This window comes from Cannabis sativa, chromosome 5, assembly GCF_029168945.1.
Source record: "Cannabis sativa cultivar Pink pepper isolate KNU-18-1 chromosome 5, ASM2916894v1, whole genome shotgun sequence".
NCBI classification, from domain to species: Eukaryota; Viridiplantae; Streptophyta; class Magnoliopsida; order Rosales; family Cannabaceae; genus Cannabis; species Cannabis sativa.
Window position 1 is genome coordinate 67,600,835 of NC_083605.1, and position 72,089 is coordinate 67,672,923.

General features: G+C 32.1%; 3 protein-coding genes across 26 annotated transcripts; all 3 read right to left on the bottom strand.

The window, feature by feature from the left end:
* Positions 1-938: 938 nt before the first annotated feature.
* On the bottom strand, positions 939-9,502 carry LOC115707070 (sphingolipid C9-methyltransferase 2-like). Of its 2 annotated transcripts, none has more exons than XM_030634902.2 (4): positions 9,403-9,502; positions 1,413-1,493; positions 1,226-1,333; positions 939-1,059 (listed from the first exon to the last, which is right to left on the bottom strand). In XM_030634902.2, the coding sequence occupies exons 1-4, from the start codon at positions 9,492-9,494 to the stop codon at positions 969-971; spliced, it is 372 nt and encodes a 123-aa protein (XP_030490762.2). In that variant the 5' UTR covers positions 9,495-9,502; the 3' UTR covers positions 939-968. The 2 variants fall into 2 exon arrangements, with proteins under 2 accessions (XP_030490762.2, XP_030490771.2); XM_030634911.2 differs by having other exon boundaries at positions 974-1,059; positions 1,239-1,333.
* LOC115717162 (retrovirus-related Pol polyprotein from transposon RE1) lies at positions 8,986-28,582 on the bottom strand. Of its 9 annotated transcripts, XM_061115875.1 has the most exons (24): positions 28,367-28,527; positions 27,334-27,514; positions 20,764-20,981; positions 20,555-20,660; positions 20,354-20,455; positions 20,208-20,258; positions 20,046-20,124; positions 19,667-19,938; positions 19,385-19,565; positions 19,211-19,239; positions 18,967-19,115; positions 18,619-18,817; positions 18,459-18,514; positions 18,247-18,370; positions 18,054-18,116; positions 17,907-17,966; positions 17,646-17,807; positions 17,431-17,502; positions 15,197-15,198; positions 12,358-12,451; positions 11,884-12,020; positions 11,714-11,794; positions 11,520-11,625; positions 10,960-11,311 (listed from the first exon to the last, which is right to left on the bottom strand). In XM_061115875.1, exons 2-24 carry the CDS (start codon positions 27,505-27,507, stop codon positions 11,225-11,227), a joined length of 2,604 nt encoding a protein of 867 aa, XP_060971858.1. In that variant the 5' UTR covers positions 27,508-27,514; positions 28,367-28,527; the 3' UTR covers positions 10,960-11,224. The 9 variants fall into 9 exon arrangements, 6 of the variants coding, with proteins under 6 accessions (XP_060971858.1, XP_060971855.1, XP_060971857.1 ...); XR_009687961.1 differs by lacking the exons at positions 10,960-11,311; positions 12,358-12,451; positions 15,197-15,198; positions 17,431-17,502 and adding exons at positions 8,986-9,547; positions 9,889-9,988; positions 10,234-10,284 and having other exon boundaries at positions 27,334-27,517; positions 28,367-28,561; XR_009687960.1 differs by lacking the exons at positions 10,960-11,311; positions 12,358-12,451; positions 15,197-15,198; positions 17,431-17,502 and adding exons at positions 8,986-9,547; positions 9,889-9,988; positions 10,234-10,284 and having other exon boundaries at positions 28,367-28,558.
* A 39,160-nt stretch (positions 28,583-67,742) lies between these two features.
* LOC115698871 (uncharacterized) lies at positions 67,743-71,347 on the bottom strand. Of its 15 annotated transcripts, none has more exons than XR_009687970.1 (7): positions 70,928-71,342; positions 70,594-70,843; positions 70,102-70,359; positions 69,561-69,827; positions 68,782-68,872; positions 68,091-68,336; positions 67,743-68,012 (listed from the first exon to the last, which is right to left on the bottom strand). XR_009687970.1 is itself a non-coding variant. In XM_061115877.1 (4 exons), exons 2-4 carry the CDS (start codon positions 68,782-68,784, stop codon positions 67,899-67,901), a joined length of 363 nt encoding a protein of 120 aa, XP_060971860.1. In that variant the 5' UTR covers positions 68,785-68,872; positions 69,337-69,554; the 3' UTR covers positions 67,743-67,898. The 15 variants fall into 15 exon arrangements, 2 of the variants coding, with proteins under 2 accessions (XP_060971860.1, XP_060971859.1); XR_009687967.1 differs by having other exon boundaries at positions 68,754-68,872; XR_009687963.1 differs by having other exon boundaries at positions 68,091-68,403; positions 68,754-68,872.
* Positions 71,348-72,089: the final 742 nt, after the last annotated feature.

Here is a 72,089-nt window from a genome sequence, read left to right on the forward strand (position 1 = left end):
AAACGGTAAGAAAACAGTAATATTATCGTGGAGGAGGAGTTGGATCATGATAGTAAAAAGAGAATCATTAACTCGGTTGGACGGCGGCGCGCGCGTATGTGGTGGTCCAATGTGTGAGTCCTCACCCATGTGCAATTCTCAAACATGCACTACTTATACACTTCTAATGAAGTATTCCTATCTCATGTGGGACTCCAATCATTCACACTTTTCATTTTTATACAATTTCACAAAAGTTCCAACAAGAATTATAATTGATTAATTAAAATTATTTAGCTAAATCTGCAAGCAGTATTATCTCAATTACTAAAGACACCATAAGTTTATATATATATATAACCGAGTTTCCAATAAGTTTTAAAACAACCAATATTTAAACAATATTTAAACAAGCTAAAAGAAAGAGAAGCTTGATATATTACAAATTTAGGAGGATGGCATTATTCTTATAAAGAATAGAATATAATATATAGTAAGTCTTAAAGTATTATTAAAATAGGTTTTACTTCAATAATAAGGACATCATCAGTTAAACTCTATTGACAGAAGGGAAACCACTATATGGATCAGTCAATGGCGGACTCAGGATTTAAGTTGAGGGAGGGCGATATTTTTTTTTATAAGTGAGGGGATGCATCTTTTTTTTTTTTTGTATATTACATAACATGTTAAAAATTAATACAAATTTATATTTTAATATTAAATATACTATAAAGTAAAAAAAAAGTAACAATAAAATGTATTTAGTTCAATAATTAAGACATTAAATATAAGTATTATTGGTAGAAGTTCAAAAAGTAAAGTAACCATACTTTTATTGGGATTAGAACTCATGACATCTTTTAAATGCATGAAATGACTTTACCATTATATTAAAACTTATTTATGTTTATAGATATTACTTTTATTTATAAATATATGTTGTAACTATCTAAAATGCATATATATTTTTTCCCGATTTTTTTTTTTTAAGGTGGGCGACTGCCCCACCTCGCCTCTATGTGGGTCCGCCCTTGGGATGAGTAAGGTTGCCACATTGCCAGGACGAGAAAACACAATCTGCAATAAAATATAATCATTTTAAGTTTAATATGAAAGGCTATGCCTAACAATATGTATTCGGTCAATATCAACAAGATTTATGGTGAAAATCATCTTATTTAATAGTTTAGATTAGATATATATTTATATAACAAGCTGGTAGTTGATGTAAAGTATTATAAACCTGGTAATCTCACCGATAGTGCGTGATTTGAAACCTGAAGCACAATAATCAAAATAGTACTCCCAAGTCCTAATAAACTTGTCACTGAATCCAAGGGCCTGGATTTTACTGTCAAAACACACATAAATTAATGATTAGATTGATAATTTTAATACACATTTTATTACATGGTTATTAATTTACTAACCTTTGGTTTTCTAGGAAATTCTTTCTCCAAATCTTCAGCGTTTGGTAGTAATGAATTCCAATGTTTTCAATGTGCTCCACACTACACTTGGATTATTATAAGGATATATAATTAGTACAATCAGTATATAAAGTGACCAAAAACCAATTATATAATATTGATGATGTAAATGTAATCTATACAGATAGATATAGCAGAATCTGGATGAAGCAGTCATGGCAGATGTTGTTAGTTAAGAGTTAGTTTAGGAATCTGTTATTTCTGTTACAAGTTTGTTATACTGTACAGCTGTATTTATTTAACAGATTCTCTCTTTTCCCTTGTAAATACACTCTGTATATATACTGAGCTTTAGCTCATTTCAGTGTAATGAGAATACACTTCAATTCATTTCGTTCTCTCTATCTCAACATGGTATCAGAGTAACCTTTTTTTTCTGCTTCCGCACTCTTCATCTTCTCCATTCGTTCTTGCTCTCTTTCCACCATGGCTGCTCAGATTCACACCTTCAATCCTGTTGTCTTTTCTCATAAAGTTTCTGTCAAATTGGATGACAATAACTTCCTCCTTTGCCGTCCACAAATTCTTTCTGCAATTCGAGGTCATCGGCTTCAAGATTATATCTCAGCTTCATTTCGTCCTCCTCTGAAATTTCTCAATCAAGAAGATGAAGCTCTTGGTCTCATCAATCCTCGTTTCACGGAGTGGGAAGTTCAAGACCAGCTCCTGTATTCTTGGCTCCTTTCATCCATGTCCGATTCGATTCTTACCAGAATTGTTGGAGCTGAAACTTCTACTCAAATCTGGCAAACTCTAGAGGTATATTTCGTCACTCAAACCTCTGCTAAAATTGATCTTTATACTACTCAATTGCAGAACTTCAAGAAAGGCTCCCTTTCCATCAATGAGTATCTCCTCCGTATAAAAACTCTTGTGGATCGACTTCGATCTGTTGGTCATCAAGTTTCAGTAAAAGAGCATATTGTTGCCATCTTCAAAGGCTTACCCTCCATGTATGATACCTTTGTCATCTCTGTCAATTCAAGACATGATGATTACTCAGTTGCTGAAATAGAGACACTCCTGCTGTCTCAAGAACATCGAATGGAGAATCACCACAAAGAACTTGACTCTGTCAATTTGACTACAAATTGTGGATTTCGATTTCGATCTCAATCCCACCCCTCTAATACCATTGAATCTAAACCATCATCTTCTCCCAATCCTTCTTTCCCTAATCAGGCACGTGGTGCTTGGAATCCTTATGCCATTTCATCAAGATCTCCCCTTCCTGGTTTTTCCCCCACAAATCCAAACACCTCTGTAGGTCGTGGCTCCTCTACTCCTTCTTCTGCTCAACCAGGCACACGACCTGTGTGTCAATTGTGCTCCAGAGTTGGTCATTTGGCTTCTCGGTGTTATCAAAGGTTCAATATGGATTTTCCTGGTCTAGGAGCTGCCAATGTGAACAATCCCTCTATTAATGTTGCTACTGCTGCTACTGTTTCTGATGATGCGTGGTACCCCGACTCTGGTGCTACTACCCATTGCACTCCAAATCCTGCAAATTTCACTCAGAAACAGCCATACACTGGTTCAGACCAAGTGCACATGGGTGATGGTGTTGGCCTTCCCATTCAAAACATTGGTAATTCTCTCTTTCATTCTCCTTATCACTCAAAACAATTCATTTTAAATAACATGTTACATGTTCCTCATCTCACAAAAAATCTGATATCTGTTTCTCAGTTTGCTCACGATAATAATGCCTTTTTTGAATTCTTTCCTAATCGGTGTTATGTCAAAGATCAGGTTTCGAAGGAGACTCTGCTTGAGGGACAACTCAAACATGGTCTCTATGTCATTGACCCTTCCCAAATGCATCTGTCAAACTCTGCAGATCATTTTCCACCCACTGTTATGCATAGCCTTTACAATACTAGTGTCTCTCCCTTTTCTGATTCCACTTGTAATCCTTTTTCATTGTGGCATAAGAGGCTAGCTCATCCCTCTGCCAAGGTTGTAACAGCTGTAATGAGCAAATGTAATATACCAAATAAAAATAAAGCTGTCACTGATTTTTGCAATGCTTGTTGTTTAGGCAAAATTCACAGATTTCCTTTTCCTCAATCTGAGACTGTGTATACTAAGCTATTACAGTTGATACACACAGATCTTTGGGGTCCCTCCCCCATGCTTTCTTCCTCTGGTTATAGATATTATGTTCACTTTATAGATGCCTTTTCTCGGTATACTTGGGTTTTTCTTTTAAAAGCTAAGTCTGAAGCTCTTCCCACCTTCATTAATTTTAGAACTCAAGTTGAAAAGGAATTTAATACACCTATAATATCTGTTCAATCTGATTGGGGGTGAATTTCAAGCTCTTGAACCTTATCTTCTCACTAATGGAATCACTCATCGTGTGTCTTGTCCTACTACTCACCAACAAAATGGTGTAGCTGAACGGAAACATAGACACCTTGTTGAGAGTGCTCTCACTTTACTTGCTCAAGCCTCAATGCCTCTTTCTTATTGGGATGAGGCTGTTCGAGCATCCTGTTATATCATTAATAGACTCCCTACTCGTGTCCTTAATAATGACACTCCTCTCAACAAACTTTTCAACAAACAACCTGATTATAGCACTTTAAAAGTTTTTGGTTGCACTTGTTTTCCAAACACTAGGCCTTATAATAAAAATAAGCTTGAATTCAGGTCTGTTAAATGCACATTTCTTGGTTACAGTTTGAAGCACAAAGGGTATAAATGTCTTGCTAGCTCTGGAAGAATCTATATTTCTAGAGATGTTTTATTTGATGAATTTCAATTTCCCTAATCAATCTGTGCCTTCTTCTTCTTCTCATTCTGTTGGCCCTTCATCCATTATTTCCACCACTGGCCATGTCACTAATCACCCCACTACTGGTGCTGCAACCTCTGAGGCTTCGAATACTTCCACCAGCATCTTGGTTCCTGCTGCTGCTGCCTCTAATGTTGCACCAGTCACTGCTTCTACTTCCCCATCTCAAAGCACCTCTGCTACTGCTCCTGGTCCAACAGATAATACACAGCAACAGCCCTTAGTTCCTGATGTTCCAGCACCCACGACTGCCATTCCTTCCTCAGCTTCAGTCAATAATCACCCAATGGTAACTCGTTCTAAGGTTGGCACTTACAAACCCAAGGTCTACATGATTTCCAAGGAACCTCTAAGTCTGGCAGCTGCTCTTAAGTCTCCTCATTGGAATGGTGCTATGCATGATGAGATCAGTGCCCTTAAAAAGAATGGAACATATGTACTTGTACCACTGCCTGCTGATCGAAAACCCATAGGGTGCAAATGGGTATATAGAGAGAAAGAGGACAAGGATGGCTCTGTCATTAAGTACAAAGCAAGGCTTGTTGCTAAAGGTTTCTTACAAGAATATGGCTATGACTACACTGAAACCTTTAGCCCTGTCATCAAGCCAACTACCATAAGAGTAATCTTGACAATTGCTTTGACAAACAAGTGGCCAATTCGACAGCTGGATGTTAACAATGCTTTTCTAAATGGAGACCTAATAGAAGAAGTTTACATGGTTCAACCTCCTGGTTTTGTGGACAAAGAGCATCCTACCTATGTTTGCAAGTTACAAAAGGCACTGTATGGGCTCAAACAGGCTCCAAGAGCCTGGTTTGACAAGTTAAGGGCTGCTCTTACCAAGTTTGGGTTTCTTTCTGCCAAATCTTATCAGTCTCTCTTTCTAAGACTTACATCATCACATACAACCTTCATCTTGGTTTATGTAGATGACATTATTATTACTGGCAGTTCTTCCTCTGAGGTTTCTCTTCTTATTTCCAACTTGAATGCCCTATTTGCACTTAAAGATCTCGGGCCATTGGATTATTTTCTTGGCATCCAAGTGCAATACTTAGATGATGGAATTCATCTTTGCCAAAGAAAATACATCATGGATCTTTTGTGTAGAGCCAAAATGGATTTAGCTAACCCACTTCCCAACCCTATGACAGGAGGAGAACAATTATCACGTGTTGGGAGTGATCCAGTGGCTGATCCACACCAGTACCGAAGCATTGTAGGTGCTCTACAATATGCTGTTATTACAAGACCCGAGGTTGCTTATGCTGTTAACAAGGTCTCCCAATTCATGCACAATCCTCTTGAGTCTCATCTCAAGGTTGTGAAGAAAATTCTCAGATATCTTAAAGGAACACTTGATCATGGTCTTCACTTACAGCCCTGCTCTTCATTGACATTGACTGGCTTCTGTGATGCTGATTGGGCTTCCGATCCCAATGATCGAAGGTCTACATCTGGTTTTTGTGTGTTCCTTGGTTCCAACTTGGTTTCCTGGAGTTCGAAGAAGCAGAAAACTGTTTCCAGATCAAGCACTGAGGCTGAATACCGAAGCCTTGCCAGTGCCACTGCTGAAATTATTTGGCTTCAGTCCTTGCTTAATGAAGTTGGTGTTTCTCATCAACCAGTTCCCACTATCTGGTGTGACAATTTAAGCACCGTGCTGATGTCTGCAAATCCAATTCTTCACAACCGAACGAAGCATATTGAACTGGATTTATATTTTGTGCGAGAAAGAGTTCTTAGACACCAACTTCTTGTCAAACACACTCCAGCTCAAGACCAAGTTGCTGATATCCTAACTAAAGCCCTGTCCACACCACGATTTCAACTTCTTCGATCCAAACTGAGCTTGGCTTCACTATCCCAACTCAGTTTGCGGGGGGGTGTTAGTTAGGAGTTAGTTTAGGAATCTGTTATTTCTGTTACAAGTTTGTTATACTGTACAGCTGTATTTATTTAACAGATTCTCTCTTTTCCTTTGTAAATACACTCTGTATATATACTGAGCTTTAGCTCATTTCAGTGTAATGAGAATACACTTCAATTCATTCCGTTCTCTCTATCTCAACAGATGTTACTCTAGTTAATGAAGGTAGACATCCCCCAGAGAAAATGTACTCTCTCATAAAGTTTAATCTTCTCCTATGATCCTCGTATCGTTGATCAGGCATAGATATAAACTAAAAAAAATGTGGGAATATAAAACCACCATTATTATTACTACTTTTACTAATGTTATATTCCGAACTATATATGTTCGGAAGTTAAGTTTTGATGTGTAAAAAAAAAATAAGAAAAATGTACGAGAGAATAAAAAAAAATTAATTTTTGGATTGATACAATTTTTCATTCCATTTCAAATATGAGAATTTTTTTTATTATTATTATTTTCTACATTTTTCCTTACTTCTTTATTACGTTACTAAAATCCAACTTTCAAACAAGATAGATTTATGAAATGTTATTCATGAACTTGGAAATTAAATGTGGGGGACATACTTAGAGTGAGTTTTGATATGATGATTGAGGGATCTTGTGGGGATGGACTCGGGCTAGCTGACATTATCACCACCTTGTGTGAAGCACATGGAGTACCACAATACTCCTATGATACAAAGGCAGCGTCACAACGCAGTATCTTCATGGCCACGGTGATTCGATTTAAACCACCGCACCCCCATGGTCAACCGCCAGCTCAGAGAAATCCTCCTGCGGAAGAACGAGAGGAGCATGAAGACATTGTACCGCCACGTATTGTTGGGCCTCTCGACCAGCCATGCAGTACACGCATGATCAGCTGAATTATCTTATTCAACAGAATATGCACATTCAGAATTACATGGCCCAAAAGAGCGTTTTTGACGAGCAATAGGTGGTCCAATTGAACACGCTAATCACAAGAATGAATGTCGGTGTGGAAGAACCCAACTACTTTGCAATGCCGCCCCGCTTCAATCCTTATGATCAGCCACCTCCACCAAACCCCTTCTGATGGGGCTCAGGTAAGTCTCTCTAGACCACAATTTTATTTTCACACATTGGGGACAATGTGCATCTTTAGTTTGGGGGGACAGATTTCATTTTTTTTTTCAGTTTATCTCAGTTTTTTCGTTTTGTTTTTAGTTAGTCTTTGGTATCTTTAGTGTCGTGTGTTGATATCTGAGTTGGAAAAAATTGATTGAATTACTGTTGTTTACTTGTGCAATGGATTGAAATCTTAACCGTGTGCTTGAGTCATAACTCTTTGAATTGAATTGGATGTTGTGTTAGAAGGTTGTTCATTTGGATGCAAAACATTTATTTTTGACGTGTATCACTTTTATTCTACTTGGATTGTGGAATGTTTGTTTGACATGGAATAAAACTTGTTTGACATACTCTCTTGAAGCGAAATCCTTGATGATTTTTGTTCGGAAAATGATTTAGGCGAGTTTTTTTTGGATCGATTGAGCCTTTCAAGCCCACCTAAAAAGTTTTATCCTTAGTATACCAAAAGTTTAGCCTTAACCTGTTTTAAAATTTTCACCACTTAACTAAGCTTAATTCGTTATCTTTAACTACTTTCATCATCAACGTACCTTATTATGCCATAAGCTTTTATGTAAGTTTTTTTTTTTGGGGGGGGGGGGATGAATTGTTGTAAGTGGGGGAATAATTTTGAAAGTAAGAGATTGAAAAAAAAAAGTTGTTGATGTGCCTCTATTGTAAAAAGAAAGAAGAAAAGAAGAAAGAAAAAAAACAAACAAAAGAAAAAAAAAATAAATGTTATAAATTCTTCTTGAGAATCAAATGTGAACAATGAGGTAGGCAAATAAGAAATAAAAGAAAGAAAAATGCAATCTCTTACTAGTTTCTTTGGGATGAAAGAAGGGAAAAGTGTGGGTGCTTGTTTGGTATAATTGTGCTTATGGTATAATGTAGCTTAAATGACTTCTCATCTACCCGTTACCTAAGCCATGCTATGATAACCGAAAAAGACCTTTTGATTCTGAGCAAGAATTGTCAACATTAGTGGAGAGAGGTATGTCACTCAAGCTTATTGAACATGGGTTAGCGGAATGTCGGAGAGTGTAGAAGGACTGTGATATGATTGTCAAATGAGGTGTTTTGTGTCCATATGAATTGCTTACTTATGAATTGTGCATCCATCCAAGTTAATTCTTTGAGTTATTGAGTTGAAATTCTGGTTATAGATTTGCTTGAAGTTGTGCAGGTGGCAGTGATAGTTCAATCATTTGAAGGTTTAATTATTGATTGCATTGTTTAAATTTAGTTTGAGTTTTAACTTTACTCGGGGGCGAGTAAAGATTCAGTTTGGGGGAATTTGTTAGGCTATTTCTAGCCTATATTTTGGATAAATTTTATGTTCGCTTTTCGTTGTTTTAGGACGGAATTATGCTTGTTTTCTATGATTTTAGGTTCCTCGGAGTTATGGAGGCCTCGGGATGCAAAAGTGCAATAAAAGACAAGCGGAGCCAAGAAAAATGCCAAATTTCGACTTGACGCACTTCTGGCCGCGGCTAGATCATTGTCGCCGCGGCCATAACTCGAGAACAGAGAAGGGGATTTTTGAAGTCTCAGTCGCCGCGGCGAGATACACCTTCGCCGCGGCCATAAAGTCAGAGCAGAGGCGTAGTTTTCAGAAGCCCACGTACACATTCGATGGAAAGATAACGATTCACAATACATCCATATGGGCATGCATAATTTGATACAAAACCTTTCAGTACTTTCATATATCTTTCAAAATGATACATCCATCGCTATTGCATAGGACCACATAATCTCACTTCTCGTGGTAGATGGACAACTAAGTGAATTATTGGATCAAAGAAAGAAGGTGGAAAATAATCATCTAGTTTGCAAAGAATTTCAGCAGCTTCAGAATCTCCTCTTTGTCTACCACACGCTGACAGAATTCATAGAAAAATTTAAAAAGTCGAAGAATTGTCACTCTACAACATTCTTCCATCAAACCCTTTACAGCAACAACTAATAATTGCCGCATAATCACATGATAATCATGAGATTTAAGTCCCGTCAGCTTTTGTTTCTCCACATCTACACAATTGCTAATGTTAGAGCTATATCCATAATATAATTTCAAGTAAAATAACCTCTTACAAAATAATTTCTTTATCAACTTTTGATAATGTGTAGGCTGCGGGAGGTAGACGAATGATGCCATTTACTTCATAAGGATGGAGATGTGTCATGATACCCAACTCTTGCAAAGCTAATCTCGATTCGTAGTGATCTTTTGACTTCCCTATGCAATTCAACAAAGTATATATTAAGTTAACTTTCATAAATATTCTTAACATGCATGACATTCAAGTTATGACAAACAAGCAAAGCCTCCCAATAAGTTAGATTGAAAAAAATAGACTTTTTCTTCCACATTTTTTCTCCTTCATCATCGTGGCCCCTCTTTTGACTCTTTCCAAAACTATTAGTCACTTTGTTCGACTATTCGGTAACTTCAATAATTTATCATCAAAACAGAAAAAAAAATTGTAAGAATTGCAGAACAAAAGAGAAAAAGAAAATAGAGTTTGTAATTAAAGTATTGATTAAACAAAAGAGAGTTTGAAATACGAAAATACCAACCCAGACTATCGATCGTCTTCGAGCGTCGTCCTCAAAGGAACAATTCAATTCGTCTCTACAATCGGATCCGATAAACCTGAGCTCGAACACCGCAGATTCTCTAACAATATTAATATTACATTATAGAAACATTTTAAAACATTTGAACTCCAAACTGAAACTGGCATTAACTGAATTACAAGTCCCAGTTAATGGATTAAGTAATGTTCATACCAAATTACTGAAATTGTACTAAAGTTTTGTTTCTGTATAATCGCATACAAAAGTTTAATAAAAGGAAAAAAAGAAAGAATAAAATCCTAAAAATAAAGAATAGAAGGAGATGATTAGGTCGAGACTGAGTACCTGCAACGCCGATCGCCTGTGCCGACTTCTGTCCTGTAGTCGTCTGCTTAACTGCAACGCCGAAGAGGTGAAAGATCGGTGAGGAGAGTTTGTTATTTGGTAAAAGCTAACGTGAGACTTTGTTAGACTTTTTTATTTTTAATGGTTGCTTGTTATCTAAAGTTTCATGTTGTGTACTGTATTAAGTTTACTGTTATTCCACGATTGTTTTTTAGTTGTTCTACTGTTGTTTTTAATTGTTCTATTTTGTTATTTTACGGTTGTTTTATAGAAAAACAATATTTTTGTAAAAAATTCTGTGTGGCAGTAAAATTAAAAACTGTTGCCCAAAATCTAGTATTTTTGTAAAAATCCCTTTTTATTAATGTTATATGTGGGTATTATAGAAAGCATATTATGTTGTGGTAACCTATGGCTTCAATTATTTGCTGCTTCGTTATTAGCAAATAATTGAAGCCATAAGGACTTCTTTTCGCGTTCAGTTTTCTTTGATCCCTTTCTCTTTAACGGGAATTCCCTTCAGTTCTGAATTTCATAAATATTGAAGTTGAACCACCGAAAAAACTAACTAAAGACAAATATTACAGTAGTGAATTTATAGACATGTTACATAAAATTAAAGGACATAAATATAATTTACAGAAAATCAACACTACCTAACACAAATTACAATTTGATGGGAGACATAACCAACCTTTAGCAAGAGAACAAGCAAAGAGAAACTAGTTCATTTCAAATTTAGGGGATTGTCATTGTTAATTAAAAAGTAGTAGTACAACATACCAACATGTCCCATTTATAAAAAAACATACTGACAAGTCTTCAATATGGTAATATTAAAACGTTAAATAGAGAATAAGAAAATAAAAGAGAAAGTTATTAAAATAGCCACAACTCCAATAAGGACATTATTAACTCGTCACTTGTAACTAGCCTTAAGTGATTGTGTGTCTGTGAGGGGATGAGTTCAAATCTCTATTATATATTTATATTAATTAAAATCATTTCCATAGGCAGAAGGAAAACCAATAAATGGATTGCTAAAAGTAGCCTCATTGCCCGGACGTGAAAACACAATCTGCAACCGAAAAAAAATATATACTCCTTATTAAGTTTAATCTACTCACGGCTCGTTTGGAACGTCGTATCCGTATTGTATTGTATTATATTGAATTTAATATAATACTATACAATAAAATACGATGTAATACGGCGTACCAAACGAATCAGTCTTCCCAATAGTACTTTACATTGTATATGATAGAGCAAAAAAAAATCCATTCTACCTGGTAATCGCCGAAAGTTCGAGACTTGAAAGCTGATGCAGCATAATCAAAATAGTACTCCCACATTCTAATGAACTTGTCATCAAATCCAAGAGCCAAGATTTCACTTTAAAACAAACTCAAATTAATGTCTCAACAAAAAAAATCCTATTATATACAATGCTAAATTTCATTACACAATTATATCCACTAACCTTTGCTTCTCCAGGAAATTTTTCCTCCATGTCCTCAGTGTTTGGTAGTAGTGTATTCCAATATTTTCTATGTGCTCCACACTGTAGTTTCAATAAATAACAGTAATTAGTACAAATGAAAAATGAGTACACATAACAAAATAAATATGACCTGTAAATATATGTTTTACCAGAGTCTCGAAGAAGCAGCCATGGCAGATGTTACTCTAGTTAATGAAGGTAGACATCCCCCAGGGAAAATGTACTCTCTCATAAAGTCTGAGGTTCTTCTATGATCATCGTATCGTTGATCCGGCATTGATATAAACTAAACAAATATGAGAACATACAAAACCACCATTATTACTTTTACCATTGTTTCGACGTGAGACTCTAACATTCTCTCAAAATGGTATCCTGCACAGTTCGATAGTAATTTTTTTTGGCTTACTATCTCTGAATTACAATTGGCTCGGCTACCATGTTTAATGTAGGAGTGTGGTTGGTAAAGTAGGATATAGCCCATGTATCTTAGTTATGCTATTATGTTTCTGCACATTATCAATATGAGACTCTCTAATAACCTTAAACGAACTACAAAAGAAGAGAATTGATTTATGAAATGTTATTCATGAGCTTCGAAATGAAATGTCAATTCTTATTACCTGTAGAACAAGAAGGCCATTCTCTGCTAATATAGACTCACAACATTCAAAAAAGTCTTCCATAAATTTGTGGCCAACATGCTCCAACATCCCACTAATGCAAAATATGATTAATTACATTAATTTAGAATAAAAGAAAATGTTATTAATTGCTTGACACAAAATTTAGTATTTACTCACCAAGATATAGTGAAGAATGGAAAAGGAGATTTGGAATGAAGGAAGCTCTCTATTGATTAATGGAAAGAGTTACAATACAGAGGTATTTATAGCAGAGTAAACAGAAGAAAAATAAGCAACTGAAGGAAATAACAGAATGCAAATGGTTATAACTAATTGCTAACAATCTAACTAACTCTGCTGCAACTCTCTCCTTCTGAGCTGGTTTCTAACGGTTTCTCAACATTCCCCCTCAAGCGAAAAGGGGAATCAACAACTTGAAGCTTGTCTTTGAACCTGAGAAACCGAGCAACTGAAACACCTTTGGTCAGAACATCAGCAATTTGCTCAAGTGTTGGAACATACCGAATGTCTATGAGCTTCTGCAGAACCATGTCACGAACAAAATGCACATCTATTTCAATGTGTTTAGTTCGTGCGTGGTGCACTGGGTTGGCAGCTAAAGATGCAGCACCCAAGTTGTCACACCAGATAATTGGTGTGTTGTGAACCGGTATATGCATCTCTTGAATAAGAGCTTTGAGCCACATTATCTCAGCTGTGACATGGGCAAGAGCCCTGTATTCCGATTCGGTGCTGGACCTTGCTACCACCGTTTGTTTTTTAGAACTCCAAGATACCAAGCTTGAACCAAGATACACACAGTAGGCACCCGTGGACCTTCTGTCATCTGGGCAACTAGCCCAATCTGCATCGGAAAAACCTTGCAGTGCCAGCGTTCGAGATGATCCTCTTTTGAAGCTAACTCCATGTGTGGCAGTACCCTTTAGATATTTAAGAACCCGCTTACATGCTTGCCAGTGTGTTGTAGTGGGACAATGAAGAAACTGGCTAAGCTTAGACACAATATAAGCAATATCGGGTCTAGTGAGAGTTAAGTATTGAAGAGCACCGATTGTACTGCGATACAAACTAGGATCATCCATTGGTTCCCCCTCACTGCGAGACAAGGTTTGCCGAGGTGCAGCAGGTGTCGAACAAGGCTTGGTTCCTGTTAGTTTAAGCCTGTTGAGAAGATCAGCCACATACTTGGATTGAGAGAGATAGATGCCAGTTGAATCTCTATAAGCCTCAATGCCCAAAAAATAATGAAGTGAACCAAGTTGTTTGAGAGCAAACGTATGATTCAAGTCAGCCACAAGCTTGGAAATCAGAGACAGATGTGAGCCAGTTACAAGGATATCGTCCACGTAAACAAGAAGAAAAATTAGCTGAGAGTTCTTGTGATAAATGAACAAAGAAACATCAGCTTTGGAAGGTGTAAATCCCCACTGCAAAAGAGAGGTGTTGAGCCTTTCAAACCAGGCCCGAGGTGCCTGTTTAAGACCGTAAAGAGCCTTCTTTAAGTGGCAAACATAATGAGGATATTGGGGGTCAACAAAACCTTCAGGTTGTGTCATATATACCGTCTCTTTTAAGATGCCATTGAGAAAGGCATTATCAACATCAAGTTGTTGAATGTCCCAGCCGAAATGGACAGCTACAGCGATGAAAATACGCACAGTTGCTGGTTTAATGACGGGACTATATGTCTCAGAAAAATCAAGACCCGGAGTTTGATGAAATCCCTTGGCCACTAAGCGTGCTTTTTGTCTTTGAACAGTCCCATCGGCATTGAGTTTCTCTTTGAACACCCATTTGTTTCCAACAACATTGTAAAGAGAATCGGGAGGCACCAAATCCCAAGTATGATTACGAACTAAGGCCCGAAACTCCTTATTCATAGCTGAGTTCCACTTCGGATCAAGTAACGCTTGAGCGACACTAGTAGGTTCAGACTTGCCTCTGTTAACAACAAATGGATGCTTTGTGGCTGCAAGAACACGAGGCTTAATAATACCAGATTTAACACGAGTTTGCATACCATGGATAGAAGCAGCTGCTGGCCGATAATGGGAGGGAACAGCAGCTGTTGTTGCAGCTGTAGGAGCACCAGAAACAACACCAGCAGCAGGTACAACATTGGCCATAGCAGTAGGCTGCGTTGAGTCATTCGAAACAGCAGTAGAAACAGTAGGAAGAGACTCATTGGAATGAGCTGCTGTTGGAGATGAATCTGAAGTAGTTACAGTCGGTATATGTGCCATTATAGCAGCTGGTATAGGCCTTGCTGAAGCATGATTATCATGACATTGCTGTGTCTGAAGGGGAACTGCTGGAGTAGGATGTTGTGTGGAAGGAGCAGCTGCTGGAGTGGGCTCAGAGTTGACTCTAGAGTTGACAATAGACTCATATACAAAAGGAGTGTAGGTGAAACCATTGTTATACTCGAAACCGTCTGTACTAGAGTTGGTTGACTCAGGAAAGAGTGTTGAGTAGGGAAACTCATTCTCATCAAAGAGACAATTACGTGTGATGTAAGTTCGGCCAGATGGATGAAGGCAACAATAGCCTTTATGTTCAGGACTATACCCAATAAACAAGCATTTCGTGGAACGAAATTGAAGTTTTTGTGAGTTATATGGCCGTAGGTGAGGATAACACGCACAACCAAAAACTCGTAAGAAGGTGTAGTCGGGAGTAGAATTGAACAAACATTGAAAGGGACTTTTACCTTTCAAAACAGGTGTTGGCATTCGATTTAGAAGGTATGTGGCTGTGAGAAATGCCTCCCACCAAAAATGAAGTGGCATTGCGGCTTGTGCGAGAAGTGTAAGACCACTTTCGACAATATGGCGATGTTTACGTTCAATTCTACCATTTTGTTGATGGATGTGGGGACATGGTTTGCGGTGTAAGATTCCTTTAGAAAGGAGAAGTTTAGAGAACGGCCTATACTCCCCACCCCAATCACTTTGAAACAACTTAATAGACTGACAAAAATACTTTTCAACTTGTTTTTGAAAATTTTGAAACACAGATAGGGTCTCATCTTTGGTGCGTAATGGAAAAATCCATGTGTACCGGGTATAGTCATCAAGGAATGTAACATAATATCTATAGCCAGACTTGGATAAAATAGGGGAAGGACCCCATAGATCCGAGTGAATAAGATGGAGAGGGTGAGTAGTTTTAGTCTCTGCAAGTTTAAATGGTTGAACATGGCTTTTACCATAGGCACAAGAAGAACAAAATTCAGCTTTATTCATTTTTGTATTACAACCAGGGAGTACATGGATTAACTGAGTAACAACCTTACTACTAGGGTGACCCAAACGCTGGTGCCACTTACAGAAATTGGTACGAACAGTACTAAAACATTGAGACAAACTAGGTTGACGACTTTGACTAGTAGCTGAAACACAGTTGACGGATTGAACCTTAGATGACTTAGTATAGGGAGGGTTATCTTGACTGGGATAGAGAGTGTAGAGCCCATCCTTAAGCTGTCCTTCCACCAGAGGCTGACCTGTCACTTCGTCCTTGATATAGCAGACATTAGAATGAAATTCAACAAAAATGTTATTATCTGCAGTAAGTCTAGAAATGCTTATTAAGCTTTTCTTGATATTAGGAACACACAAAACATCATGTAAAGTAATAGGTGTATTGTGAGGGGACGAGTTCAAGAATACAGTGCCAGTATGAGATATAGGAAGAAGCTCACCATTAGCTACCATGAGTTTCTCAGAACCGTGATAGTCATTGTGAAGATTGAGATTGTTGACATCAGCTGTGATGTGATCTGTAGCCCCAGTATCCGCATACCAAGCTGGATCGATAACAGTTTCTGGTGTAGCAAGGAAGGCAGCCTTGGTGTTGGTATTGTCTCCATTTGATGGCTGAGAGGGAGGAGTAGAGTCCTCTTCATGACGATACCAACAATCAACAGCACTATGGCCTGGTTTGGTGCAGATCTGGCAAACGATCTTAGATCCAGTGCCTTTTGAAGATCCGCGAGCGCGTCCACGGCCTCTGTGAGCTCCACGACTCCTATTTGAGTTGGAGCCACGGCCTCGATGACTGATCTGAGCATGATTGGCCGAAGGAGGAACCTCGATTATAGTAGTGGTGTGCCAGCGATGGAGTCTATTTTCTTGACTCAACAGGAGAGACTGAACTTCTTGAACATTCATGTTTCCTTGACTAAGGATGCTGTTGATGACTCCATCATATTCAGCTGGGAGGCCATTGAGGATACTCATGATCAGATCGTCTTCTGGTACGCAAGCATCTGCAAGAAGCAGAGTGTCGGAGATGCTTTCCATGCGAGCGCAGTATTCCGAAATCGTTAAGGCTCCTTTCCTAAACGATTGAAGTTGATTCTTCAGATCCATGATCCGTGCCCTGCTTCGTGACGAAAATAGTGTCTCAAGAGCTCTCCAAACTTCGTGACTGGTACGGCAACGAACAACTTGGCTGAGGATCGGCGGAGTCAGCGTAGAAAGAATCCAGCTGAGGAGAAGCTGATCTTCGCGATTCCATGCCGTGAGTTCTGGATTAGGGATGAGAATCTGTTCGCCATTCTCATCTGTGATTTGGACTGTTTCGGGTGGTGGAGGAGTAGTACCAAAGACGTATCCCTGAAGATCGTAGCCACGAATCGCCGGAACCAGTTGGGCACGCCAAGAGATGTAGTTGACTCGATCGAGTTTGACAGAGACGATCGAGTTGAGTGTGGAAGTGAAGGGAGAGGCAACGAGACGAGAACCAGAGGCATTTGTGGTGACATGAGCAGGAACAGAGTTGGAAGCTGAAGAAGCGTGAGTCGCCATGGATGACTGGAATCTGATACCAAGTGAAGAATGGAAAAGGAGATTTGGAATGAAGGAAGCTCTCTATTGATTAATGGAAAGAGTTACAATACAGAGGTATTTATAGCAGAGTAAACAGAAGAAAAATAAGCAACTGAAGGAAATAACAGAATGCAAATGGTTATAACTAATTGCTAACAATCTAACTAACTCTGCTGCAACTCTCTCCTTCTGAGCTGGTTTCTAACGGTTTCTCAACAGATATGATTCTGTCACATTTGTAGTCATCAGGTAATTGTCGATAGTCACAGAGAAGAAAGTTGATGTTATCCTATTACCAGCATTATTTGTCAAAAGAAATTAAATAATCATGAATTTTTGTCAACTATCTTGCTAGAAAGAGAGTGTTATAGAGAACAAAAGTACTCGATAAATAACTTCATTGAATTTTAGTTGGTTGATTATATTTAGTACCTGAAGGCCAACATCTCTCACTTTCTTTTGTGCTACTTCCAATTGTTTCTCTGATAAAGTAATGCCTGTGTACTTACATCCAGTTCTTTTGACAACTTCAATAGCCATGCTTCCCCAACCACACCCAATATCAAGAACTTCATGATTCTTTTCAATTTTGGCCTATATAATAAAGACAAAAAAAAAATTATGGAATACAAGAACATTTTATGACAATGCACATCGAATTATACACAATAATTTTATAATAAAGAAACTCACTTTCTCAATTAGAATAGAAAGTTTTCGTAGTTGTGCAACCTTCAAGTCTTCATCTATTGACTGAAATAATAATTTAATTCACAATAAAATTACTAGTACATGTTAAACTTTTAGAACATTAAATTATTAGGAGGTTTCAATTCTGACCTTAAATACAGCACATGAATATGTCATTGTCTCATCCAAAAACAGAGCAAAAAGTTCATTACTCTAAAAACACATAAAGAGACAAATGTAAAGTAATCAGGATTTTACTTTTCCAACAACTTTACTTTATCCAAAAAAAAAAAAAAGATAAAAAAATTCTATGTGTTCTTTCAATAATTTATTTAATTAGTACCAGGTCATAATGGCGAGAAATGTTTGTGCGAGCCTGTGTAAGTGTATTTTTCCTTAAAACATGTTGAAAGAAATATTTTGCTGAGGCTATAGTAGCTGTGTAAAGATATGGAGCCCACCATCCCCTGTCAGTTAATTTTAGGAGATTAAAACCAGTACTATCATGCTAACATATATATATATAAGAAGATGTTGTCAATAAGTTTATTATACCCTTTCTTCTTTAGTTTGGAGGCTGAATATTGTGATTCTCTATTGGCAATGAAGATCTATAGAAGAGAAGAGAGTTTCATACATAAGTTTTTGACAAGAAAAACCCAAGAACATTAATTTAATTTAGAATATTATAAATTTAATATTATATAGTTATTACCAAAAAGAGATTTAGTAAACCTTCATCTTTATCAACAAAAGTAAAATCTCCATTGATGTAAGCATCGGCAAAGCCTAAATCAGCCTCTGTCATAATCTTCCAATAAAACTGTGGATTGTGAACTTTGATGGATACTTTATGTGAAGATTTATTTGTGTTTCCTTCAAAAGTGAAAATTGTACCCCCTTCTTCCAATATACTGTTACACAACAAGTGTACAATACATAAATTATGATCTCAGTTGAAACAAAATACACACTAAGTAAAAAAAATGTAAGGATTTGAATTTTATTCAACAAATAACTAGCATATTCAAATGATTCCAACTTCAGGAGTACAATTACTCACATTAAACATCCTGTAGTGATAAATTGTTTAAGAAATTTAATAACAAAAAGGCGTGCCCCTCTTTCCGTCAGGGAAGGTAGCATGTGATTTGGATTACTAAGAAAGTCACAACTTTTTCCAATCAAACCATGTGCTGCAGCCATTCCTGCCTGTAAAAATGAACATTATTCTTATGCCATTGTTGAGAACAACATTTTTTACATGATTGAATTATTTAAATAAATTTATTTCGTTTAGTAAGCACCTTTAATCCATCCTCATGGAAGCCATAACCTGAAACAAGTATGTGAAAACATATTAAATTTTTCTTTTTTAAGATAGAAAAAAAACTAATATGGAAGCAAGCAACCCCTTCTACCATATTGTCGTTTGTCTCAAATTTCAAAAGATTTGGCATCCCACAAGTAGAAATCCTTACCCAGGTATTCTCCACAAAACCAAATTCCTCTTTTTCCTTGAATTCGATCAATCTCGAGTGAAGCTTTTGAAGCAGCAGCAGATGGGACTGAATGGCAAGTTGAAAACTTAAGCAATGTATGGTTTGGTGGTTGATCTGGGTTGAGAGTCACAAGAAAAGGGAGACTTGTTTCACCAAGATTCTGTATATATATATATATATTAATCCACATTCAAAGTTAATTATAGTCTTAATGTTTGAGATAGATTGTGTATATAACAATTTGCGTGTAATATTGATCACCTGAATCACATTGAGCCAGTATGTCAAACATACTTTATTGTCTCTACTCCCTAAGAAGTTCAATGCACTCCATGCAGTTGTGTTTTTGGGCATTAAAGCTTTGTCACGATGAAGGTAAATGTCACTATAAACATATTGGAAAGCACCAAGTACTCTGTGCTCAACAGGAGTAGCTTGGTCTCCAAGTAATCTCAGAGCATTAGGAGCATGAACAGCCAATATGCACCCATTATACTCTTCTTTAGAACCATCTTCATTGTGAACTACACATCCTATCAAAAAAAATCTCATAACTAAATTAATTATAACTTCAGAAAGAAATTTAAAGGCAAATGTAATTAGCCATAATTTCTAATGTAAAATGAGTTTGAGCACTAACCCTTATCAATGGTTGAAATCATTTGTACCTCGGAACAGATTTTAATTTCACAACCTCTATTCTCTAGCTCTTCTCTTAACTGTTTAGTTTAATAATAGTAATTTTTAATAATAATAATGATAATTGAATTCCGTATTTATTATTTTCATAAAAGTTACTTACTTTATTTACATAACGTCCTTTGACAGTATACCATCGAGGATGATCATAAAACTGCATAAGCCAAAAACAACAATAAAATTAAATGTTATTACTAATATGTACATATATATGTGTCCAAACAGAGTAGAAACTTCTATATATTATACCTGAAAGAGATGGTGATTGCGACAAATCGAAAGGGTAGAGAAAGCAGAGAAACTCATAATAACTTCTGAATGGCATGACCATATTGAGCAAACCATTGGAATCTATATATTTGCATACACAATAAACATTTATAATATTAAATGTTATTACTAATATGCACAAATAGAGTTGAGTTAGTAGAAAAGTTTAAGTGATCTCACAAGAAAAGCTTTCATAAACAAGTCGGAGTAACCATGAGACTTAATGAAGTCGCCTAACGATTTGTTTTGGTCTATGTCCGGGTTGTTCTCAAGCATATCAACATAGCTAATATGGCCATAAAAATGAACTCAATAAAGAAATCAGATAAATGTATAATAAAGAAAAGGAATACAAAGTAAACAGAGAATATGTATATAGTTGAATTGACCTGTTTGCATCATTCTTGAACTTAACAATTTCTCTAATCATTTGGTAGAAGTAAGGATTAAAGAGATTTTTCTTTTGAGCAAATAAACTTGAGAGGCCATTTCGAGTACCCCACTCATATCCTTCTCCTTCATCTAAGCTCACTGAGAATGACATATCTGATGTCTCCATCTCAATTCCAAGCTTCTCAAAAAACTCCATCATGTTAGGATGTTCTACCTGTCAAATATTTAATTTTTTAAAATAAGAGGGGGAATCAAGTTCATTCAACTGAGAACAAATAACCAATTACAATGGATCTCACATGTCTAGTCCCATGAAACATTAATGTTAAAGCATATGAGAGAGAAATGGGAATGTTAAAGCATAGTCTTCCCAAACAACACATGTAAATGTTTCACATTGATATAAGAAAGAGTTGATCTTTATAAGGCTAAGGTATAAGTCCCCTTATTGTCATATGATTTTGAGGTAGAATCTCCTTCGATTTGTAAAGTAGACACTATCTCTTATGTTAGGCGCGACCCACACCATATTTAACACTTGTAAAGTAGACTCTCTCACTGTATGATATGTGCGACTTAGACCATATCGGTAAACTATAAATTTTAAAGTGCTATGAAATATTGAAATTCTAATTATAAAGTGTGACACTCAGTAGTCCCGTGATCCGTAAGGGTAAATAATGGGTAAGTTGTGCAATCACACATCGCTTGGGAAAGGTCAAGTGGGATGATTCAGAGACTGTGTAGGTATGGGACTGCACAGTTGAAGAGAGCTTAAATGGACTGATTGGCACTACCTATATCAACAAGGTGCATCTTGTTTTTCGGTAGCTCATCTCGAAAGAACTTCACAGTTAAGCGTGCTTGGCCTGGGGCAATTTTAGGATGAGTGACCTCCTGAGAAGTTTTCCCAGGAAGCGTGCGAGTGAGGACAAAGCACGCTGAAAATACTCCTGTTGGTCTGTAGGGTCAGTCATCAGTCCAGGAAGCAGCCAGAGTGGCGTACTCGCGTATAAGAGCCATTTATTTCGTGGGCGTAAGGGCCCAATGGAGGCTTAAAGCGGGGACATTACAATGGTACCAGAGCCTTGACCCAGCCGGAAGTGTGGTCGACGAGGACGTCAGACCCCGTAAGGGGGGGTGATTGTGACAGTCAGTAGTCTCGTGATTCCGTAAGGGGAAATACCAGGTAAGCATGCATGTGCAATCGCACATCGCCAGGGGAAGGTCAAGTGGGATGATTCTGAGATTGTGTAGGTATGGGACTGCACAGTTGAAGAAAGCTTAAATGGACTGATTGGTACTACCTATATCAACAAGGTACATCTTGTTTTTCGATAGCCCATCTCGAAAGAACTCCACAGTTAAGCGTGCTTGGCCTGGGGCAATTTTAGGATAGGTGACCTCTTGGGAAGTTTTCTCAGGAAGCGTGCGAGTGAGGACAAAGCACACTCAAAACACTCGTGTGGGTCTGTAAGGTCAGTCATCAGTCCAGGAAGCAGCCAGAGTGGCGTACTCACGTATAAGAGCCATGTATTCTGTGAGTGTAAGGGCCCAATAGAGGCTTGAAGCGGGGTTATTACATAAAGATAATTATATTATAATCTAGTTAATTAAATATACAAATTTTATGTTATATAAAATTTTTATTTTCTATATTTTTATTGATTTCTCAAAGTATGAATTAATATGCATTTAATAAAAAAATAAATTAAAAATATTTTATAATATTTTGAAATTATATTTTTCCACATGTAAATATAAAAAAATTCAAAAAAAAAAACATAATAATATATAAGAAACTCAAAGCTAATGTAATTTGTTGACATAAAATTATAAAAATAAAAAATATAATGTAATATATTTTTTAAACAAAATGAATATATTAAAATTCAGATTTTTTTTATTTTAACATAATATTAATTTATTTTAAATCTTTTTTATTTTTTTTTAGCAATATATAATAAGTAAATATATTTTAGTGAGAAACATAGATATATTTTAAAATATAAATAAATTTTTTATAGTGTTTTCTAATCAAAATAACTATTTTAAAATTTTAACTATAACTTCTTCATAAATTTTTTAATAAGCTAATTTGGAATTATTTACTAAACATCTTTATGGCACAATTTTTTCAAAAATAAAGAAATCAACTTGAGCTTTTTCAAAAATTGTATTAGACTGTGCCATAGCAATTTGAAAAAGTATCAAATATGAATCATCTCATAAAATTACCATAATGGTTAAGTATTTATAGAGAAACAAATCTTCAAGTAAACATGTTATACATTGAAGGGATTATTGCAATATAAATCCAATAATTTTTTTTAGTAACATAAGTATTTAATAATAAAAAATAAAAAATAAAAAATAAAAATATTAACAAAGTATACATTCTTATCGAGATTCCAACTTATGCCAACTATAAAAAGGACAAAAGTTCTACAAACATCATTACAACTAAGTTTAGCTTATCAAAAATTGTTTTGGATATATTTATGGTATGATTAGCATTTTGTTAAATTCTAGATTTGCCACTGGATTTGGGTTAAGGTTTGAATTCGGGGTCTGAATCTTGGTCCAAGTTCCAAGTTTGGATTTCGGGGTTCGAGATCTCTGGTCTAGGCGGGTCCAAGTCTATGTTCAATGTGATAGTCAGTAGTCCTGTGATCTAAAAGGTGACGTACCAGATAAGTTGTGCAATCTCACATCACTAAGTAAACGTCAAGTGTGTTGAGTCTAAGACTGTGTAGATATGAGATTATAGAATTGGAGAGGACTTAAATGGATGGATGGGGTACTACCTATATCAACAAGACGCATCTCTTTTTTGGTGTCCCATCACTTGAGAACTCTAAAGTTAAGCATTCTTGACTTAGAGTAATCTTGGGATGGGTGATCACCTGGGAAGTTTTCTATAGGAATCGTGCGAGTGAGAACAATTCGCCTCCCCCGTTCGGGCTCTCGCTCGAATCGGAACCTTTATGCGTTGGTAGGCTTTCGACTCAATCTAATAGCCTACCTTACCTATCGGGCGCCAATAAAAGAGAAAGTTTTCGCATGGGCTCATCATCTGATGCAGAACTTACTTATTTAAAGGTTTACTGTATCGTTCCAACTGATCCAAGAAGTGCCACACATTTGTTTTCATTTAATAAGGCGAAAGGGCTAGAATTCAAGGCTCTAGAAGTGTCGTACCGCGGCTGGACCGGAAAGGAAGGTCTTGAAGAGCCTGCCAAGAGGCCAAGGTTGCTTGGTGACTCTCAGCCACTTGTTAGTTTTCGTTCTTTTGCGCAGGGGTATGAGGCCTCAGAGGGACAACTTTTTGGATAAGGCGTTAAGGCTGGTTTGATGGTTGCACGTGCTAAAAATCTGGTACATTCTGTTTTGTTTCCCATTCCAGTAACATTCATGTTGGTTTGCACGACCAGTCGTCATTCTATGAAGCATCCAGAGTGATGTACCCATGTATAAGAGTCATGAGTTCGTAGGAGGATACCTAATGAAGGCTTGATGCGGGGGCATGACATCCAGGGTCCGAGGACTGGGTCTAGAGTCAAGGTCCGGGTCCCAATCCCTAACCCTTTCTAAATTTTATAAATAAGCTTATATCATTTTTTATGTATTAAATAATACAATTCACATTGTATTAAAATTTATAATCGTAATAATTTATATAATACAAAAATTTTATAAATATAGTTCCTTGTTATATAATACAATACGACACTTAGACAACCTACCAAATGAACCCAAAATAGACAAACACTACTTTTCCGTAAAGCTATTTTAGGAGTGGTACAAAGTTGCCTCTAATAGTTAGGTTATTAAGAACGACTATCGTGAGTCGCCACTAATAATTGTAGATAAGTTTTATTACCTTTTAAGGGCAACATGTGTTAAAACTAAAAAAAAAAAAATAGAGAAAATGAATGTAGACAAACTGATATTTATTTAATATCAATATTTATACTACAAATAATTAATATAATAAACCTATTTATTTAAAATAATTTTATCGTTCATATCCTCTATGGAGCCTATAGTGTCGTCCACTAATATTAGCGACAAGTGTTACTGTTAATGGGCCATCAAAATTCCAAATTGAATAATGGGATAATTTCACAAATACACAAAAACAACAAAAAATATACGGTTTTACGGAATTTTAAATATTTTTACGAATTTTTTAATTTTATTTACAGAAAATACGGTCTTTTTATATTGTATTCATGTTATTTTGTTGTTGATTTTTTGTTATCTGTATGTTATTTTTTGTTATTATTTTGATGTTATTTTTATGTTACTTTTATGTAATTTTCTTGTTGTTTTTACGGAAAACCATAAAAATGTAACAAAAAATTCATTAAACGTAAAAATGTAATTTTTTTACAAAAATAAGTGTGTTATGTAATTATCCCTTGATTAATAATAAGGGTAATAATTGTTTCCTCTAGTAATATGTATTAGGTAGGAAGTAATTAATAGTTTTTAGACTATCTACAGTGAAAAATGTAAAAATTATATTATATTTATTATAAAAAAAAATTGCGATATATTTACATCGATTTTTAGTATTATACTCCAATGCACAATAACAAAAATTGATCGAAATTTAATATATTTTTTAAAAATATATAAAAAATAGTAACTGTACCATTAATTTTATTATGTAAAATAATAAAAAAATATAAAGAGTTCATAATTAATGTTATAGCTAAATATACTAATAAAATAATAAAAGGGTATAGAAGTAAATAATAAAATTGTGCATTAATGGTTATGCAAATTTTGAATCATTGTGCCAAATTTAGCACAAGATTTGTAATGCGCCAAATTTGTTCACTTTTTTGCACATTATTGAGTACATTTTTTGGCACAATATTGGAGATTTCAAGGTAGGAACAACTCCTGTTTTTTGTCAGGGCTGACCCTCAGAAGAGGCGGGCAAGGGTTGTGCCTTGGGCCTCGAATGCTCAAGGCCTCAAAATTGTGAAAAAAAAAATTAGTATATAGATAAACTATTAAATAATAAGAAATTATATATCAAAATATATAGTGTCTACCATAGTGGTCGAAAGGGTCATTTTGAAGTAGTAGGAGTGTAAGTACAAACTCTATTATTGTCTTGAAGAGGGCACATAAGACTCAGATTATTGGGGCTTGACAAAAATATATAATATTAGTTACTTCCAAACCTTCTTTTAATATATTCAAAACGGAGTTCGTACTGAAACTAAAAGAAAATTAGTTTACAAGCATTGGATACTTATGCTGCTAAAAAAAATCATTAGGTTCATACCTATTCTAAACTCAAAATTTTTAGTACTTATACTGCTATTCACCCTTTAATTTTTTTTTAGAAATATTAAATTATGCCTATGGAGAATTGAATCTTGACACTTTTTAAGAACTTTAAAATATTAAACCACTACACCAAAGTACTAAAATCATTATTTTAATAATAATAAAACTACTTATACAAGGGTCCTAAAATTTAATTTCATCTTAACCTCATATACTTTAGAACCAGCCCTGCTTCTTGTAGTGTTTGTTGAAGCCACAAAGGCGTTAGGTGTGGAGGTTGGACTAATTGGAGCTCTATGAGATGACACTACAAAAAATCTTACTTTTAGTCACAACAAAAATTATGTCTAGAAATGAAAAAGTTGTGACTAAAAGGTCCACAGTTAAAAGTATATTAGTCACAAAAATTACAATTTATTGAGATTAAATCTATTTTTGGTCACAATACTTATTGTGACTAAAACTAAATTAGTGATAATTTGTATTTAAATACTATGTTTTAGTCACAAGTAATTTTTTGTTGTGACTAAATTAATATTTAGTTACAAAAGTAAATATGTTGTGACTAAAAAATTATTACTAAAGGTAACTATGATTGTTTAGTGTGATTTAAATTTGAAGCACTTTTAAATTACTATGTAGATAATTTTTTTATCAAATGAAAGATTTCACTTTGAGGATATATTAATTAAGGGGTTATTGTAATTTCAATAAGAAATGAAGATACATAAGGATAATTAATGAAAAAACAAAAATATTATTATGGAATTTTAAATATTTTTATAATTTTATTTATAAAAAATACAGCTTTTTAATATATTTTTATGTTATACTCATGCTAATTTATTGTTATTTTTTGTTGTTATTTGAATGTTATATTCTTGTTATTTTTATTATGTTATTTTCGTATTTTTTTTTTAATAAAACACCGTAAAAATATATAAGAAAAAAATCTATCTAAAGTAAAAATATAAAATTTAAATTTTATAAAAAATAATAATTTATACAATTATCTTTGTTTCAAGAATAATGAACCCAATATAGTGATAGAGCTCTTAGCCAATCACAAGAACTGTTCTTAATTTTCTTTTGAAATGGTTGTTTTGAAGTGCAATTTAATTAATTTGTTTTACACATTTATCAAAAAAAAAAAAACTTGTTTTACACCCAATTCTTGTTGGGAATACTTGAAAAAATATCTTATAAATGAATATGAAAAAGTGTAGGGAAGGACATAAAAAGAGGGTGGTACTTACAGAATTGAAGACCATGAAGCCAAGGTCTAAATCAAAACCATCAAAAGTAAGAGTGTTGGCATGGCCTCCTAAGTAGTGTTCTTTCTCATATACAACCACTTCAGCCCCATTTTCTGCCAATACGTAGGCAGAAACCAGCCCACTAATACCACCACCAACAACTGCAACTCTCATCTTTTCTCTGCTTTTCATTATAATAATTATTATTTATGTGAAATCAAATGATCACTCTAAATAATATTAGACAAAAGTACTATATATAATAAATATACTTTTTATTTAGAAAATAAATGAAAGCAAAAGTAGTACAATTTTTTTTCTTTTTATAAATTACACCAAACATAACAAAAGTACTAGTACTTCAATATATACATATATAGTATAGATACTACATATATAATCACTTGAGCTAGGTCCATAGAGAGTATAGCTGGATCGAATCCCAACAATCTAATATATATATAGGTACTTCAATAAAATAAAATTAAAAAAAACCGTTACTAAAATAAAATGATGAGATTTGAAAGAAAGATAGTATATGAATGAGCCAAATATGCAATACATGTAATTAGTTCACAAGTTAAAGTTGTAATGTTGTAATGTTTGATCGTGAATGAATATAATGACTTATTCACAAAAATAATGATAAGATTTTTTTATTTATCCTTTTATACTTGATTTTTTATTTATTTATAAAAATAAAAATAACATAATTTTAAAATAAAAACAGCATAATCTTAAAATATAAAAATAACTTTTATAAAATAGAAACATCATAATCTCAAAATAAAAATAACATAACTTCAAAATAAAAATAAATTTTATAAAAAAAAAATACATGATAATTCTCCTAAATTTTTTCAAAAAAAGTACATTCATAAATATAAACAGTTTTTAGGCACACATAGATCTTTCTATTGGTTTTTCTTATTGGAAAGAGATTTGTAATATACACATACACAATCACAACTAATTATAATGTATTCTCTTCTCACTATCACAAACAAAACAGAAAAATGATGAGAAAACTTACAATGGATGTGTATTTCTTGAGCTTAATTTCACTCAAACAAAATATCAATCTTAATTAGCTATGTTTCTGTTCTGTCCTTGGCAACTCCAACTCCAAGCCCCTAGATTTTATAGTAGGGTATATGAACATAAGAATGTACAAAATGGTAGGCACAAAATTAAAGGTGTATAAAGCATCTATATATATATAGCTAGCTATGTTTGAAATGAACGTGGTTTATTAAATAGTAGTAGCTAATGGACAAGATAAAACGTACAATCCATACTCACTTAGGTATAACTACCTTGATTATTTTATTATTCATTAATCACAATTAGTTATCAAATTTATTTAGTCAAAGACTTCACTTTGTACGTAATAATGTTAGATATCATTAGTGTCTTACTCTCTTATATTTTATTTCTTTTTTTGAAGAAAGAAAAAAGGAAAAGGAATTCATTTAAGTTGGCAAAAACTACAAAACATGCTAGGCAAAAATACAAATTTCATGTTTACTTTCGGTCAGGCCCGTATCAAGTAGAAATGCACATTTTTCTTATAGGGATGGGTCTCGTGGGGACCCGCCCCTAATGAGATTGGATTTCCCCGTCTAAATAGGAAAACGTGGTAGGGAGGGGGATTATTTTTTTCCTCGAATGTTAAATGGGACGGAGACGAGGATTACACTTTTCGCCTTGACGGGGACTCCTTTAGTATTTTATTTTATATTTTTAATAATATTTTATAATTTATGTTTGCATTTTTTCGTATATTATCTTTTTTATGAATTTTAAATTATATTTTGGATAATTATTAGTTTATTGAATAATTATTAATGTGTAATAATATTTTTATTTTTATATATTTAAATTTTTATTAGAAACTTTATTTTTTTATAAGGGATTCGTCGCCCAGTTTTCGCCCCTATTAGTAGATTCTTTGCCCCATCCCCGATGGAAAATAAGCGCGGATGGGAACGGGGGGAGCACTCCCCGCAAATTCCACACCCCGTGTCCATCCCTAGTTTCAAGCCAATTGAGGGCCTTGGACCAAAAAATCTAATTAGGCTTTTTTATATGAAAAAAAAAATTATATTTTTTAGAGGAAATTAGACTCTATACCTATTTTATATTGTCCTCTTTTATTTTTACCCTCTTTTTTAAAATCTATCATTTTTATCTCTTTTTTTTCAAACATTATATATTTTTGTTTATTTTTGAAAAAAAAAATTGTTGTATGTGGTGCTTTGTAAAGTTGTACATTTGAGCGAGACTTTTTGACACGGTACAAAACCGGCACGAGCACGGGTGACACGAGTACGGCACAATACGAAGGAATATGGGCTTGGGCCAAGTACGACACGAATAAATATGAGCACACTACAACAAATATAGGTTTTAGGGGCGACAATTGTCGCTTCTAATAGTATTGGAAATCGCCCCTAAAAGCTATTAAAGGCGATAAGTTGCTCCTAAAAAATCGCCTCTAATAATTCGCCCCTAAATGTATTATTAGGGGCGACAAAAAAGTCACCCCTAATTAGGAGCGACAAAAATTACCCCTAAAAATATTGTGCATCAGTATTAGGACTCTTTTCTTTTCAACTCATTATCTGGAGGTATAGTTCAATATAATAATAATAATACCGAAAGAAATGCCTTGAATATATATGTAGGCAGTCCATTTTGTGACCAGAAATGCAAAATACGGAATGTATTTCGTTGTACGGCAGATGAGTTTCAGGGTACGTAATAATATGTGTAAATTTATTTATGGGTCCCAGGGTACGTAATAATGTGTCCTAAGGTACGTTACTATTTTTTAACTTTAATTACCCATAGATCAAACACAGCCCTCAGACCAAATAACTACCCCATCTAACGAATGTGTACATCACAGAATATATCCCTTAAAGTACACCAACGGAACAAAATCGTGTCGCTACATATGTAATATATTGACACATACATACACATTACACTTGAGATGTGAAAATTAAATGGGAAATTTGATTTTTTATGCTTACATATTCTTGAAATTTTTCCCTTAAACTCATAATATTTGATATTTGTGGGATATGACACATTTTATAATATTCCTAAAATACCCCATTTACATTACCCCCTCTCTTTTCTTCTCTCTTTCACTACACTGTAGACCATCGGGCCCTATCGGGCCCACTATCGGGCCCATCGTGCCCATCGGACCCATCAGGCTATATTAAATTCTATTTTTTTACACATGCAATCGGGCTCCATCGGGCCCACCATCGGGCTAACCATCGGGCCCATCGAGCCATATCAAATTTTATTTTTTTTACACATGCATCGGGCCCACCATCAGGCCTACTATCGGGCCTTTGTCTTCCTCAATTTTTTGTGTTACCATCGGACCGGCATCGGGCCTGCATCGGGTTGCATCGGGCCTGACGAAATCAAACCCCAAATCCTGATTTTGCCCAAATCACATCCGACGAAAAAAAAAAAAGAGAGAGACTTGGTGAGGGTGAGATCAGGGGCGGAGCCAGAACTAAAGAGTTGGGGGGCTAATATCAGACAGTGCAATATACAATAAATTTAAATTTTGGTGACTTTAATACCTTTTAAGGATGTGTGTCAATTATAAAAAAAAAATACTACATTTTTAAATTTTATAAATAATTTATACAATATTTTTTTAAAAAAAAATGAATCAAATCATTAAATTAAAAATAAAATACCTTAAAACTAAAAAAAAATTGTGGGTTTATAAATTCCCTTTTGTTGTCTTTTGAAATTTTTTGTATTTAATTTATGATTATATTTTTTTTATTAGTTAGATCTCATATCTTTTTTTCAATGAAAAAATTGTCCAATTCGTCGATGAGTGTTAAGCTAAAATTTGACGGAGTTTAATTTAATATTACTAAAATTAATAATGATATGTAATTTCTTAAGGAAAAAATACTCATATTGATTTTAAGAATAATATAATTAGTTAATTTTACTACTATTTATTAAATAATTTACTAAATATATATATTTTTAAATTAAAACAAATTAATTAAGTCTAATAAAATAGTAATATAATAATTTACTATTTATTTAAATATATATAATTGTAAGACCTGCATTAATATATAAAATAAAACTATATATATTTTCTTAGTAATAAAATTATATTTAAATAAGTAAATACTAATTTTTTAGTTCTTTCATACATGAAAAATTATGTATTAATATCTTTTTATATATGATTATATATATGTTTAGTAGTGTAAATTTTTTAAAAATTCAGGGGGGGCGACAGCCCCTGTAGGGGTGTATGTGGCTCCGCCCCTGGGTGAGATAGTGAGAGAACAACCGAGAGAGATAGAGGAAGAGAGAGAGTTGAGGTTTGAAAATGAGAGGGGTATTTTTGAGTTTATTGTAAAGTGGTCATATTTTTTAAATTTTTAAATGTATTAGATTAGGGAAAAAATTTTAAGGTATTTTATGCATATTTTTTCAAATGTCACAAACAATAAAAAAAAAACTAAAACGAAAAGAGAAAAAAAAAATTAACTATACGCTCAAAAAAATATTATTATTTCAAAAAAAAAAAAAAAGAGTAAAAATTAAAGGGAAAAAAACAGAAAAATACAAAAAAGGAAAAAAAATTACAAAAATACTTTGGGCCGGCCCATTAAACATTTATACAGTCCACATACAAATATTTACAAAAATACCACATGCACTAAGCCTTCAGCTGTACAGAGCGAACCATGAAGATGAAAATACGCGCTCGTTTCAAAACTGCAAAACAACCAAAATGAAACCAAAATGAGAAACATACAACTATTAATTCTGGCGAAATCAACTAGAAAAGAAGACCTGCAATGATCTAAACCGTAAATGACGAAAAAAAATCAGAAAAACTGTTAAGAAACTGAAATTACACATTTATTTTCTGTTTTATTCGATCAAAACAACTTCCCCTAATATCGAAATCCAGATTCATGAAATGTAGATCTGTAACAAACAGATCTGGAGCTCCCACCAAATCCAAAACAATGTATGATGTGAAAATTTTTAAAAAAACCTCATGAATAATACAACTACGTTATATACAGTTACATTTTGATTGATTACTGGTTTTCAATATAAATATATTTTTTAAAAAATAAAATAAGAAGAGTAAAATCGAATTAAGGTACAACCAGTTATGTATAAGTCTGTTTATTTTTTGTTTTGGTTGCCTTATAGTTGCATTATCGTTTTATGGTAGTTTATATATTATGCAAGAATTTAATTTGATGGGGACTAAGAAACAGTAGTTATACATAGTAAGTTTTGTGCAAATAGTTGCATATTAATTTTATAGTGAAATAACATATGCAAGTAGCAAAACTATAATAAAACTACAAAACAACTGTATACAAACTAAAATACAGGAAAAACTCTTTGAACATCAACATCCATGATAAATCTCATTGTTACCCATTGATGATATAAAAATGGACAGGAAACAACTAGATAAAAAACATATTAAAAAAAAATACATACAGAAGGTGTAAAATTTCAAAAAATGGGAGAAAACCAAAAAGAAACCGAAAACAAACCTCGGTTCGAACATCAGCACCAACATTAGCTTTTTTCCCAGAAACGTCTTTAGCCATGATCAACTTCAACCTTCCTTTTCCTATTCTCAGAAGTTGGGAAAATTTTCTAAGAAATATAAACTTTAAATTTCTTCTTCGCAGGTCCACGACCCCCGTTTCAATACAGGCAGAGCAAAGTCGGAGTCATCATCTTCTACAACTGGGTATTTTCCTTTGGACTTATTTGCTACAGATTTAACACTCATTTTCAAATTTTTTCGGGCAATGGAGAAGGGGACGATGAGGAACAAGTAATAATCATGAATATATATAAGTTCAGACCAAAGAAAACAGATGACAAATAGTTATGGAAAATCGGTTAATGAAAGTTAGAAAAGAAAATGATATAAAATTGGGTAGTGAAAAAATGGGTTTTGATTGTGGTTAGGAAAGTATATCAGTTATGGAGATTTTTTTTTTTTAAAAAAAAAAAACTGAAAAGATAATGAAAAAAAAGAAGGAAAAAAAGATAGGGAAAGCATGGATTGATAGGTGTCAATCAGCTGACGTGTGTAGTCACCTCACTTGCATTTAAAGAGTGACATTATGTGTATAGTGTGTGTAAGTAGTAAAATTGTAAATAAAAAAACTTAAAGTGTACAAAAGTAACAGCTGCCATGTAGGAGTATATATGTAATAAAAAAGCCATTTTGTATTTTTGATGTAAAAATTTCAAAATTAAACCCATTATTTGAAACCTAGAAATATTTGAACGGAACAAAAAAAACAACTAAAACCCAGCTTCATCTCTGAAAGTCAATCTATCTTTGGCCACTAATTCTATGAATATCTCAGCCCCACCCATCAACGTTGATCTGTAGAGTAAAGAAAGAGAAATCATAAACAAATAATTACTAAAAATAAAACATTATATATATATATATATATATAAATATAAAAACACAAACCACAAACACACACATTTTCAAGGAGAGAGATTAATGATGGGGGACGGGAGATAGGGACACGGTCGACGGTGGGGATGGGACAGTCGGTCGGATTGGAGGTCGGTCGGTTGTGATTCTTCACTTTTTTAAATAAAAGGCTGGCTGCCATTATAAGACAAAGAAATAAGATGAAATAAAGAAGAAGAGAAGAATGGGGCTAGGTAATGTCGCCCCTAAAAGTCGCCTCTAATAGTTGTACAATGTCATATTCATATTTTTAGGGGCGACAAATGTCACTCCTAATGTTATTAGCGGGAAAAATCTCCCCAAATAAATTGGGTATATTTTGATTTTATTTTATTTAATAAGTTGCTCCTAAAACTTTTAGAGGCGACAAAAGTCGCGACAAAAGTCGCCCCTAACTCTATACGAATTAAAAAAAAAAATAGATTTTTTTTAGGGGCGATACTGTATTGTCGCCCCTAATACCTCTATTATTAGAGGAGACTTTATGTCGCCTCTAAATTTGTCGCTCCTAAAACCTATATTTGTTGTAGTGACAAGCATGACATGAATAATGTAAACATAAACATAGCACGACATGAAAAGTATGAAAGCAAGACACGAAAACATAAATTTTTTAGCACGAAAGCACGATAGATAAGCACGACATAAAACACAAATTCAAATTCATAAAATAATTTTTTATTTAGTAATTTATCTACTCTTTCATATCAAGATATGACACGAACATAATTATAATTTTTCTTATTGAGATTATATTGACAATGTACAATACAACTTTATGTAGAAACTAGGGAATAGATCCGCGCTTCGCGCGGTTTTAATAATTTTTTTTTTTTTTGATGAATCAGGAAAATTGTATTAGCTCACAAACTTTTTACATCCTAATAGCACCTGAAAAAAAAAACAGGCCTAAGTTATGTATCTATACAAATTGTACAACGAAAAACAATCAGTTCTATAACAATGACTTGAACCATTCTTTGTCTACATTCGAAACTTTTTTAGGCCAAAATAATTCCACTCTTTGAGTCACACCAGCCTTTAACTCTTTACACATTCTCATGTCATCTTGAGTTTCATCATCCCAATAGGACAAATTTCGCATCTTCCATATGTGGTAAATCAAGCTTGCAACAGCAGCAGCTATTACAAGCTTTCTGAAATTGCTCAACTTCGACCTACCAAGCCATCGAATTAGACCGGAGAGGCTAACTGATTGTGGCTTCCATTGTAGCCACTCCTTTACTTGTTGCAGGCACTTCCGGGAAACAGTGCACTCAAAAAACAAATGCATTGATGTTTCAGGCTGTTCTTTACACAACAAACATCCATGATCAGTAGAGATCCCCATCTTGCATAATCTATCCCTTGTTTTGAGTCTGTGTTGGATAGCTAACCATGCAACAAAACTGTGCTTTGGTGTGTTTAGCCTACCCCATATTTGCTTGTTCCAAAACACCTTCTCTTGAACTGGGTTCAGAAGTTTGTAACCATAGTCAACAGTGTATTTTTGCAGTACTAAATTCCCATTTAGAACAATCTTGAATTGCTCCTTAAGCCTCATCAAGCTAATCCAGTACCAACTCGAACTGCTTGGTGGGATGTGATCCCACCAATCTCCATTATGCAAATATACACTATTTATCCATCTCAACCATAGGCTATCCTCCTTATTGGCTATAGCCCAAAGATACTTCCCCATTGCAGCTTTATTCCATGCTGAAACATTCCTAAATCCCAACCCACCAGCAGACTTAGGTTGGCAAATAGCTTCCCAAGCCACAAGGCCCGGTCCCTGGTACATGGCATGGCCTTTCCATAGATAATTCCTGCATATAGCTTCTATTCTTTGGATCACCTTCTTCGCTACTAGCAAAAGTTGGCTCCAATAAGTATGGATAGTAAGAAGCACAGAATTTATAAGTGTTACTCTACCTGCAAAAGATAGGTTTCTCGAGCTCCATGTTTTAATCCTAGCAGTCATTTTTTCAGTTAGAATCTCACACTCCTTACCTGATATTCTCTTCGGGCAAATGGGGATTCCCAAGTATGTGAATGGTAGCTGTTGGAGAGTAAAACCCGAAGCTTTCACAATCTTTTCCAGATCTGATTTTGGCATGTTACTGCTATAAATAGCAGATTTTGAAGCATTCGGTTGTAATCCTGATGTTAAGGAGAATAGCTTCAGCCCTTGCAACATATAACATACACTTTTGGAGTCACCATGACAAAACAATAGAACATCATCAGCAAAAGCAAGATGGTTTAACTTGATTCCTGCACATCTATGGTGGAATTTAAAATCCTGCATTTCTCCAATCTTCCCCATGATTCTAGATAGGTACTCCATACCTAAAACAAATAATAATGGGGACATGGGGTCACCTTGTCTAAGGCCTCTTTTGGATTCAAAAAATCCATGCAAAGTCCCATTAAACATGAGTGAAAATTTGGGAGTGCGAACACAATTCATCACAAGATTAATGAAAGACTTTGGAAATCCAAGTCCATGTAACATTTCCTCAATAAAATTCCACTCTATAGTGTCATAAGTTTTAATAATTTTTTAAAATCTTATATTAGAAAAATTAATTTTTAGTTACAAATGAAATTTTAAGTCTAATACTTTTTTAATTATTTTTTTATGAATAATATAAAATTATATGATATATTATGTAAATTCTCTCATTTATTTATAATTAGAATAAATATTAATCATAATATAGTAAAAATAAAGACACATCTTGTAAGAAGTTATTTATAATAATTAAAGCTATTGAAAATATATTCTTTTTAAATGAGTCAGATATTATAATGATATATATTTTTAAGTAATTAAAAAAATATCATTTTTTTTATTTATTCATTCATAGCAAACTTAATTTTATAATTATATATTTAGATTAGATATTTTTATAGAGTTAATAAGTATATACTCATATAGTTTGTAAATAATATGGGACTCTTACAAAAATAAAAAGGGTAAATACTATTTTGGACCATGTGTTTTGCAAAAGTTATCGATTGGACCCTCTGTTTTGTTAAATAACAAAATGGACCCTGTATTTTCTAAAATGGTAAAATTAGAACCCTGAACTGATTTTTTGTCAAAATAAAATTTAATAATAATCCGATATAAAAGTGTTATGAGAAAACTGTTTACATTTTCTGTATCTATTTGTATTTTCAAGTTGGTTATATTAAAAAAAAAGTTATAAAAAATTAAGCTCAGGGTCCTATTTGTACTATTTTGGAAAATACATGGTCTATTTTGTCATTTAACAAAACAGACGGTCCAATTGGTAATTTTTGTAAAACATAGGATCTAAAATGATATTTACCCAAATAAAAATATATATCATTTAGAAAACATATTATAAAATAAAAATAATCATAAGATGACATCTCATTTGATTTGTATTTTTCCATATATGTTTAGGTCACTTAAAATAATTTATTTTGAAAATTTTTTAAGCTAATAAAAAATATAGAATAGTATATATAAAATTCATAAAATAAAATTATTTCATAAAAAATTGTATATTATTATATATTACATGAAAAGTAAAAAATTATGAAACAAATAATTATTAAATTATAAATAATTATCTTCAGAAATATAAATAATAAATTGTATATTAGATGAAAAATAACAAACAAAGTAAGACATTAAAAGTAAAAAAAATAAATAAAAATTTATAGGGTAAGAGATTAACCAAGCACCCAAAAAAAATACTCATTGATAATTTAATATGGCATAATAAGAATAATATTTATAACTTATATAAATAATACCTATATAATTTATAAATAATGTGAGACATTTAGTTCTAATATATTTGAAAAAGAAGTTTTATACATAGTTTTATTTGAGTAGTTGTTTTTCAAATAAAATAGAAAAAAATTACAGAATTTCACAAATAGAATGAAAAAAGTCTAATATGCCACCTAGACTTACTTTGTGGTTTCCTTTATAATATATGTAAATCTTGATATTGATATCCTATAATAATAGGATATTGCCTCCAATATAAATATATTAGACAAATATATAGATTTTATTTGATAACTCAAAATAATAATTAAAAAAATTATAACTAATTGAACAAAATCAAGTTATTAATCACTTATACATTTTTCGACAAATCAAAGAGAAGTGAATAAAAAATATTTTATTTATATCTCACAAGCATCACAAAAATAACTCTTAAACCATGTGAGACTATTTTAAAGCAAAAACTCTGGAGTTATGTTAACAAAGTTAGTTAGATGATTTTAAAGCAATTGATAAAAATAGATAAATAGTAGCTGAATGATTTTTTATGCTTACAAAATTTGTAAATTCCCTACTCGGGGAATTTAAAGTTGCTTCTTACACTAATTTTGAAGTGATGAATTGACTTCTCATACTTTTTATCAAAATATTTTTTTAATTTTATTATTTTGTGAGAACTTCAAATTTTATGTTAAAAAAAAAAAAAAAACTGTTATATCATTATTTACTAAATTTTTAAAAATCTCAAAAAGGATTTTATTTTTCAAATATTAATATTTTAACTAATTTGAATATATTAAAAATATATATTTTATTAAAATATTAATATTTTTTTATTTATTAAATTTTTTAATTTTTTTTAAATATTAAAATTTTAACCCAGATAAAAAAAATAAAATAATATATATTTTATTGCAAAAAAGACTAAATGGGCTAGATTGATTTGATTAATCACCCATTATACAATATTTACAATGCTTACTAAACACCCTTATATAGCCTATAATACCATATTTTTAAAGGTTTTTAAACAAATATTAATATTTTAACTAATTTGAAAATATTAAAAAAAATATTTTATTAAAAAATTTAATAAAATATTTTTATTTATTAAATTTTTTAATTTTTTTTTAAATATTAAAATTTTAACCAAGATAAAAAAATAAAATAATATATATTGTATTAAAAAGACTAAATGGGCTAGATTGATTTGATTAATCACCCATTATACAACATTTACAATGCTTACTAAACACCCTTATATAGCCTATAATACCATATTTTCAAAGGTTTTTAAACAAATATTAATATTTTAACTAATTTGAAAATATTAAAAAAACATATTTTATTAAAAATTTAATAAAATATTTTTATTTATTAAATTTTTAATTTTTTTTTTAAATATTAAAATTTTAACCAAGATAAAAAAAAAATGATATATATTTTATTGAAAAAAAGACTAAATGGGCTAGATTGATTTGATTAATCACTCATTATACAAAATTTATAATGTTTACTAAACACCCTTATATAGCCTATAATACCATATTTTCAAAGATTTTTAAACCATGTGGGATTTTTTCTTCTCCTAAAGAACTCACTAATATTGAATTAAATAAACAAAGTTGATTAGAAAATGTAAAAAAACAACAAAAAATATAACATAAGAAAAAAGAGTATTAGAATGCCACATCATCCTAGTTTGTGTATTCCTTTATATATATATATATATTGATTTAGTAATGGACCACAATTATACTGATATTAATTTGATTATTAAACATAAAATTGTAGTTTCTTTATTATGATTTGAAGCTAATTTTAATTGAAACAATCTATTTTTATTTTAAAATATAGAAATTAATTTGAAAAGTATAAAAAAATGGCAATTTTTCATAGCCCCATTTGATAAATATGGGTCGACCATTTTATAAAAAATGAGTTGGCCGGTTTAGGCCCGATACGGGTCCAGCCTGTTGGAAATATTTTACCAGGATCTAGTTTTACTAACAAGTATGTTTCATTAACATCCTAATATGAATTCTAATTAAACAATGAAATAAACACATATAAAGTTTAGAAAACCTTACATTGGGTGCAGCGGAATATAATGACTCCTTCCGTTCAGATCTCTAGCCCTTGATTCCTTTCTGTAGCAGAGCATCACCAAGATCTGAACCTGGATCTCTTTCTCTCATTCCTTTGATGCTGAATCTCCTTCTTCTTGTTTGGAATTCTCCTACAGTCTTACACACTATGATTGAGATACCACTTTATGTGTGTGGGCACTCACTCATTCACTCAAGGTTCGAAATTGAAGAGGAAAAGAAGAGAGAAGGGAAGTGGCGGCTATGTATAGAATAGGAGGCTTAACTTTCATCTAACAGAGTTCAGTGTGAATGAGAGCCATCACTATCTATTTATAGGTAACCACCTAGGTTTAAGTTAGAATTATTTGGTATTAAAATAATTAAAAAATAAATGATAAAATCCTACAATAGTGGCCGGCCTGGGCTTTGGATAATGGGCCTCACTTATGCAATTTTGTTGCTTTATCATTTCTGCATCTCATTTTTTCAAAAACGCCAATTTTCAAATTGAACCATTTAAATGCCAATTCTAATTATTTAATAACTAAAAAAATTAATTATTAAATAATATTGTCATTTAATATATTTATTAATTAGACATATAAAGTCTCTTAATTAATAAATAAACCTAGAATCTCTTTTCTTTACCATTTCGTCCTTGCTTAGTGAAAATTCACAAAGTAGACATAGTCTAACTTTAGAATTATAATTGATTAATCAAAATCAATTAACTGAGTCTTACAAGCAGTATGGTCTCAACTAGTATGGGGACCATGGGTCTATATATCCAAGCTTCTAATAAGCAGATCAAGAATTTATATTTTAAACTCATTGACTTATTAATTCTTCGTTGAATCCACGCATAGAACTTAGAATTGCACTCTCAGTATATAGAACGCTCTATATGTTCCACGATATAGATACGTCATTAGTTATCCATTGTTATAATTCTAATTTGATCACTGACCCTCTAATAGATGATCTACATTGAATAGGCACTAAGTTACCGTTACACCTTCAATGTATTTTATTCTTAAAACACTTAGCTTCGTATAAATGATATTTCAGCGAAGTGAAATGAGATCTCCACCATTTATCTCTGTTTAGCCAAGCTCGAAGGATATCATCGTTTCACTTCTAAATTCCTATAGAAGTTATAGACTCCATATTTATGTTAGCGCTCCCACTCAATTATACTATCATGTTCCCAAAATGTACGTATCACCCTGACCCAAAAGTAGGTTTAACTAACAAATCAAAGAACATGTATAATACTCTTGAGATCGAACCTAAACATATCAGGATTAAGATCATTTGATCTAGGATCAACAGGTTATATTGAATTTGAATAGATATTACGGTAAATTTTAACAAATCTAATCAAAGTTCAATATCGGCCCCTTCCGATGTATACTCCATACATCCGATGTTGGTAAACTTTGCGAATGCCCTGGAAAGGACATAACACTTATCCAAGGTGTAAGAATACCTATCACTGATTATCATGTCAATCTAAATCTAGTGAACTGGCAAATCAGGGAATAAACTTTCGAACATATAATTAAGATTATATTCCACTGTGTTGACAACACTATAATCATTAACAAATTCATATGTTCTGGACTTAAATAGAATTCATACATTATGTACATATAATCATGAAATAAATCATGTGAACCATGCAACATAAAATGTTATTTCTGATCTTTATTAATAAGTAAATTTGATTATATTGAAATGAGTTTTATTTAGGGCATAAAACCCAACACAGCCCAACACAAATAATCTATACTTATGGACCGAATTAGGCTTACTTTGAAAATACGAGCCATGCCCAACCCAATCCGTTTTATAAAACGGGTCGGGCCAGGCTCACGTAAAAAAGTGGGCTTTTATAAAAACGGGTTGGGCCAGGTTGGGCCACCCGAATGTACAGCTTTAGTGCTTTGTAGATACATTTAGTTTATTTTTTGACACACATGATAATTTTTTTTGATATTTTTTATTTTAAATTGACACAATATGCATTAATAGATATTAAAATATTAAAATTGGATTGTTTGTCTAGTTTTTTTTCTTAATTATCTATTACCCATTACCCATTTTTATATTATAATATATTATTATTTGAATTATTAATGTACTCATTTATTTTGTTTCCAAAATACAAGTTATAATGTCAGCTATCACTAATTTTAGAAATGAAAAAAAAAACTTAAAAGTATGAAGTTGTAATAAACAACATTAAAAAAAAATAACATAGTAAGAAAAAAAAGAATCAAATTGACAAAACTTAATAAAGAAAATTAGTAGTATAGAAACAAGCTGAAGAATCGATATTGATTTGCATATTGTAATGTAGTTAATGTCTTATTTTTATTTTTCTTTTTAAATGTGGTTTTATTGTTTTTAGTTAATTTTATTTTTTTTTTACTGAAATACATTAATTTAGAAACTTTACAACAGTATTTTTGAAAATTTAATTTTATAAAAATGTAAAAATAAATAAATAAAAACACTAAAAATATAAAATAACATAAAAATAAGTATTTAAGTGGAAATCTCTTAATATTAGGAGGAGGAAATTATATTATTTTAAAAGTTGTTTACATAATTATGACACTTTTAAGTTTGATTAATTTATATGTTATTTTTTTGTTTTAGGTATTTTTATAGTATTTGATATACCATATATATGTAAATTAAGTTTAATTCAAAGCCCATAATTAATATTTTTATTTGTTTAGGCAGTTTTATTTGTTAATGGTGTTGGGAAAAAGTCGCCGGAGTTTGTTGTTAGCGCCGAAAAAGTCACTAGAGTAGCTGCCGGCATCGAAAAAGTCTATGGAGTTGCTGTTGGCACCGGAAAATTTGTCAAAATTGACATTGACGCTGGAAAAAATCACCAAAAACGGTTTCTTGGTGATTTTTCCAGTGATTTTTCTGACACCTGCAACTACTCCGCGACTTTTCTGACACCGACAGCAAACTTCAAAAAATTCATCGGAATTGGCATTGTCATCGAAATTCATCGAAAAAGTCTATGGAGTTCCTGCTGACACCGGAAAATTCGTTGAAATTGACATTGACGCTGGAAAAATCAGAAACCAGTTTCTTGGTGATTTTTCCGGTGATTTTTCTGGCGATAATGTCAATTCTGATGAATTTTCCGAAGTTTGTTGTCAGTGCCGGAATAGTCGCCGGAGTAGCTGCCGGTATCGAAAAAAATCACCAAGAAACCAGATTCTTGGTATTTTTTCAGTGATTTTTCTGGTGACAATGCCAATTCTGATGACTTTTTCAACAATGTCAGCAACTCTGGCGACTTTTCTGGCTCCAACAACTACTCCGACGACTTTTCGGCCGTACGTAACAAACTGTGGCGAGTTTTCCGGCACCAGTAATAACTCCGACGATCACTGTGGTTTTATTTGTTTTATTTTTTAAAAAAAAATAAGAAGAAAATTTTAATATTTTGTATGGGAATTTAAAGTGGTATATAAGTTTTTATTTTAAATATCATATTTTGTCTTAAGCTTTCTTATTATATTTATGTAAACTAATTTTATTTTTCTCATATCTTTATATATTAAAAGTGTCTATCTAACGACATTTCTTGGTTTAACAGAATATACCTTAATAATAAAAGAATATTCTGTTAAATTTAACGATGTTAATATGTTTGATCTCACGTTAACAAATAAACCCAATAATTAAATCAAAAAATTAAACAATCTTTTTTTAAATTAAAAAAATATCTTAACCACATATCTCTCTAACAAACCGTATATCCCAAATTTTGATACTTTTTTTCTTATTTTTTTTAAACAAAACATTCCTCGCTAAAGTTGTTATGACCATATCTTAATTAATTTAATTATTGGCAAAAACACATGGCATGGGATGCCCTTAACTATTTCCCAAATAATCAACCATTAATCCACTTGATCAATATCAATCACTACATCTATTTATTTTTTATTATAATATAAATTTAAATTCTCACAATAAATTAAATCACGTGTAGTGTTATAAATTAATAATGATAATAATATATTATCTATATCCTTTTCATTAAAATTTAAAAATAAACCCAATAATTAAACCTAAAAAATATCTATCTATATATATATATAAATGTTTGTCCATTAATTTGATAAGCAACTTTTAGGTAGAACTGAGCCAAAAGATTTTTCAATTACATTGCCACAAAAGTATTGAGCTAATTTGTTTCCAAAAGTTTGAATTATTACCACTAATCACCAACAATTTGAAATTAGAGGTATGTTCTATTTGAATTAATTTATTTATTCATTGGGCGTATATATTTGTGTATTTTTTTTTTTTGTGTATTTGTGTATTTATGTGATTTTTTTTTTTTATGAATTACTCTTTTTAAAAATAAATATGTTTATATAAATTTAATTTTAAACTCTATATAAAATAATACTTTTTTTTTTTTTCTAAAAACATAAAGCTACAAACTAATTTTATTAACAATCATCAATATAAAATTTAAACTCTATATTAAAAAATACTTTTTCTTTTCTAGAAACATAAAGCTACAGACTAATTTCATTAACAATCATCAATATAAATATTCAAGTATGAATAAATCAGAACAATTCAAAATCTGAACAAATAAATATTCAAGTATTTCAATAAATTCATAAACAAATAAATCAGAACAATTTAAAATCTCAAATCAAGAAAATTAAAAGTTTAGATTAATAATCTTTACAAATATGAAAAACTTAAATAGATCTATCTACCATTGTTGTTACCGTTGCTTAGTTACTGAATTCTTAAACAAAAACTACTAAAACTTATATAAAACTAATATTTACGTGGCTCCACGTAACTCTTATCTAGTTTATCTAAATACACCTATTAGGAGACAGCCCATAAGCCAAGAATATCGGCCCAATCTAGTCTGTTACCTTTGTCGCCAAGCCTAAAGTTGCATAGTTGCATCTACATATGCGGGAAAGCACTGCGCACAGTGCGCAGTACACAAATAATTAATCAACTCTTTCTGCACATTATTATTTAAATAAATAAAAAAAAAACTGCTGAGTTATATATAATATTATATATTTGTGTACGTAGTTATTATTTATGTCTTGGTGAAGTAACCATAAGCAGATAGGGATGTTGGGTAGCCATGAAAGTCATTCCACTCAACCCCCTAAAAGAGTAAATATATAAATGAAATCATGATTAGTTTAACATTATTATTATTATTGTTTATATCATATGACTCAATTTCCACCAAGGGACAAGTCTCTAGCTACGTCATTTCTTTAACCACTTGTTTCATCTTTATCCACTGCTCTACTCATCAGTCCGACCAACAATTTTTAATATATATAATTAATCTTTCAACTCATCATCCAAAAGAAGTTTCTTTTCACACCTCTTTCTTCATGTAAAAATACATTAAAATATCACTACACAACATTCACAGGGGTATGAAAATGACTCCTCGTTAGCTCTAAAGTACTCTAATTACTTAAAATAAATTAATTATAATATGAAGGTAGAACAACCAAAAGGATAAACTTTGAGAAATGTCTTTTACGTCTACACCAACTGTGCTGTAACATGCATTATATGTTAGATTAACTATTTTATATTAAGTTTTTTTTGTTTTTATTTTGTTATAATAATAAAGTGTAGCAGCCAAAGACAACTTGGAATCGATCGATAGCTCATATAACCGCTCAAATGGATCATGGGACAAAACTATATAATGAGTATTATAACCTGATATTAATTTGAGGATTTTAGACAATATATATAATATCTTTTCTACTGCCACACGCAGTACTAAAATCAAATCAACTAATAATTTAAGAGTGTTGTGTTTGAACCCTTATCCTTTTTTTTTTTTTTACTTCCCTCCCTCACGGCAATTTTTAAATGAGGAAATTTAGTTTAGTGTGCTTAAATGTAAAATATATTGTTTTAATATACTACTAAATTAGAAATAGTATAGGGAAATTATACAATGTATTCCTTTAAAATAGATATATTGATGCATCCTTATCTGTTTTAGCACCCGAAATAATTTTTTAGTCAAATGTTTTCTCATGTTCATGTACGTTATAGTTATTTAAGACATCCTGCAAAATTTTAAAAAATTTGGAAATGTTTAACACGCCGAAAATTACGTTCAAACAGTGTATTGCACGCGTGACTATTTTATTTTATACGTGTGTAAAATAAACTGTTTAAACATTATTTTCTATATTATAAATTATTCGGAATTTCTCAAAATTTTGTAGGTTATCTTAAATAGCTATAACTTACATGAATATGAAATGGATGCCGAAACAGGTCAAGGGTGTATCAGTACACTTCTTTTAAGGGGGTGCATTGTAGAATCACCCAATAGTATATATATATTTTTATTATTTTTTCCACCCAAAAAATATCCTTACATTTCAAGAAAATTTCTCTCTCTCACTCTCTAGCGTTAACCCCGACCCAAAACCCCTAGTGTCGAAACACACAGATCGAGAACCTCGATCACAAGGTCTCGACGTCATTTTCCCTCATAGCCTCTCTCGTTTTTTGTATTTTTTTCTTCTAGTTTACCAATTTTTTGCGATATTTTGCAATATTTAGCGATATATTTATAATCATAGAACAAATTTGAGGTTAGGGATGAAGTTAGAGGATCGATCTTACTTAATTACATATATTTATACTTTTCTTACAAATATTTGTTATTGTGATGGGGTATTCAACGATGGAGTTATTAACAAATTTAAATATGTGTTATTGCCAATTCATTGACATACTTCCCCACTTGATCATATACAGTGGCGTTTTGTAAAGAATTGGAGTTGTGATGCTTAAATAAATAAGTCCTATACATAATGAAGTGACACAAAAACTTACTAGTTGATAAATATATTTATTTCTAAACATATATATACTTTTTTTCCCAACCGTTATTTAATATAATTTATTATTTCTACCATTGATATAATAGATATAGATGTGTGATAAAGTATGAGTGAAAAGGGAACAGCTAAGCTAACCAATGATTATGAAGAATTAAAGTAAATTGTGTGGTGTGTGTGGTTTGGCCGGGTGAGTCAACCATGATCTCTAGTATTTAATTAATACATATATGAGACACAATTTGAACGAGTTTTTTCAGATTACAATAATTGAGAATAATGTATACCCTTCAAATTGAATTGACACTATCAACATTATACATATATAGCACAAATAAATATACACTAATGATATATGATAACATACTCACATATTATACATATTACACAGCTACCAGTCATGTCTCGATTTTTTCATTTTAAACTAATCATATTCATCTAAACTCATACCTACTTTTTTTTTTTTTGAAACATAACATATCATATCATATTGTTTGTAGGTAATATCTTTTATTTAATTTTCTTACTCAGTTTTATTTATAAATTTACGAAGCAGATATCTGTAAGCGTATAGTAAAAATTTCCTTGAATTAGGATAATTCATCATCTAACCGAAAAACATGTACTATAAAAAATCTTATTTATAGTCACAATAAAATTTATGACTAAAAGTAAAAAAAATTGTGACTAATTATAAATCATAATTCCTATGTTGTGACTAAAAGGTCTAAAAGGTCCGTGACTAAAAGTATTATAGTCACAAAATTACAATTTGTTGTGACTAAATGTATTTTAGTCACAATATTTGTTGTGGCTAAAACTAAATTAGTGACAACTTGTAACTAAATACTAGCTAAATACTATGTTTTAGTTAACATTTTGTTGTGACTAAAAGTCACATTTAGTCACAAAAAAATTATGTTGTGACTAAAAAGTTATTACTAAAAGTAGCATTTTTTGTGTAATGCTTTGTCAAACCATGAATTACTAAAGTAAGCGAGTAATATAAGACAAAACTATCCCTAAAAATTTAACCAATAAAACTATAATATCTTAAAACAACATAGTAAAAGACATAAAACTTCAACCTATAACACTAAAAAACTACCTGAAAAATCTCAAAACAAAAAATTAAAAATTAAATTGTATAAAAATTACTATCTACAAAGAAAATAATATATCATTCTATAAGTACACTTATCAATACTTCTTTTTTTTTATTATAATTTTACATATAATTTCATAATATATACATAAACAACTTATGCATGATTTTCTTAGATTAAGGTTCTGTGGTTGTATGCAGTGCTTATAATTGTCTTCTAAAGTTTAATTATGAAGAATTAGGATGGTTTGAGTTAGATTTGTGGGCTGTGGTGTTGTTTGAGCAAGCTTTTGAGTATAAGAACTCAAGCTTTGCTCTCTAATGGTGGTTTGTGGTTCTGGTTGTTTTGGGATATTTTATTGCTTGGTTTATGTTTATTGTGGTATATTAAGCAGATCTGAAAGGTTTGGTGTGGTTTGGTATCGATATAAGGTTGTAGTGAAATTTTAAGTGTTTCCTGCAGTGAACCGGTCAACTGGTTCAGGGGGACCTGTAGGAACCGGTCAACCAGTTGGTCCCCAAGAAACCCTACAGAACCAAAATTCTGATTGGGGAACCGGTCTACCAGTTAGGGCATTTTTGGGAACCCTAGTTTTTCCCTTTTCGTAATATCTAGGTTATTGCCATGTTATCCATCGATAAGAAAACTTTCAGTTTCAATTTAAGTTCCCGAAAAGTGATTTAGCGCGTCACTTACCAATTTTACGAATTATGTGATTTAGGGGCCTGTAATTCGTCGAGCAGATATTCCACTCAGGTTGGCCGACACACCTGAATTCGGTAACGAGGTAAGATTAGTATAATGGTATACATATGGTCTTACATGTTTAGCGTGCATGTTGGTTAAGCTTGTTAGATTACATTATAATAGCGGTATCAATATATGTAGTATTATATATGATATTGATAAATGTATGTTGGGTTAAGTGCTACTCGACAATATTACATCGGTACGACTAGTGTACAGAGTATAGGCTGGTATTATGGTCGATAGTACTGTACTACTTGACAGTATCACATCGGTACGACTAGAGTACGACTAGCGTACCGAGTATAGGTTGATATTATGGTCAGTAGTATTGTCATACGAATGTTCTAGACTCAATACTGTGTCGAACATGAGGATAGGGTTATGGTTGGGTGTATAGGCGCCTGATTGTAATCCAAGTTATCGCTATGTTATTTTTTATATATTTCTTACTCAGTATGTTGACTCACAGATACTGTTTGTATGTGTAGGTAAGGGTAAGGCTAAGGTCGAGCAGTCGTGAGAGTGAGCATATGAAGATTGTACATGTCGGGACGATTAGTCTTGGAGCGTACGATCTTTAAGACAGCTGAGCTTATTTTGTATAGTCGCTAGGCGATAAACTTTTGTAATATACACTGTGAAATGTTTGTAAATGTTTTGTAAAACGAGATCCCAGTTTAATATAAGTATGTTATTTTGATAATTATAAATAGTTAAATAAAGTTTTAATTATTCATGATTTTCAATAAACTCGTTGATTAGTAACGAGCTACACAGTTAAGTTAAAAATCACGTTAACACGTCTAAACTTGTAACGCCCTAATATTAAGGCACGCTACAGTGCATTTTTAATTACAGTTCAATCTTTGCTAATAAAATTTTTTCTTGAAAAATGTGTCAAATTAAAACTTTCATATTAAATATTAAACTTTATATTATATCAAAATATTTCCAAGTGTCGGGATCCCTTTTTTAAATTTTTAAAACATAATAAACCAAAATACATATTAATCAGGTCGCACAGCGACTACAAAATACAATTCCCAGATGTCCTAAGACCGAACACTCCAAGCCGCGCTGCTTCGACATGTACACCTTCATCTGAGCTCAGGTTCACTCCTGTTCAGCTTTCTCCTTTCCTTTACCTACACATGGAAGCAGAACTGTGAGTCGACAGACTCATTAAGAAAAGCATATAACATATCATATAATTTCCGACTTGTATTTAGGCCCCCATACACCTATTTACAAGGCTCAACAGATGAGTAAGAACGTTCAGTACTTGGGTAGAGTCACTATACCACATACACTACGTACCTCACTGTACGAGTGTTGGTAGGGTTTGTTTCGTACCCTGAGTACCACTGAGTGATATACCACACACACCCAATACTTCTCCGTACTTATGCTGGTATCACGGTACTCTCAGATAACACTCACTATACCAATACACTCTATACCATAACTGTATAAGTGTTGGTAGTGCAACTAACAATTTAAGCATGCATATACACATAACATATACATACACTCAGATATCAATATCACATATTATATACAGTTCTTACCTTCTTTCCGAATTCAAGTGTGTTGGCCAACCTGAACGGAAAGTCTCGTGCTAGATGGATGCCTTAATCACATTATGAAACCGGGTAAGTTACATGATATAAACCCTAATCCAAGGAAACCCGAACTCATAACCCTAGGTTCTGTTATACTTTCTAGGGGTTAATCTAACTCTGGAAATAGGGAAACACCCAACCACGACACGGAATGGATGAGAATTGAGGAAATGAAAGGCCCAGGTAACCCTGCCAAAACCGGTTACCTGGTTTGCACCAGTTCACCCAAGAAATTTAATTTCTTGCTCAATCCTCCACCAAATGCTACCAAACTTTCCAGAGTGCCTAATTAGGGTATACACAACATATTCCAGCCAATAAACCAAAGAAAAACTCACTGAATCAAAACATGCCATTAGAGATCAAAGTTAAGGTTTCTATGCTCAAACTTGCACAAAACCTAAAACAAACATCAAAACAACCTACTAGGACCTAAAACCAACTCAAACTAAGCCTAGAATTCGAATTGCATCAACACCTAACCCTAACAGCCCCCCAATTCTCAATTTCACAGCATGAAACCAAAGTAAAAGCTTAAAAACACACAACCAAAGGTTCTAAGGTTACCTTAGCTCCAAGAACACTTGAATCCTTAGCTTAGTAAAAGAGGCCACATGTCACCTCCCTAGGCAGCCACCAATCCATCCTTTAAAATGACCAAAATGCCCTTTAGGTTAAACTTAAGTATTTCTAAAGCTAGGGGTAAAATGGTCAAACTCCACAAGCCCGCTTAATCCTGATCTTTTATTTTCTCTAAAATATTTTTCACTAAGAAATAAAGTTCTAAACTTACCCATGTGATCAAACTAGGTATCAATCGCATTTTCTGTTGTCGCTGAGCAAAAATTACAAAAATAAGATATTTCACATATAAGTCAAATAATACCCCTAGAGTTTAATAAAATATCCGGAATTGAGAAATTATAACTTTAATACTCATTTCTAAATATTGGAGTCCACAAATAAACAAATTCATAAATAATTATAAAATTAACAGAAATTAGTGCTAATTGCCTTTACTAATCCAAATTACTAAAGCTGTCATTACAAAACTAGTAGGTTGTTACAAAAAAGTTGTGCACAAATTTAAATTGAATCTACATTATACTTTCACCAATGAATTAACGGTGACCTCTAAGTCTTGGTTGTTTCTTACATCATCGTTGCCATCAAAATAACCTTCAGGATTTAGACTATCACCAAACTCATCTTAAAAAGGTATTTGTGCTACAATGTTGACTGTCGGCACCATAGTATTTAATTCAGGTAACACATCGGCTACCAATAGATTTGTTTTTGGAACATAAGTCCCAACCTCACTACGAGTATCCTTAGCAATACTTGGTGGAGGATTAGGATCGATACAAACATTCTTCTTTACCAAAGTGACAAAAAGAGGAACAAATTCGCTTGGCTTCTTCGAAAGCATTGACAAATATAAACTTAGACACTTATCATTACTTATAACTTCAGGCTGATACATTAACCATTTCATGTACTTGTAATTCACATCTAACATTAAGTCATATTGCACTTTGTCAACCATGAGCTCATCGTACAAATGCTCAACTAGTTGTGAGTAGGTTGTGTTCTTATCAATCCCAAATGTCAAATTTTCTACTCCATTAAAAAAAACAAAAACAAAAACAAAAACACAACAAAACGGCTAAAATAATTGTTGATCATGTGTAATATCGAAAAAATATCGAATACAATCGGGCTGTAAAACGTACTCAAAGAATAATATTAAAACAATATCCTATCGTACCCAAATCAGACTTACCATCAGCCTATATCAGACACATAAATCTAACCTCTAAACTAAACAAACAATAAGACAGCTATCGTACAGCCATTAGACAACATCAAACCCAAAACCTTAACCTCTAAAATGAACAAACAATCAAACCACTATTGTACAACCATCAAAAAACATCGACACATCACCCCTAACATCTAAACTGAACAAACAATTATACCCCTAACGTATCCGGATTAATAAAAAAAAAATCTAGAAACCATAAAAATACAAAATTTTTGAAGAACAATGATTCACACAAAAAATATCAATAAAAAATACCAACAAACCACAAATCGAACATCTAAACAACATTCTAAAATAAATATAACAATAAATAAAAAAAATCACTTAACCATTGCTCAAAACAATGCTTCCCCTGGTTGCTCAAGAAAAAATGTCTCACCTCCAATCCACCTCTCATATGGGCTTGGAGCAGCCTAAATATTCACTTTTAGTAAGATGTTAGTGTGATTTGTTTAGGGAGAAAGAGAAAGAATGAGTGAGATAGTGAAGTGAGAAAAGAGAGAAATTAAAAGAAGAGAAAGGGAAGAGAAAATGGCATTAGTGTATGTGAGGGGCATTTTGGGAATAAAATTATAAAATTGTCTAAAATAGCTATGGTGTTCAACATGAGTATAATGTCTTTATTATAGCCTAATATATGCATATTTAATTAAATTTCTCTTATAATTTTACTAATTTTGACCTTGCATGTTTTAATTAATTTTTAAAGAGATTATTTTAAAAGTACCAAAAAAAAGATTCATGTTTTGTGAGCGGTTAAAAATACGCCTTTGACTTGATTTAGGGCTAAATATTTTATGAATAAAAATAAAGGTTTTTTTTTTTTTTATATATAAAATATAGTAGAGTTTACTTTTTTATAGCATAAATAAATAATACAAAAAAATATGGAATTGAAAATTATTAAAGTTTAAAATATGAAAAAAAAAAAACAATAAATAAATTTCATCAAACTTGTAATAATAAAATTCGCCGGAAAAGTCACCGAGAAAGTCATCAGTGCCAAAAAAACCACTGAAAAAGTCATCGGTGACGGAAAAGTCACCGAAAAAGTTAGTGTCACCGAAAAAGTTACTGTCGCCAGAAAAATCACTGTCACTGGAAAAAATCAACAGAATTAAATTTCTCAGATATAAACAAAAAATAGAACCAGTTCTATAACATAATGAATAAAAACAAATAATTCAAACCAGTTATAATTGAAATATAACCGGTTCTATAACATAATGAATAAAAACAAATAACACAAAATAACTCAAATCAGTTATAATTAAAATAAAATTGATTCAATAACAGTGTTATAATGAATAAAAATAAATAACACGAAGTAACTCAAACCGGTTATAACTAAAATAGAACCAGTTATATAACATAATGAATAGAAACAAGTAACACACAATAACTCAAACCGATTACAATTGAAAAATAAAAAGAAAATCAGTTCCTAAAATATTGAAATATAAATTAAAAATAAAACTAATTCCACAATAAAATACCTCATAAGTCATAACATATAATACCTCATAAAATCGATTATATATTTTTTTTTTAAAAAAAATGAGATTAATTCCAAAAAAATATTGAGGCATAAATATAAAAAGAACCGGTTTCATAACAAAATAAATAAACACAAATAATAATACATAATAACTCAAATATAATATAAAAAAAAATTGTTATATTTATCAACTAGTTAAAAAATTGAGACAAAAAAATTAATTCCGTAAAGCAACTAAGATAAAAACTCACACACAAAAATCAGTTAAATAAAATAACTCAAACAAAAACATCCATTCAACATACTCTAACCCACCAAATAATTACACTTATACCATATCTACCCCAAAAATACGCATTCATTATGTTATCTAACTGGTTCTATTTTAGTTATAATTGGTTTGAGTTTTTTCATATTATTTATTTGTATTCATTATAACACTGTTATAGAATCGGTTCTATTTTAATTATAACTGGTTTGAGTTATTTTGTGTTATTTATTTTTTTTCATTATGTTACAGAACCGGTTATATTTCAATTATAATCCGCTATGAATTATTTTGTATTATTTATTTCTATTCATTATGTTGTAGAACCGGTTCTATTTTTATTTATATTTGAGATATCTACTTCTGGTGACTTTTTCAGTGACTTTTCTAGTGACTTTTCTGGGGACGGTGACTTTTCCGACGACTTTTCCAGTGCCGATGACTTTTCCGGCGAAACTTAATATCATTTTAAAAAATATGAGATTTCCATCTTCTTTTACAAAAATATATATGACATAAAAAATTTCATATAAATGTAAAAAAAAAAAAAAAATTCATAACCTCATAGTATTATTTATTTATACCATAAAAAAAATAAATTCTTTTAATTTTTTTTTCATATATTGGGTAATTTCTACATAGAAATATGAGATGTCCATGGAAAAAAAAAATATAGGTTAAGGAGCTAAAAATCATACAAATATTTTGACAAAAACTAGATCCAATTCCAAATGCCATTTTGTTTTACCTATTTTACCAAACACCAAATCTAAAAATGATTTTTTTAAACATGGATTCCAAAGTCCAAACTCGCATAAATCCTAAAGCAATAATTAACATAAAATATATACTTTTTAACTTATGTTCATTTTTTTTTTTCATTTTTTTTTGACTCTTTTTTATGTCACAATAGTACATAAAAATTAAAAAAAAATGACAGAAAAATAGAAATGTAACCATAAAATAATTATATGTATAAAAACTTGCTATTGACAAAGATAAATTTTTTTATTGAATAAATTGTTGTCGAATGAAAAATAAACAACACCCAAAAATTACAAGTATTTAAGCTACACAAGAACACTTATAAATAGAATTGCAAGTATTTACTTAAATTGGAGAATACTCAAAGTAAAATAACGATTAATAGAATATAAACAACAAGTATATAAAATACCCAAAATAATTATAGTGGTTCAAGTAGAGTTTCGTCTGCTTATTTCAATTTTAAAAGATAGAGTGTGATCCCTTTATTCGCATTTGATCACTCCTTTATATAGATTGCAAGTGATCATTCAGTTACAAAACCGTTTACGAAATAAATAAGAATATTTTTGACCATTCTTATTTAATACTCAAATGGGTGCGACTACTCTAATTACACGTTTGGCTGTTCATATTCTCGATAAATGTAAACTCGCAAGTTCACTAGAGTTACCACACATGCATAAACCTCTCAGGATTTTTATAGACGCGGGAACTTACGTAGGTTTAATATTATAAAATGACTGCAATTATATCGATCACATATGTAATGAAAACATAAGACGCGTGGATTCATAACGAGTTCCAACATACAATAGTCATTTGGAACAATCGATGTAATTAGGTACAATAACTCTATTAGGGCTCGTTTGGAACGCCGTATTTGGTCGTATTGTATTGTATTGTATTATATTAAATTGTATTTTATGTAATATTTTTATGTAAAACTATATGTGGTATTAACTTTTATGGACACCTAAATATATAATATTTTAGTGTAACTTAAAGTTTGACATAGTATTATATAAAAATATAATGTATAATCCAATTCAATATAATACAATACAATACAATACGACTTAATACGGTATTCCAAACGAGCCCTTAGACTATCACTAGGGTTGGTCTCATAAGATGGTAGGCACCGTGGAAGCGAATATCAATTCTTTTCTTTTTCTTGCTTAGGAAATTATAGTGTTACAAAACTGTCTTCAAATATTAATGAGCGTCAAAGTCCTCAACGACTAGGCCAAGTACCGTATCAAGGTATGACCAAAATTTGAACAAGTCTTATTAAAAGTCAACAAAACGCAGCCTTGACGGTTGACACGGACACGGTTATAAAGTAGAAACTTCGCCCGACTCCTTTCTTGGTTCGCACGAATCCCAAACCCAAATAAACTCCTTACTCCTTCTCTCTCTCTCTCTCTATATATAAACCCAAACCCCCAAAACTCAAATCCTCCCAAATCAAAATCTCCAACCAACACAAAACCCTTTCTCACTACTCTCTCTTTTTTTTGATTCAGCCATGAACTCTCTGTTCAGCTCCTTCGATATTTTCTCTGCTGAAATGCTTTTGGGGAAGAACGTCAAGTCCTTCTACGCTTCCCCATCTTCTTCGGCCAACATTAATTGCATCGCAAAGCAACAAGAAGATCACAAAAACAGGGGAACACAACCTCAAGAAGCTCAACAGAAGAAGATCGGATCATCATCGCCGGCGCCGCGCTTGGCTCTGGAATTCGACGGACTCAACTGTTTCGAGACTTTTGTTTGCCATTAAGAGCTGTGTATGACTATGATAGATGAAGTAGTTGATCCAACCAAAATGATCATGATCAGTATATATAAATACAATATTAGATATATATGTATGCGATTCTTTCATTTTTTTTTTTACTTTCTTCTAGTTTCTTTTTCTTAAAAAAAAAAAAAAGAACTACGTGTAAAGAAAGTATTAAATACCTTGATTAATTCAATATTTTTCGTTCTTTTCAATATTCAATCAATTTTTTCCAGTATCTGTTTTCTTTGTTTGAAATCTTTACGAAATTAATTAAATCTTGAGACCTGGTGAAGATGGTGATCTGAATTCATATAAATTCATGTTTATTTTGTAGCGTTTATTGGTAAGTTAGTATTTTACACGTAACATAATTATAATTAAGAAAGAAATACCAATTTCGGAAGTTTACTTTCAAAATCTTAACTCCTATTACTCATTAAAAAAAATCAATTACACCCATTCAAAAAAAAAAAAAATCAATTACACATATACCATTACTCTTGGACTTTACTAATCAAATTTAATTAGTCTAATTAATTAATTAATTATCATATTTCACTTTTAATATTTGAATTTTCGGTGACCAAATCAAAAGAAAAGAGAAGAGATCATGTTGCGGGTTTCCTCTTCCAACCAATCATATTCTTTCAACAAAGTTTAAAGCTTTAGTGATTGGAAGAGAATCTTACGTGTGCTTATTGTTTGTAACAAATAGAAATTTGGTGAGGCAAGGCTTTGTTTTGTAGACCACATGAAAGGAATTGGTTTTTTTTTTTTTTTTTTTGTAGGCCACATGAAAGGAATTGGTTGGAAATTCTATATTGTGACATATTCACTCTTTTTGGTCAATTTTTAAAAGCAATTAACTTTCAATTCACTCTTTTTGGTCACAATTTTATAATCAATTAACTTTCATTTCACTTAAATGATTTATTACTTACTTAATAAACCATATATCTTCCAGCCTTGGCATAAGGACATTACACGTAACTGTATTTCTCAGCTGGGTCTTGTCTTATACTTATTTCTCGAATTTTATATCGTCTGACTCATAAGTTCTGATTATTTTATGATAAACAATTATGTGTGGATCATATTGCTTCCTATTATCATCTTATAACAATAATATTCTTTACTATCAATTCACTAAGAAAATTTGCACAAAACTCTAAGCCACCATTGCTTTGGTGTGGCAGCCTGTGAGTTGCTCCTTAATTGTGATAGAAAAGATAAGAGTATCTTTAATATTACCAAAAAAAAGATTTGAGGATTAATTAACCATGTATATAGATGGTTTTATAGGTCACTTGTGTGGTGCTATTAAGTTGTCCTAAGAAGTTTTGTTTGGATTAAATTCACCACACTTGCTGATTTAACCAAAAATAAATAAATAAATATATAACAGGCCCCTTTTAATTGCCTCATACCAATAATTTAAAATAAATTTTAACTTTTCTAAAAATCATTCAAAATTATAGTTTAAAAAAGGTATGGTGCCTGAAAACAATAACATTAAATATAATTTTTTAAGATATAGTAGCGGCATTATTTAAAATAGTGTATTTTGTGACACTTAAATTTTTGTATAAATGTTTACGAACAACATTCATTGCTGTGTTGCATATTTGTTGTGGTTTACTTGCTATTTTATTTATGGTATGAGGCCTGTAGATGAAAATTTAATCTGTGGGGATGGGTACCCGCGGGAACCCGCCCCTTATCGAGCGGGATTTTCCCGACTTGGCAGGTAATGCGGTGGCGGTGAGGAATGAGTTTAATACCGAAAACAAGAGAGTATGAGAATAATACTAGTCACCCCATATTAAATCTCAGTATATATAGTCTTTATTTATAGTTTTAAAGGATATATATAAGGAATTCTTACATAGAAAATATAAATTGACAATTTATTTATAAAAGTACCTTCATAAGGTAAAGACAACATTTATACCTTTTATGTGATTTTAATTACCAAAATACCACTTACACTATCACTTACACAATCAGACGATGGTTGCAGGGTGGTTGCTGCGTAGTTGCGCGGTGGTTGCATTAGATGAAAGTTTCAATTAGACGATAGTTACAGGGTGTGGTTACTAGGTGGTTGGCCGAATGTTGCATCACATGAAGATTTCAATCAGACGAAAGTTTCTGAGTAATTGCTGGGTACGTGGTTGGCCGAAGGTTGTATCAGACGAAGGTTTCAATCAGAAGAAATAACTGTTAGCAAAATATTTATGCAACTGTAATGTAACTGTTGTGAAACATTAAAATCAGAACAGTGTTTCCACGTACGTAACTCTATCTACATGTCTCTATGATTTTATATGAACAAATTCACCATTAGAAATTTGAAAAACAACAAAAATACACCAGGATAAATATTTTACTATAGTATGGATGTAATTTGTTTTAGCTAGCTGAAAGTATTTTTTGTCATATTGTTACTTTTTTAGTTAAAACTGAAAAATAAATCCTATATATAATAATAAAATATTGATTGTTGTATGTTAATTTTATTGACTATTCATTTTTTATTACGTTATAAAATACTTTTTAATAATAATATCTTTTATTATTTTGAAAGTTGAGGTATATGTTTTATCTTATATGGATTATGAATATAGATTATGAAGTATAATTAATATTTGTTTGATTTAAAATTAAAAAATTTATTTTGACATTTATTTTTATTTATTACTTTTTTTTTTCATCTTGGGCACCCAACAAATTCCTCATAACTGGTCCTATTCGAATTTATTGGGTTTTAAACGGGGATGGGGCAGATATGGGGGGCATAAATGGGTAGCGGGGAAAGTGGTGGATGATGCATTCACTGCACATTACCCGTCCCATTTCCATCTCTAATGAAGCCGCTGCTTGCAAGAAACAAAGGGAAAGTAGTTTGTGTTCTAAAAAGGAATAACCATAAGAAAAAGATGAAGGGAAGGGTCATTGATGATGAGGGGCTTTCAATTAGTGTTAGGTAGGGGTAAGCAAAGTGTTGGTCATGTTGTTCAACATGAGGCTCCACTTGAAAAAATTAGCAATTCTTTTGAGATTTTAGGAGCGCGAATGAGAAAGGAGTTGGTGTCACTATAGGAGGGGAGCTCCTCCTTTAGTGAATGGATAATTAAGTGTTGCTTTTGAATGTAAGAGGGTTGAACCAAAATAACAAACAAATTGAAGTATGGAATTTTATTTTAGCTAGAAAAATTGGTTTGGTTGCCCTTCTTAAGACTAGGGTTAAATTAGCTTGAAAAATGGGAGCCTTATTCCTAAATATGTTCAAGAATTGGTGTTTATTTACCTAAAAACTATCCCTGGTGACGTAGACATCAATGTTTGACACGTGATAAGAAGTAAAATATTTACGAAGTTTAGTAGTTCTGAGTCATATAGCAGTCGATTTGGGAGGGGTCTTAGCTCTCTGCCCAGGTTGACTCTCGGAACTCCAGAATGGGTGTTTGGATCCAGCCAAGTTGTTTCCAACTCACCATCATTTAGTATTCTGAACGAAAAAGATGAATAATCCAAGTTTGACGCCTAGAAACTAAAAAAAAAAAGACGAAACGACATCCTGGAAGTCAACCCGGCGCTTAGAGTTTTCAACTTGTGCCCAAGTTTACATTCCTGACTAGGGTTCCAATTTTCGGGTCCGTCTTAGGGAAAATGACACAACCTTTGTACCCTTCTCATTTAGAGCTCCTGTCACAAACATATTAGAGGCATTGTAATCAGAATCTGAACACTTCTCATTTGGAGCACCCAGGCACTGGGTGCCCAAGCCTCCTGCTGATGCACCCAGTGCCCAGATTGACATTTTGTCAACCTAGGGCGCTTCCAACTAAAATACTGAAGAAGTATCTTGAGCATTTTCTTCTTCATCATCCAAAATGAGAAAACAAGTGCTTTCGGGAACGAATCGACCTGGAGGCCAAAATTGGTCCCAGCGCCCAAGTTGGCCTAGTGCTAAATCCCAACGCCCAAGTTAAAATGTTGTATCCCTGGGCCATTCCAATAATAGTTTAGACAAAGTCTGTTGGAAATATTTTACCAGGATCTAGATTTACTACCAAGTATGTTTTATTAACATCCTAATATGAATTCTAAAACAATGAAATAAACACATAAGAGTTTAAGAAAACCTTACAGTGGGTGCAGCGGAATATAATGACTCCTTCCATTCAGATCTCTAGCCCTTGATTCCTTTCTGTAGTAGAGCATAATCAAGATCTGAATCTGGATCTCCTTCTCTCCTTCTTTGATGCTGATTTTCCATAGTCTTACATACTATGATTGAGGTACCACTTGATGTGCGTGGGCACTACTCATTCACTCAAGGGTTTCGAAATTGTAGAGAGAAGAAAAGAGAGAGAAGGGGCGGCTTGGCTTTTCTCTGAAGGAAACAATGTGCAAAGTTATTAGTTTCCTGAAGCCAACACTTTCTATTTATAGAATGCCCTCTAGGTTTAGGTTAGAATTGTGTGGCATTAAAATAATGAAAAAATAAAATGGTAAAAGCCTATGCATAGTGGGCGGCCCATATAAGGAAATTGGGCCTCACTTTGCAACTTTTCCATTTTGTTATTTTCCATTCCCATTTTCTCAAAAATGCCAATTTTCCAATTTAACCATTTAAATGCCAATTCTAATTATTTAATAACTTAAAAATAATTATTAAATAATATTTCCATTTAATATATTTATTAATTTAGACATATAAAGTATCTTAATTAATAAATAAACCTAGAATCTCTTTTCTTTACAATTTCGCCCTTGCTTAGTGAAAATTCATAAAGTAGACATAGTCTAACTTAAGAATTATAATTGATTAATTAAAATCAATTAACTGAGTCTTACAAGCAGTATGGTCTCAACTAGTATGGGGACCATGGGTCTATATAACCGAGCTTCCAATAAGTCGAACCGAATTTACCAAGTAAATTCCCTAACTTATTAATTCCTTATTGAATCCACTCTTAGAACTTGGAATTGCACTCTCAGTCATATAAAACGCTCTATATGCTCCACGATATAGATACGTCATTAGTTATCCATTGTTATAATCCTAATTTAATCAATGATCCTCTATATAGATGATTTACACTGTAAAGGGATTAAATTATCGTAACACCATACAATGTATTTTATCCTTAAAACACTTAACCCTGTATAAATGATATTTCAGCTAAGTGAAATGAGTACTCCACCATTTATTTTTGTTTGGTTAAGCTCGAAGGAAATCATCCTTTACTTTGTATTCGCCAGATAGAAGCTATAGATTCCATATTTATGTTAGCGCTCCCACTCAATTGCACTACCGTGTTCCCAAAATGTACGTATCACCCTGAACCAAAAGTAGGCTTAACTAACAAATCAAAGAACACGAATAACACTCTTGAGATTGAACCTAATCATATCAGGATTAAGATCATTTGATCTAGGATCAACAAGTGATATTGAATTGAATAGATATTACGGTAAATTCTAATATATCTAATCAAAGTTCAATATCGGTCCCTTCCAATGTATACTCCATACATCCGATACTGGTAAATTTTGCCAATGTCCTGGAAAGGACATAACACTTTTTCAAGGTGTAAGAATACCTATCGCTGATTATACCATGTCAGTCTAAATCCAGTGTTCTGACAAATCACGGAACAAACTTTCGAACATATAATTAAGATTATATTCCACTGTGCTGACAACACTATAATCATTAACAAATTCATATGTTCTGGACTTAAATAGAATTCATACATTATATATATATAATCATGAAATAAATTATGTGAACCATGCAACATAAAATGTTATTTCTGATCTTTATTAATAAGTAAATCTGATTATATGAAATGAGCTTTATTTAGGGCATAAAACCCAACAAAGTCTTCGAGGCATATTATTTGTTTTTATCAACAATCAAGATACATGTTCTTTTGGGGAAAAAACGGAGCCATCTAGGAGTCAAAACTGGGACCCAACGCCCAGGTTGACCTAGTGCCAGGTCCCAGTGCCTAGGTTTACGTATTGTCAACTTGTTGGACCATTACAAAACATTTCTTTCGAGAAGTCTTTCGGGCATATTCTCTGTTTTCGTACGTCATCAATTAAAATATGAGTATTTTTTGTGTTCAAATAGGATCATCTGGTGGGCAAAACTAGGACCTAGCGACCAGGTTGACCTGTGGCCTAGTCCCAGTGCCAAGTTTTTGACATTTTGTCAACATGGGCCAATTCTAAATATTTTCTATAAAAAAGTGTTTTGTGCATCTTTTTTATTTTCAAAAATAACGAAGATATAAGTGATCTTGGAAAGCAAACGAGATCATTTCGAGGGCTAAAATAGGGCTCCATCGCGCAGGTTGACATTGGTGTTAGGTGTTCATTAGACCACATCCAATATTATTAGGCCTATATGTTGAGATTTATGCCCTAAAAGCAAGTAATTAATAGATGCTATATTACAGAATATATGAAATACAATTATAAGATAAACAGATACATTAATTTTAGAAGTATAATTGATAAAGATCTGAAAAATTTTTATTCATATGGAAATTGTATAATCTTGTAAGAATGTACAAGAGAATTAAGATTATACAATATGAGTAAAACTAGTCGGTAGTGTATTAAAGTAAAGGGATTTTTAATATAGAACTACTATGTACGATTTACTTTACACTATACTCTAGTATGTGTAATTTTGACTCGGCACACATATGTGAATAGATATGTAGTCAATGTGCTGTATATAATTTGATTATACATGACTGGATCGATATGTAATAACATCTTTCATTAACATGGTGTTAACCATGAAATAGTAATTCATATCACAACGATGATCCTTCGTAGATTAGTATGAATCCTAAGTATACATAAACTTCTATTTCTGTTCATTGAGTTCTTTGATTCACTCGTTAAAGTTTCTCAGAGAAGATGAGTCTTACAACTTCTATTTTGGGAGCTTAATAACATGAGTGGCTGGGAACATATTATAAAATAATAGAATCCAAGCTTTTCAAGAAGATCGAATATTAGTTCTCTTATAGTGTTAATTCTAGGAGTACGAACAATTGGATCCAAATCTACAATAAGTTATAAATTAACTGTTCACCTTGAATTAATGGTACATAAGGAACCAAGAGATAATTTGAAGGGTGAAGAAGTTATTTTGACCAACTCTAATTATGAACTAATAATTATAGAGAGAACTACTTATATTGATTATATCAATGGGCAACTAGTTAGAATTCTGTAAATATAATTCTATGTTGTCAAATAGTGCAATTCAATATTTATAGTGGAGTAATTATAGAATTAATAAACCAAATTATTATATTGATGAGATCGATAATAATTAAGTGTTTATTGGAGCTTCAAAATATGCGTTCATGGTCCCCAAGTCACTTCTATACAAAACTGTACAGGGAAAGGTTTAATTTGATGATAAAATTTGAGTAAAAAGTAATTTCTATGACAAATAAATTGTCAAGAGCAAAATATTAATTTGTAAAAATTATTTCTTTGAATCATTATAATAATTATGAATTGTGTAATGAAATAGTATTTAACTATTTAATTTAATTTGATAAAACTATATTAAATAGTTAAATATAATATTATTCTTAATAATATTAAAGAGATAAATATATTATTTTAGTAAAAATAATATTCATTTTAATCCTAGTGCAATAAGATATTAATGAGAATTAATTAATTATTATTTATTGGTATAATAAACAATAAATATTATTTGTGATAAAATTGAGAAATTAATTTTGGACCTTAAAATATGGCCCACAATAATTTTGTTTAATTATTTTATTATTAAAATAAATCAAATTAAATTAATTAATTATCTTTTATTTATTGAATTATTGATATTATTATTTAATTATAATATTAAAATAAAAGGATATGGCTGATTTTTATTAATCAGTTATAGGGGTGTTCATTGGATCACATCTAATGTTTTTAGGCCCATCCAGATCCGATCCATATATATTGGATGTTAGATTTTACTATCCGATCCGATCCAATTGATTTCAGTCATCTAATTGATCCAACATTCATTGGATGTTGCATGAATTGGATCGGTTCTATCCATTGGATACATTTCATATATATTTATTGGTTCAATTTGAATTTATTCAATATTTTATACTAGTATTTTTGGATCGGATCGGATCCATCCAATATTTTAGGTCCAATATGTACTGGATTAGACTGGATCCATGCAATCCAAGAAAAAAAGAGTAAATTTTTAATGTTAATTTTTATGTATACGTATATATTTTACGTATAATATTATAAAATCTAATTACTCATCCAAACTAAATGAAAATACTAATTAGTTAGTTGGATGTTGGATGTATTGGATTTTTAGACACTTCATCCGACATCCGATCCGATCCAATTGGATATTCAAAAATAACATCCAATCCGATCCGATCACAATTAAATATCCAATGTTTGGCGGTCAGTTGTGATTGGATCGGTCAGTTGTCATTAGATTGGATCGATTTTTGAACACTCCTAATCAGTTATATGATATTTATATTTGAATTCAAATTATAAATTTTGAATTAATTAAATATAATCTTTTATTTCAAAGGATTAAATAAAAAAGTTTGTTATATAACTTTATTGTTATGAAAAATCCAACACGAAAGTATACGTATCGTTTATAAGTAATAAACTCACAAGAGTGAGGTCGACCCCACAAAGACTGTAGTTAATTACCAAACAATTGAATTTCTAATTCTATTTGGTGACAATAAAAATAAAAGAATATGTTATATTTCTACTAAGAAAAACAAAGAAATAAATAATTAAGGTGAAATTAACAATGATTAAAGGTTAGAGTAATTAATTTTTATTGTATCTACTTTATATAGTTTAATTTAATTTAAGGAATATTATTATGCTCATATTTTGAGTACTAAATATGGACATGACAAGTTTCATTTAAGTCTAAAAGAATGAAGGAGACAATAAATGCGAGGAATGAAAGAATATCCCGCCTCGGGAATAAGTTGCTATTTAAAAGATGTGATGACCTCGTGGGGTACTATCAGTACAATAATTTACGAGAATGACATGATTACAAGTTAAATCCTCATGACTAGGCTGAGATAAACGAGGCAAGTGAATAGCAAGAAAGAATGAGTTAAGTGGAAAAGGTAGATAACGAGTTCTTTCAAATCTTGCAACTCATTGACCCACATAGTCGTAAGTATGTTGAAAGATGGCCATGGGGAGCCCGATCCTCAGGTCGCTCAACTCAACCAAAATGTGCCTGAAGTACAACAACAGTTGCGGGACTTTCTCAATAAGCAACATGAACAATTTTTAACACTAGTTCGTGGAAAATTAGAGGAACATCGAAAGCCAGCGCATTGAGCAAGAACAGCAAAGAGCTAATCTGTCTCAACGGATTAGAAAACTTATCACTCTAATCGCGAAACTACTTCACGTAGAGGTATTTCTGAGTTGGTGAAAGAGACTCCCTATCAACAAATTGGTCACATGGGGACTAATGCTCAAGGCAAAACCCTTAATGCTTAGAACGCCACCACTACACCTGGTAATCGAGCAAGCACTTAGCAAACACTAGGCGTGGAGACCTCCCTGAGGGAAGGTACCTTCGAGCATGAGCCCGAAAGGACTCAAGCTTGAGGATGCCAAAATGGGCCCTCTACTTAATATTGAACGGCCTCGCAACAATGAGAGAACCAACAGGACTCCTCCACCAAGTCTTTCTCAACTAAAAGAAGTAGTAGGATCTGCTTCTCAAGCTAAAAGAAGTAGTAGTATATGCTACTTCGAAATCGAAGGCTACGAGATGAAAGGGACGAGTTATGTCGTTACGTTGATCGTGGCACCGATGGCCAACAGTATGAATATTTCCCTCGAGTACATGGAGAGGAGTTAAACTCGAGCAACCAATTCAATTCTCTTCACACTTATGATCCAGCTGAAGACTACTTTAAGGGAAGTAGCCACTATAATGCTCTGAATGAACACTCACACAGTGCGTTGTCCTGAGACAATCTAGAGTTCATTCCGGATGCCTCAACAGAGTTGCCTTCATGACCCCGTGGTCGGGAGACAAGCTAGGAGCTCGAGTCCTTCTTTCACTTTAGAATTCACTCTTTCTTGCTTGGATTTTTAGTGCCCTAAATTCTTGCAACTATTTCCTCCATTAATGATAGCTCCAAAAATGTGTGTGTAAATATGGTGCCTGGTACTTTTTCTTTCTTTTATTCTCTTAGGGTACACTTCATTTACCCCAATTAGAAATCCCAACTCCCTTTTGGCCCATTGGTTCTCCCTGTTTCTTATTCTCATATCAACCAGCAGGCATAGATTTAAGTGATTGCCACCTCTGCACCGACTCAGCTAAAAAAAACTCTTACTGCACTTTGTCCACGTCACTGCCCAGAATACTAAATTTGTTGCATTCTTGATTGTGTAATACGAGAAGATGCATACCTGACTGTGTAATACAAGGAGATGCATTCCTAACTGTGTAATCTAACGAGATGCCAAATCTTTGTATTACAACCAGGTACAAGATCTTTGTATTACGACCAGGTACAAGATCTTTGTATTACGACCAGCCACAAAATCTTTGTATTACGACTAACTATAAGATCTTTGTATTACGAGATGTTGAATGTTTATCGAAATCACACCCCGATAACGTTAAAATATCTCACTTCATGAACCTTGTGATCCTTATATCACCTTATGGGTTGAGTCCTGAGTTTATTTAACCTATTCTACTATACATTTGTTATAAGATTTATTATTTATGCCACGTGAATTCGACTTGTTTATTAATAAATAGTCTAAACAATATGTATAACAATTTCCGTAATTGAAAAATTATATCATAAATTCCTATTTTTAATATAGGACTTATTTTCATAATAAAGTAGATATAATCATAATTTACTAATTAATTAGTCATATAGTACTAATAATCTCTTAATTTCCATGTTTAATCATGCCTTATTACACAAAACAAGCTTATTTAGTGTTGGATAATAATTTTATTTACTTTGAGAAAATTCCCTCGGCAACTTTTTCTATTGTTATATATACTAGATGAAAGTTACGTGGCGAGCCACGTAAATATTAATTTTATTTAAGCTCTAGTCGTTTTTGTTTAAAAATTCGGTAACTTTGTAACGATATGTTTTAAGAAGTAAACTTGTTAAGAATGTCATAATTGTTTTAAGAAGTAAACTTGTTAAGAATGTCATAATTGCGTATATAAACCTATGATATACACAATATTATTAATAATAAATAGTAAGTTTATCTCAATTTATTCATACTCATATAATAATTATCCTTAATGTGATGAAATAATTTATGATAAGTCATAACAACATATGACTTTTAACATTTACTCTTGGTTTGACGAAAATTAAAAGGATCAATATATTTGTTTTGAAAAATTTAGAGGAAATATTATATTACGAAAATAAATGAAAAAAATGTGATCTTAAAACAGGGGAAGAGAATTATTAGTTAAAGTTTCAATATAGTTAAAGTTTCAACCTATAAATTTTTAATGAATACAAACCCTCAGGTACGACTTCACAAGAGGCAATAATATTGAGTGATAATCATGGACAGCAAAGAGCAAAGCTTAAGTTTTAACTGCTCCATGATATTAATGTTTCGCATTAACTTTGCATCAGTTTTGCTAAGCTGCAGGACAAAGAAAACAAAACTTATAAGTGCCTGTTCTCAACTAATGAAAGCACATCAAAAATAAAAAACACCGACCTCAACTTGTATATGTTCTTTGTGTCTTCGGGTTGAAGCTTCTATATAACTCTTCACTCGGAGCAAATAGTCTTCACCAGATTCCAAATCACATAATTGAGATGTCAAACCAGAATATGTTTCCTCATAGCCAAATTCATTGACATTCGGAGCTTCTACTTCTTTAATAATGTTTAATGTAGCATCTAATTCAAATCGTCTTCTGAGCGTCAATCCATCATTGTCACTCTCCAGCTCCTCTCTCCGCTGCTTGAAAATAAAAGCAAAACTTTGATGGACAGTCTCTGGAATCTTTCCTCTTCCTATTTATTTACTATATTTTATCAAATGAATTATTAGGAAAATTATATCAAAATAAGTCATTAAGCATCTATTATAAACCATGAGAAGATTTAGAAGGAAAGACTAATGATAATCTATGTATTTATTTTCAAATGAACTACATTTAAACACTGCATATTCTCATCGAATAATGTAGGTAAGGCGAGGAGCCCAGCTTCAAATTTCTTTTTTTTTTTCCAAAAAAAAAAAGAAGAAAATGGGTCTTGCTGCCTGATAAAGATACAATCATGCAACTATTAAGGAACAATGCTTCCCAAATGTAAATTCATATATCATTAATGAATTATTGTTTGCTTAACAATGTAATAAACTCTTTGTCACCTTCAAAGCCTATCTTTTTTAGTCTCACCATCAGAAGACTCCTTGGTCAAAGATGGTTCTACATTGTACGAACTCTTAACCTCCTCCAACTACATTTAGGTTTGCAGTCAAAGATGGTTCTACATTGCACGTATAATAAGTTTTATATTAGTTTACCCAATTCTTAACATAAAATTAAATGTTCCTATATGGATGAGTTAGTCTTAGAAGATACATTCATGTAACATGATCAATGTTTCTTAAGTGCCACCATTAAAAAATAATTGAAAATGTTTCAAAATAGTAAAAGCAAAATGACATAATTATTTATGTTGAATCAAAATACTTGAGAAAGAATCAAATATAAGACTGACATATATAATAGTTTTACAATCTAATGCAAACGATAGCATATCTAAATAAAATAAGGTATTTTAGAAAAAGCTTTTAGTTTTAAAAATTAAAAGTAACACTAATACCGATTACTCTTTACTCCCTCAAGACTTACTTCTTTCAACTCGGTGCATTGAAAGAGAGAACATGAATACTTATTCTTGACAATTATGCATCAATATATAGAGGAAGAAATAATTCTTAATCTTACTCGTCCCCAATAGCCAATTGAAATGCCTTTCTAGTTGCAATAGTTCTCCACAATTTGATCATATACATGGGGAAAGAAAAGTAAGAAAATTGCACATCTTCTTGTGAAGTTGTAATTGAAAAATATGATGTTTACCACTTTGTCTGTAGATAATATTTCTTCCATGATGGCAATGTTTACCAAATGAAAATGTAATCACTGAAGAGAAAAAAAATAGCAAATACCTCTAATAATTTTGCTAGTGACAAAGGCAAATGGAATCGAAATCCTTTCTGTTTTCAAGGATCAAAGTCGTAGAGGCCAATGGTGGTGTGATGTGGGATTTTGAGTCTGAAAGGGAGCATGATAGGTGAAATATTCTGATTTGGGACATTGAGAGGTATTAATTTCAGCCCAAAATCCTTTCCCTCATTCATAGAAACGTTATTTGCAAGGTTCAGTGATGAAGTTCCAAGAACAGGGGCCCTGTTTTTCAACCCTTGGTTCACACCCTGTTGTACTATAAAAATAAATAAGTGACATTATCAAAGAAAGTAATAAGGACAAATAAGTGATACTGTCATTCCTATTAAACAAAAAGATTGGTGAGCAGGTCCATTCGAACATTAAAAGAAGTTTATAATCGACAAGAGGCTAATTAAAGCAGAAAAATATGCCAACCGTTACTCTCTCAAACAGGGGCAGGAAACTATAGAAAATATAAATAAAATAATTAACTACAGTAAGCATTGACCAATTACAGATAGCGATTTTAAACATGCTAACCTCGTCTAAGTCTTCTTGATATTGGATAGAGAATGGAGTGTCTTTTAACATGGATTTCATCAATTCCAAACTCTTTTAGGGATAAAATCCATTTTTGAGTTGAAGCTTGTTTACAATATTTGGTAAATTGTCACTGTTTAGCATACTGGGAGATTCTCTGTAAAGAGCAAAGCATAGGAAATGTTGTCGAGAATCATATTCCAACCATATCTCTAATCATCTTGATATGTAACCCAAAGCTGCCGTGCTCAAAATTTTCTATAAAAAATAAAGAAATCCCATCATCAATAGCTAATATCATGACTATAGTAGATAAAAAATAGATAATGAGAACAATCATATATGGGCAAGAAATCAGAAAAACCATATCAGAAAAACCAGTAGCTTAAGAAAAATAGATACAAATTCAATTACTCACGCGTATATGTTGAAAATCAAATAAAACAAAAATATATTGTCATGTATTGTATGATTTTCAATATAGTGACTCACGTTGAAGAGAGTAAATGCGAGCTCCCATGGATGAAATGCACCCTCTATAGGACCCAAAAAGTTACAGAAATCGAACGACGGAAGAGGGTCGTGGTGGTTGTCGGTGATGAAGGTGTTGCCGGAATTCCCTGGCTGCATACAAAACTACGACAGTGATGCTACGATTCCTCGGGTCTTCGGTTTGTCTCCTTAACGGGCAAAGGTCTATGAACGGGCAAAGGTCTATGAACGGGCTGAACCCTCTTCGTTGCTGCGATCGATTCCAGATATTATATATATAGTATCAATATACATATGAAAGAATATATATTACCCTATTTTAAAGGTGAATTACCTTTTCGATGATTGCAGTGAGAATTTGCTTAAGGTAAAGCAAGCTTTTTTCATCGAAAGCTAACATAAATGCCGCTACGAAGCTTTCTTGGGTTTCCAGTTTCACGATTGGGATGAAAAAATGGGTTTTCGATGTGGGAATTGGGATTTTAGCAGCCTCGATTGTTGCGATTTCATGTGGGCAAAGGTTGAAACTATCAACATTTTTGAACCACCATAAACAAATCCCGATCTCAGTGGACAAAGATTTAATTTTTCTTCTTCTCGATTTTTCATTCTTTACCCCAATTATTCTTCTTCCTCCATTAGGCTTACAGTTTTAAGGATTTGAGAGTTTTAGAGACGCAAAAGGTGATGATAAGACTAATTTATATGCTAATTGAGTTAGGGTTTTAATTTAACGTGAGAGTTAATTTACTGTAACAAACTGAATAAATAAGTAAATCTTCTCGTTTTTTTTTTTAATTTAAAAAAAGATTATTTAATTTTTTGGATTTAATTATTGGGTTTATTTGTTAACGGAGATCAAACCTATTAACATCGTTAAATTTAACAGAATATTCTTTTATTTTTAAGGTATATTCTGTTAAACCAAGAAATGCCGTTAGATAGGCACTTTTAATATATAAAGATATAATGATATAATTTATAATAACAAGCTCTTTCTCAAGTTAAATAAATAAAAAATAATAAAAAAAAAAACTTAGTATATGAATTTGATAGTAGTACGCATCATAAAATGGTGAATTTTTAACATGTGTAAATTATATTAATTTCCAAATGTTTATAGACTCAAAACAAACTAATACAAAATGAAAATACAAAAATAAAACGATGGTCCTGTCTTACAATATGCTTAGAAAGAAGTAATAAAAATAGTAGAAATTTTGTCCAAAATATTTAGTGAATCAACATGAGAGGAAGGTGTTGCCGAAATTCAATCCATCCATCAAACTCCATAGCCAATATTCTTATTTATTTCTTGTTCATGGTCTTGGTGTGAGTAGTCCTAGTCTCCTTCAGTGACAGGGGTTTCTTATCTTGATTATCAGTAGTACTAGTCACGAAGGTCTCCCCAAAATTCAGTCCATCAAACTCCAAACCCAATCTCATTTTATTCTTCTTCTTCATTGCCAGAGATTTGTGATCTTCATCACTACTCG

Bases quoted from the DNA above. Each gene is read 5' to 3' on its own strand.
- LOC115707070 (XM_030634902.2), bottom strand. From the start codon at position 9,494: ATGACACATCTCCATCCTTATGAAGTAAATGGCATCATTCGTCTACCT. The intron at 1,494-9,402 runs GTAAGAGGTTAT...ATCCAAGTGTAG, and splicing joins GTTGATAAAGAAATTATTTT to TGTGGAGCACATTGAAAACA. The intron at 1,060-1,225 runs GTTTATAATACT...ATTTTATTGCAG, and splicing joins ACTATCGGTGAGATTACCAG to ATTGTGTTTTCTCGTCCTGG.
- LOC115698871 (XM_061115876.1), bottom strand. From the start codon at position 68,784: ATGGTGAGACTAAAAAAGATAGGCTTTGAAG. The intron at 68,393-68,753 runs GTGACAAAGAGT...GTAAATAAATAG, and splicing joins AAAAAAGATAGGCTTTGAAG to GAAGAGGAAAGATTCCAGAG. The intron at 68,013-68,090 runs GTCGGTGTTTTT...TTTGTCCTGCAG, and splicing joins AAGAACATATACAAGTTGAG to CTTAGCAAAACTGATGCAAA.